At 44.5% G+C, this 71401-nt stretch overlaps 3 protein-coding genes across 5 annotated transcripts in view; 2 read left to right on the top strand and 1 right to left on the bottom strand.

Annotated features, from left to right (window-relative positions):
• The window catches only part of nfatc3a (nuclear factor of activated T cells 3a), a 54540-nt gene extending 21885 nt beyond the window's left edge, over positions 1–32655 (top strand). For both annotated transcript variants that reach the window (XM_027025948.3, XM_081706070.1), the window contains exons 3-10: positions 1374–1536; positions 11945–12144; positions 12659–12831; positions 12967–13107; positions 18395–18450; positions 18819–18945; positions 21618–22628; positions 32016–32655. In XM_027025948.3, coding sequence (XP_026881749.3) covers positions 1374–1536; positions 11945–12144; positions 12659–12831; positions 12967–13107; positions 18395–18450; positions 18819–18945; positions 21618–22628; positions 32016–32092 — 1948 coding nt within the window. In that variant the 3' untranslated portion in view covers positions 32093–32655. The remainder of the gene's footprint in view (positions 1–1373; positions 1537–11944; positions 12145–12658; positions 12832–12966; positions 13108–18394; positions 18451–18818; positions 18946–21617; positions 22629–32015) is intronic.
• A 3787-nt stretch (positions 32656–36442) lies between these two features.
• Positions 36443–43292, top strand: dpep2 (dipeptidase 2). Of its 2 annotated transcripts, XM_035521126.2 has the most exons (11): positions 36443–36590; positions 37038–37195; positions 37272–37398; positions 38419–38548; positions 39164–39305; positions 40204–40279; positions 40964–41140; positions 41451–41535; positions 41671–41746; positions 41900–42035; positions 42264–43292. In XM_035521126.2, the coding sequence occupies exons 2-11, from the start codon at positions 37062–37064 to the stop codon at positions 42486–42488; spliced, it is 1308 nt and encodes a 435-aa protein (XP_035377019.1). In that variant the 5' UTR covers positions 36443–36590; positions 37038–37061; the 3' UTR covers positions 42489–43292. The 2 variants fall into 2 exon arrangements, with proteins under 2 accessions (XP_035377019.1, XP_081562197.1); XM_081706071.1 differs by lacking the exon at positions 36443–36590 and having other exon boundaries at positions 37175–37195; positions 37272–38187.
• On the bottom strand, positions 43072–70281 carry slc12a4 (solute carrier family 12 member 4). Its single transcript, XM_027031283.3, has 24 exons — positions 69906–70281; positions 61570–61667; positions 60970–61101; positions 58852–58998; positions 57447–57501; positions 57048–57178; positions 56602–56843; positions 55923–56137; positions 54921–55085; positions 54644–54742; positions 54368–54425; positions 54022–54196; positions 52537–52655; positions 49660–49758; positions 49294–49413; positions 48995–49099; positions 48504–48672; positions 47915–48110; positions 47645–47814; positions 47250–47381; positions 47003–47110; positions 46567–46754; positions 45376–45509; positions 43072–45229 (listed from the first exon to the last, which is right to left on the bottom strand). The coding sequence occupies exons 1-24, from the start codon at positions 70042–70044 to the stop codon at positions 45138–45140; spliced, it is 3288 nt and encodes a 1095-aa protein (XP_026887084.3). The 5' UTR covers positions 70045–70281; the 3' UTR covers positions 43072–45137.
• Between the last annotated feature and the right edge of the window lie 1120 nt (positions 70282–71401).

Genomic DNA, 71401 nt, shown 5'->3' with positions numbered 1-71401 from the left:
TTTTCCGGCACCACGTGTGGTTTTGCTCTGGAGCTCTTGACAACGGGACGCTGCAATTGTTTGCTTTGCTGTCCCCAGCCTGATGCGTTTTGAAAGGTAGAGACCAACTTTCCTGAGGGGGACACGTTCATAGACCTGGTCAGGTCTTCCAGGGTGCTTACAGGGGAAAATGTCAAATGTTTTAGTGATTGAGCAGGTGAGAATCTAGGCTAGCATGTCCACTAGATAGATCAGAGTGTGTGTATGTGTGCGTGTCGCTGCATGTGTGTGGGTCAGCGAGTGTGTGTGGATTGGAATGTGTGTCTGTCCAAGCCATAACATAAAGGACTCATTTTGGTGAGGATTATGCAGAAGGGAAAATTGCAGTAAAAATTCACTGGCAAGCGAAATGGCAGAATCAACAGCATAGACCTTCACAGCATGCCAGAATAAAGCAAAACACACACACACACACACACACACACACACACACAGCCAAACTGCAGCCAGTTCTCACACTTGCGCTCTCTCACTACCTATATATCTCTATCCCTATCTTTCTTTATCTTTCCCTATCCGTCTCTCTATCTCTCTCTCTCTCGTGCATGCACACACATGCAAACACACACACACACACACACACACACACCTGCATTTATCCCGTATTAGTCTTAAAATATCCCTTCTCCTGTAACAGGTGTTGATGCATGTTTACTGTTTTATCAACTGTTCTTTGAATGCAGCATTGTTTGGACAGCGTTGTCAACACACACTTCAGTGCTTTATAGTTGGTTAAACGTCTGTATGGTTGGTTGGTTCAGCTCTGTCCACATATCCTGATTGGGGATGTGTGGTTCAGCTCTTTGATCTGTGACTCAGACAGGAGCTGCATACATGAGGTTGGGGGCATGTGGGTGTGTGTGGGTGTGGTTCATGATCTGCCCTTACAGGTCTTCCCCTCATGTTTGTATGCTTTACCTACAGTTTTTTACATGTAGTTTGCATTAGCTACTTAATTGTTCCCCGTGGTTTGACGTGTCTCTCCACAACGTGGAGTGAAACTGCTTACTCACTAGTGCAAATCTCAGAAGATTTGCCTGTCATCCTTCGCTTTAGAGCTCTGAGCCCGTAACCACTGAGCCAGCGCAGCGGGTTGAGGGGTCGTGTAATAGTGTCAGGAGCACAGTAAACTGGTTCACAAACTTTCGCATGACTGTGTGCGTGTGTATGTGTGTGTTGTTGCCACACAAACAAACCAAGACGTACTGAGTTCTGCTTTGGGCCTAGCTACTGGTTTAGTCATTAAAGCTCATTGGTAAAGGGGTGTTGTTATCCAGAAGGACCTTGTTTAATTGTGTGTGTGTGTGTGTGTGTGTGCGTGTGCGTGTGTGCAGGACGTCATCCCTGCCTCCCCTGGACTGGCCTTTACCCAGTCAGTACGGTCAGTTTGACCTGAAGATTGAGGTGCACCCCAAAGCACACCACAGGGCGCACTACGAGACCGAAGGGAGCAGGGGAGCTGTCAAGGCAGCCTCCGGCGGACACCCCGTTGTCAAGGTGAGTCTCCACGGTGACCAGCCACCTGCCACAGGTGATGTAAGTGCACCCGAGTGTCTCGTTACCTGCCTGTCGAGGGTGAGTTTGTTTTGCTAGTCCTGCTCCATGTTACCCAGGTGCTTTTACCAGGGGTATGGGGCGAGGGATGGAGTTTTGGCGGTGCCAAGGCAGGAAACTGCCCCACGGCCATAATCTGCCATGATGTGTCGGTAGTCTTTGGCTGAAAGTTTTTGGGGGGGAAGCTGAACTCGAGAGGTGTGGTCACGCCTTCGCCGTGTTGTCTAGGATGTAGCCTAGTGGCCCGTCTGGCCTGATGACTCCTGCCTCCTGAAGACCCTGATTAGATGATCACAGCCACTGCAGAATCACAGCAGGTGAAGAGTTAAAAAAGGCGTTTCCATGCAAAGCAGTTCAGGCGATTTGTATACGTTTGTGCGGGTGGATCATCTACCATGTACAGCGTGAATTACTAACGCAAGAAATGAAAGGGAAACCTGCACAATGTCACATGTAATATTATATTGCTGGTGAACCAGCGAGTATACCTGCAATGTGCTTTGACTTAAAAAAAAAAAAAAAAAAAAAAAAAAAAAGCAACAACAACAACAAAACAAACAAACAGTGACAACACAAAATATATCCATCATATCTCATTGAAGCCACACTGATTTTATTGTGTGTGTGCAGTAGGCTCTATAGAGAGATATCGCTGGTACCATAACCGTTGATGCAAAGCGACCTTGTGACTGCGGTCTTTGATATATTACCGACCTCTTACGTAGGTTTAAATACGGCGGGGTGCACTCTTCCTGTTGTGATTCTGGTTGGGATCTCTGCTGTGCTCTCTCAGGTGACCACACAATCCCAGTCATCACCTCTTCTCAGCGGATTACCTTTCCTAACGACTGGCTTGGCTTTAATGGGGCGTTGTGAACGGCAGATACTTCCAGCCCACATTGATGGCGTGTTATCTTTAGACCACAAAGCGTTACACTGGATTACAAGCTTCCATTTTCTATTCAGTTAAGCAATCCTGCCGTGTCTTGTCCCAGCTGAGGGAGTCTTGTAAACTATAGACCTTTGGGTTGAGCTCAAGCTATATTGATAATTCTTAAAAAGCAATTTAAGTTCGTTTGTAATCTATCTGTTATATCTATCTAGCTATACTCTATCTGTTGCTTAGCAACAAAATTTTGTTGCAGAAGAATATTTATTGTTTATTGTGAATATTGTTAATAAATCTCAGGATTTATTGAACATCTGTGTATTTTATCATATTGTTTGTCTGCGTTAGCAGTAAGCCTGTTGCGGTGGTTTTAGACACCTGCTTCACGTTGTAATTGTGTTGTTATTCTGCTTCTTGATGTGAGACCTGGTTGCATATCAAATGCGTTTTTGCCTACATTACCTTCGCTATCACCGGAATCTCTGAAGATGGCGTGCTTTACTTTGACTGTAATTTACTAAAGCCAACTAGCCAAAGCATATCGGCGCATTGCCCAAGTGCTCAAATCCAGTTCGGAGTGCATGAGGAGCAGAAACCCTGCCACCCCTGGGCGTCTCGTTTCACTTTCGGCTCTTGTTCAAGCTTCAAACATGCAGCTTTTTAACCTACATTACAGCGCGCGGCTGCGCTGGGCTCAGCCGCCAGGACGCACGCACAGGGCTGACATGAAACGGAAGCCCGGCCGTATGTCACGCGATACAGCAGATCGGATAGGTGAGCGCACCTGTGAGCGCGCTCTCTCAGCAAAGCGCATGCGCAGATGGTGAGCGGTAGCGGTGTGTGGCGATGGCGAGGCAGCTCGTAACCTGGCCGCTAGTTTCTGAATATTTCATGGCTAACGGGATGTTGGTTCTTTTTGTTTTGCTGTAGCGGAGCACGCAGCCCTAACCAGCATGGCGGAATCGTATGCCAGCACAGGGCCAAACGTATCAAACGCCCTGGAACAAACATACCCGAGCTGATCTTAGATCACTGCCCGAGCTGATCTTGTACCAGTGCCCGAGCTGTACAGATCTGAGAGCAGTCTTGGGTGTGTTTAATGGTAGCTGTAAGCTCTGAGCCACATGTTCAGACAGGCCTTGCTCAGTGATGTGGTAGAACATGCAGGCTTTTGCTGGCTGTGGGTTTAGTTCACCATAATTCCAGTTTTTGTGACTCAGATTTTCTCTGGGTTCCAACATTACACATCAGCTGAATTGCATGTGAGGTGTGGGTTTTGTCTTTGTAAGCTCAGCGCGCGCTTGAACATGTGGGTTAGGGTCAGGGTTACACGTGTGAATGTGAGTGTGTGGGTGTGCAGTTCCCTGTCTTCATCATGAGAATGCGTTATTCTAACACAGGATAAAACTACGCACTTTTGAGCTACACACTGGCTCTCCCAGAGGAAACGGTATTGTAGATATCTGAGTTTGAATTTGTTTAAGTGAATATAAAACACACTTTGAAGTCATTTGTTCTGACTGAACTTTACAACACATGGTTTCTCTAAAGGTCATTTGTGCCCACAGGTGGGCTGTCCTCCTGCTCTCTACTTTCACATGTGGTCATCCCAGTTTGACTGATATGGGCGGGTGGGCGTGACCGTCTCTGTTTGTGTATGTATGAGTGAGTGTGCGGCACGGAAGGGCCAGTGCATGTGGGTTTACTAAACACACGTCTGCGTTGCTCCTTCGCCACTTGCCCAGCGCTTGGACCGGCCTGAGAGCCTGTTCCATGTTACCATAACAGCGCCGTGCTACTCGTGGCCGGCATAAACAGGGCCTCGCGGCGGGATCCGGGTTTAGATGGGTGCTGGTTCGGCGTCAGTCGTCCTGTGGCATCGTGCTGAAACAGATTTGGAGGTGTGGAGGGATACATCAGGCGTGCCGAGCCCAGGCTGTATCGCCCTCACCACGCCAGGGGGAGTTCGTGTGTGTGATGTTAGCGAGTCGTCACTGCCTCCATCTGTCACTTATGTGAGGTTTTTTCCCTTGCCTTACACACACACACACACACACACACACACACACTATTATGTGTTATTACCTAGAACCTGAAAGGATCATCTGAATTGTCCAAAAGCGACTTGGGTCTGAGAGAGTCTTCTGTGAGTCTGAGAGTCTCCTGTGGGTCTGAGAGAGTCTTCTGTGAGTCTGAGAGTCTCCTGTGAGTCTGAGAGTCTCCTGTGGGTCTGAGAGAGTCTTCTGTGGGTCTGAGAGAGTCTCCTGTGGGTCTGAGAGAGTCTTCTGTGGGTCTGAGAGAGTCTTCTGTGAGTCTGAGAGTCTCCTGTGGGTCTGAGAGAGTCTTCTGTGAGTCTGAGAGTCTCCTGTGGGTCTGAGAGAGTCTTCTGTGCTCAGTGGCAGATTATTCATGCTTTACTGTGTCTTCTCTTTCCTCACCTGACAGTCACTCAACAGGTCTGTCCTGGCAGAGACGATCTGTGTTCAAACAGAAGAAACATTTTGACTTGAATGGGCTGCTCAGTCTTTGTGTGTGTGCGCACACGTGTGTGTATGTGTGTGCGTGTGTGTGCGTGTGTGTGCGCGTGTGTGTGTGTGTGTGTGTGTGTGTGTGTGTGTGTGTGTGTGGATACACTTGTCTCTTTCACCCTCTCTTGCTCTCTTGCATTCCTCTATAGCTTTGTTTCGACATGCTCTCTGCTTCAGTGGTAAACGTCCACTGCCGCTTGCATTTGGAAGCCGCTTGCATTTGGAACTCTGCACAGAGAGATCTGGCCCAGTTGGTACAGGTCTGTGTGTGTGTGTGTGTGTGTAGAGTAGGGTGCTGTATGTCATGTGTCTGCATGCGCTGGAAAGCAAAGCACATTGTTGGCTAGTGGATATGTGTGCGATATGTATGTGATTTTGCTTTACAGGTTGTGTGCAGGTGTGTGTTCTGTTTTTCCAGGTGTGTGTGTCTGGGGGGGGGGGGGGTTTATGTGCACACAGTGTGTCAGTTATGTAGATGGGGAAACTGGTGCAGTGAGGTCAAGGGGTGAGAATGTTACAAAATTTACATTAAAAGAGATCATAATTGAACTAATCCTATCACACTCTCTCTCTCTCTCACACTCACACACACACACACTTATACACACACACTCTCTCACACTCGCTCACACTTACACACACACACACACACTTACACACACGCGCGCGCACACACACGTGCACACACATGCGCGCACACACACACACACACACACACACACACACACACACAGAGTTAATGAATAAAGAGGAAGAGAGGTCTTTATGAGCCTCTCCCGATCCCTTCAGCTGTAGTACCCTGTGGCTGTGGTTCCACCCCGCCCAGGGCACTAGAGGCTTGGTGATAAATGACCACGTGATGTCCGGTCAGGTTCTTGTCAGTTTTTGCTACTGGCCATCTCAGTTTTTCCTTTTTTCTGGTCAGTATGGTCGTTTTCTCCACAAATAAGTGAGAGAGTAGTTGTGGAGAATGTTTGGGGGGGGTGGGGTCAGCGTACGCATGGAGTTGAGTTGTAAGTGTAGTGCCATAACGGCAAGCTCAGGACTGAGGCGTACAGTAGCCAGACAAGCGGCAGTGAAACAAAGTGACACTGTTTACTCCCTGTGTTTGGACTGGCCTGATTCACAGGACATGTCTAGCAGGAATGCTCCATATCACCCTACAGCGCACTCCTCTCTTTCTCCCCTTCTCCCTCTGTCTCTCTCTCTCTCTCTCTCTCTCTCTCTCTCTCTCTCGCTCAGCTTGAGGGCTAATGTTACAGAGGGCAAATCATAATCAGCACACCTGTTGCTAGGAGACATGTAAGTCCCGAGCCCATCTGGCTTAGGCATCTGCGTGCGTGTATCTGTGTGTGTGTGTGTGTGTGTGTGTGTGTGTGTGTCTGGGTGGGTGGGTATGTTGGTGTGTATGTGGGTGTGTTTGCATTGTCGGCATAATTAAGCCAGTTACAAGCACACACACAGAAAAGCAGCACTCTCTGTCGGACCACGCTGGACGTGCACACATCAGCCGCGCTGCTCCCACAGGCCCTGAGCCACAAGCATTCTTCTCTTACGCTTTATCATTTTTATTCCTCTGTAACAAGCCTTTGTCTACTCTTACAGTTGTTATTATTATTATTATTATTATTATTTTAAAATCCCTTCTTCAAAGGATCTGGCAGTCGCACTTTGACACTGTGCTCACCAGTCGCATGATGGTCATGTGTTTTGACCAGACAGGAAGTAGGTAGTAATTCTGTCATTTGTCCCCATCACTGCAGAATGGACGTGCATCTCTCTCCTAGACCCGCGTCTCAACACCAGTCACTATTCCCTACCCTGCGGGGTTATGTGGCTTTTTTTTTGTTAAAGCCTTCACAACTCCATCTGGCTTTGCTGGAAAGTTCTGGTTATTGGTCCTGTATCAGGCCGGGTAAAGAGGAAGGTCAGTAGGCAGGTTATGTGAGGCGTGCCACCTCACTCCACCCCCGCCAAACACCCTGGTGTTGGATAACAGCAATATGAAATACAAGATGGCCGGCAGTGTCCAGGACGGTGTCGAGTTTCGACCACAGAATGAGTTAACAGTGCTGTTGTTGGACCACCCAGGGAGAGAGACCAGCAACACACCAGTGACCTCTGATGTCTGTGATTTATTGTGGATGTCTGTGCTTAGTCTGTGTTTATTGTGGATGTCTGTGATTATTGTGGATGTCTGTGCTTAATCTGTGTTTATTGTGGATGTCTGTAATTACTGTGGACGTCTGTGATTATTGCGGAGGTCTGTGTTTATTGTCCAGAATGCTGGCTCCATGTTTTAAGCAGTCAATTAAGTCTTGAAGTCGCACCTCATTTGCCTAATTGAGTTCCATTGTTTTGCCTGTCTCTCTCAGGTGGTGTGTGTGTGCGCGTGAGTTGACCTTATTTAAATGGCTGCCCATCCTCCTGAGGCAGTGTGCACGCTCTCTCTCTCACACACCCACTGTGTAAACACTGCTGCACTGAACAGATCTCTCTCAGTGACCAGTTAGTATAGACTCTGTCAGCATGAGGTCACATTATGGGACCAGGGGCCAATATTTTTTGTGTGTGTGCGTGCGCACGCGCACGGGTGTGCGCACGCATATGTGTGTGACCTTGAGCCTATAACCTCTCCCTCATGTACATGAATACGCACACAAATTCACACTCATGCAAGCGCACACTCAGTCGCTGGCCCTCACCATAGCAACTGCACAGCAACACAGGGAAACAACTCCGCAGTGAGTGGGGGAGGGCGACAGAGAGAGAGAGAGAGAGAGAGAATGGAGAGAGCAGAGCTCATGAACATGACAGAGACTAACGGGGATCTGAGGAGACAATAGGGGTTAGGGGTTGATCACTGGTGTGAGGAAGCACGCAATGTTTGAAGTGTAACAGTGAGAAAGTGGGCTACTCTTTGAAAACGTCCAAAAAGCCAGACGCACGCACGCACTACCACACGTGCGGCCAGTACGCAGCCAGTTCCAACGCGCTCTCAGCGCAGGCTGCGTCTCCCTGCCGTGTCTCTCGGCTGCGTCTCCGTATTACAGGAGCACAGCAGCAGATGCTGTGTGTGTACCAGACGCTTTTATTTAGCCTTCAGTGTGTAATGCTAGCCAGAGGTGCCATTTCTGCCCCAGTTAACTGGTCCAACAGTGGGAACATGTGATGGCTCTAATGTCACCAGTCTAATATAACCAGGGACAGGACAGGGAGGAGAGTGAAAGATCTCAGCGATTGTTACAGGTGTTACAGGAGTACACACGCACGCATGCACACATGCGTGCAATTACTTGCATTGTGGCATTATGCTGTGTGTGGGTCATGACTGTGTATCTTTTGCTTAAATGGCTATTATAAACCTACTCTGTAATATACATTAAACATTGCAGGGTAGCTACACATTAAGAATTCAACCCAGACGTTTGTCTTTTCCCTTTGGCTTGTGCCCAGGCTGAATTTCTTTATACATTAACCAAGAGGTACCAAACTCCAGCCCAGTTTGGACATTTCCCTGCTTTGCCACACCTGATTCAACTCAGAAGTTGATTACCAGGTTTAGTATGAATATGAAAATGACCTCTGGTTTACAGCTGAGTGCATTGTGCACACCCACAGACACACACACATATTTGGCCATGTCCGGACCATCCTGAAGTCTGCTATGAGCTGAATGTTTGTGGCACTCCGGTGTTTTTGCACAGCAAATCTCCACCCTCAGCCAGACGTCCAGGGTAAAGTTAAGAAGTTACATGAAATTTAATTTTACTTCAGTCATTTCTAGTTTGCTTATGAAGGGTAAGATGTCAATATGAGTAAATAAAACCTGGTGGTTATGTAAAGGTGATGAAATAAAATGCCTTGGCATTTGGCATTTGAGGAGACAGTGTGATAATATTCCAGACTTATTATCCTAAACGGTAACTTTTCTTTAAAAAGCATGGGATTGACACACTCAAAATTCCACAGGAAATAAATCCATATCCAGTAAGTCTAACGTTCCTAAAAGGTGGCAATACGCTCTCCTACTTTCAGGCTGTGATGCTTCTACACTGGTCGTCCCCTGTGCTCCGAGGTATCTTTTATCACTTATCTTTTGTTGTTTAAAAAAACCCCAAAAGCTTCCTGGTTATGAAGAAAGCGTGTGTGCGCCCGTCTCCCTCTCTTACGCTCCATCGCAGTACAAGCAGGTGGTGTCTTCCTCTCAACCAACCGTGAGGTGCAGGAATGCTTCTGTGGGATCTGGCCACTCCACAGGAGACGGATCTGTAAGCAGGAAAGGGTGAGGGAGAGAAACACTAAAGGAAGATGAGCCAGAGTCTTATCACAGGGGCATGACTCCAATGAGAAGGTCACGGCCTTCCAGGAAGGCCCAACTCCTTGAGCGGAGTAGCGGGCTGACTAAGCTAAGCTGAGTCTCTGCTAAGCACAGTGCTTCCTGGGAAGGCTCTCCTAGAAAGAGTAAAACAAAGCCTGGGAGATCTCTGGTCTGGGACAGGCCGCTACAGCTCGCTGTGGGGATATGAGAATCTAGGTTCAAATCAGAGGGGGACAATCCTAGTTTTTGCTGCAAACTTGTGACTGTCTGCTGCGTACACGTTGTATGTGGTCGTGTTTACCCAGCATTCTGTGTTCCAGTCTGCAATAAGGAGCGTAGGATCAAAATCGATTTTGTGTAATTTGCTTGGGAAAATGCCGTACTCTATCCTCAGCCCAGACCAGCATGGTTGATGGGGGTTTTTTTGGCTTTGAGCAGACCTGGGGCCAGGCTAAGGAGAGCAGGAACTGGAGATCATCTCTGAGCTGCGGAGAATCCGACTCCAGCCCTGCTTCCCGCCCCCCGCCCCCCAGAAACTTAAATGTTGGTGTGACCTCTTTGAACCTGGCAGTCAGTATTACACACCACAGTCTGTGTGTGGGGTGGTGTGTGGGTGTGTGTGTGTGTGTGTGCACGTGTGTGCGTTTCACACACAAAACAGCATGCAACATGAAGATAAACTGGCCGGAAGTGTTAGATGAAGTGTGTAATAGTCCCACAGGTGCAATAAAATCACGCACACACATGCAGAGAGATCAGAGTGCGTGTAGTTGGCGCAACCTTTCTTTCCTGAGGCCTCTGAGCACACACACGTCTTTCTTTACTGGCTGCCCCATTACCCAGGTGTCCATGGGGCAGCCTCGCTCTCAGCTACAGTAAACAATTCCAACAAAAAGCTCCCTGTTCTGGGCGCTCACCTCCTTTCCTCACACTCCTCTCCAACACACACACCTCTCGATCCTCCCCAACACACAAGGCCCACGATCCTTCCCAACACACAAGCCTCACGCTCCTCACAAACACACACAGCGCCAACACGCACCTCCCCAACACACAACACCTCCCCAACACATAACACCTCCCCAACACATAACGCCTCACGATCCTCTCCAAAGCTCTTCACAGAAGTTTTATTTGTTTTCGTTTGCGGACTCTTCTGCCTGGTTTTCAGTATTCAGCCTGTGTGTGTGTGTGTGTGTGTGTGTGTGTGTGTGTGTGTGTGTGTGTGTGTGTGTGAGAACATGTGCTTGGAAGTGAGATAACTAACATCCCCAGAGGAAGGTTTTGTAACTAGCTTCCATAAAATGTTCTTGACATTAGATGTAAACGAGACGTTGGGAATGCGCAGGTCTGTCCACGGTGGAGTGTTCTTCTCTCTGGCTTTGGGTAACTCTGGCAGCGGTTTCAGGAAAAATCAATATTTTGAAACGTGGCGGTTTGGGTTTATGCTTTCCTCAGGTACACTCATTTCCAGACAAAAATGACATGGCTTCAGGAACCAAGTTTACTTGCCTCCTTCTCTTTTCCTTCTTTCTGAGTCTCTGTCTTTTACCTTCGTGGACACGTGGCTTAGGGCTAAAGACGTCCTTTTATGATGTGCAAGCTATTTTTTTAGTGGTATTCTGCTGGGGTTGGCTAGACCTCAGCTGTGAATTTCGTGTCTCTTTCTCTCTCTAGGTTAAACAGGTGTTGCCAGCCTGCATTTACAGAGCTTCCCAGCCATAACGTGGGGGGATAGCAGTATTGTGGGTTTTTTTTCAACCCTAGCTGTCCCCCCCCCCCCCCACACGACACACCATCCCCAATCTGCATGTTTTTTGTGGTGTTCACCTTTTGAGCAGGCTAATACTCATGTTCAGAGCTGGCTGGCTAGCCCACCAGTCCAAATAAGATTAATCCCAGTAGGAAACAGGACAAAGCTATGATGTGGAGTGGTCACACCGGTAAAGCCACTAGGAGTCGTATCTCTTGGAGAGATGTGCGAAATGTGGTTTGTGTGGCTAGTCTCCGTTTTAGCTACGTTTTAGAGCCTTTTTAGGTGTCTGTTCTGCGAGTGTTTTCTCTTGCTCTCTTCTGTCACTTTTTCCGGTGTTTCGCTTGCCCGGTCACTCGTGCATGCATGTTCCCGTGCCACTCGTGTTCTGGAAACGTGCTTGGCAATCCTGGCTGGGTTGCTTCTGCGGAAGCAGCTCCCTTCGGATTGCGGGCAGCCAAGATCGAGGTCGGAGGAAGGGAACCGAGGACTCATCTGCACGTGTGCGGAACTCATGGGAAGAGGGCCAGTGTGCTGGTTCAGCCCAGACAAGTGCCAGAGTTAGCTCACCTCCCGGCATGCAAACACCGCCGCAAGCGTCAGGGCCTTGACACTTAACTCACAGTTGCACTTCTGGAATCGTAACATGCACAGCAAACGCCAATCAAAGAGGCGTTTTGATTTTACTTTTTGTTTGATGACGAGCGCCATGGACATTTTCTGCTTTTAAGGTTTCTGCACCTTCCAGATTTGTGTGAGTGTCTGTGGAAAAGCCACAACGCTGAGCCACGCCTCCTGCCGGAGCGGAGGCTCCTCACATGTCCTCTGCTTCCCCTTTCATCTCCCCCGTCTCCTCCCAGCTCATCGGCTACAGCGAGAAGCCCGTGAACCTGCAGATGTTCATTGGCACGGCGGACGACCGCTACCTGAGGCCGCACGCCTTCTACCAGGTGCACCGCATCACGGGCAAGACGGTGGCTACAGCCAGTCAGGAGGTCATGATCGCCAGCACCAAGGTGCTGGAGATTCCTCTCCTTCCCGAGAACAACATGTCTGCCAGGTAACCCCGCAGCCTCTCTGCCTTGGTGTTACGCCATGTGAGGGATGAACCCACAGCCACACGCTGCACAGTCTCAGTTCAAAGAGCACCGTAATGTTTTCCACCATGGACGATGGTTAACTGCAGCCAACAGTAAGTCTGGCTTGGAATGAGTGGGTTTCTGACTAATTAAAACCATGATTGTAAAGTCCATGGTTTTACGACTGAGCTACACGTCATAAAGCTTAGATGTTTATTACAAGGAGTCTTTCACCTTCGGTGAATTGCTAACACAAAGTAATATCTTAAAAACTGGGGTTTTGCGGTCCATAAGAGACTTGGGTTTGAGGAGGAAAGCAGAGCATTATCAGAAAAATGACACCATTTCTGACATTTATTGTAATATCTGTCATGAACAATTTTTTTTAAATGTTAAATAGGTAATGTTGTATTCCTTCCCTTTGGTGAATGCATTACTGTGGCTTTGAGACAGCAGTTATGGATGTTCAGATTTTCCTACTTCTTCGATTTTCAGTATTGACTGTGCTGGGATTCTGAAGTTGAGGAACTCTGACATTGAGCTGAGAAAAGGAGAGACTGACATTGGGCGTAAAAATACGCGCGTGCGTGTGGTGTTCCGAGTGCACATCCCACAGCCCAATGGAAAAGTGATCTCTTTACAAGCTGCCTCTATCCCTGTAGAATGCTGTAAGTCCTCAGACTAAATAAAGAATAAAGTGAATTCTTCTACACATATTTTCTAGATTTTATTTCCCAGATTTACGGTTCTCTTTCTCTTGCGCGTGTGTGTGTGTGTGTGTGTGTGTGTGTGTGTGTGTGTAGCCCAGCGTTCAGCACAGGAGTTACCTCAGGTCGAGAAGGTTGGTTTAACCAGTTGCCCTGTGAGCGGAGGAGAGGAAATGGTCATCACAGGTTCCAATTTCTTCACAGAGTCAAAGGTCATCTTCCTGGAGAAGGGCCCTGGTAAGAGCTGCTCCCTCTGAGTCATCAGCTCTGCATTCAGACTGAACACATATTTTCCCTCTGAGCCTTTTTCTCCCCTGCATGTCACATCCTGCATGTAGCATTTCACTGACTTCACAACATATCTGATCAAGCTTCGAGCTTTGGAGTGAAAATCATTCCAGAAATGGAAATCAGTTAAACAACTTGTAATGCATTTCTGTCTAATAATAATTTTTCTGTGTACATTTTGGACACATTTACATTTTCTTCTTGGCACACAAGTCTGTAGTAGAGAAGCAATGTAGGAAGATGTCCAACCTGGACCCCCAGGCCAGTAGATCTGAATTTTACTGGGCCGTTGTATATTTGTACCGGCCCAGAAAAGGGCAAAAAGAACAATACTTTTCCAAAAAACTGTTAATTTATTAATTGTATATACACTGTGCAAGCTGTGGTGTGCTTATTTGTGAGAAATCCTATGAGGAAAGAAAAACAAACGTGTCTTGCAAACGGTTTCATTCCTTAATTTTACATTTACATTTATGGAATTTATCAGACGCTCCTATCTAGAGCGATTTACAAAAGTGCTTTGTCATTTCCTCATATAGTACAGCCTAGTACAGTACAGTAGGTTAGAGTCCAATATACCAATGAACTAGAATAGTGTAGAATACAGGGATCACTGCTGATGCCTAGAAGTGCAAAACACATAAGCTCTATCTCAGACAACAATCAGTGCAATAAACAAATACTCTACAATAAGTATTTCCATAACGTTGCAGCCATGTTGAAATATCCAATTTTCCTTGAAATGCAGAAAAATCGGGGAGAAACACAGATAGGATTCATTTAATAACTGGACAGCCAGAAGCTGTTGCTTTTTTCTGTTGCTGTGACGACGTGTCGAGCGAGAACATCACATATTAACGTATTTTTGACTTGCACGAGTTTACCTTTTGATTTCTGTTGTTAAATGAAACGCCAATATTCCTGGATTTCACACTTTTCGTCCGAATTACAAGCATAGCTGCTATGTTATAGTGGTTGTTTGAGGTGGCTATTAGCTTAGCATTGCAGGCTAATATTGCTGGCTAGCTACATATTTAAGTGTTATTTAATGATATAATGTATTTGTGTAATTTAATAACATAATGTAGCTATGCTAGCTGGCGTTCATCTAAAATCCATGCTAGTTGATATTTTTGAGAAGATTTAGTCAGTTGACTTCACAGGAGAACTGATGTCTGTGATCGGTGGAAATACAGTAACTGGCCTGGCCAATTAGCTTGCCGACACACATCTTTACTGACCTTGGGCCATTGCTGAATGTTGATGATGGCCAACATGGCCATTGATTGGCTGTATTGAACCCTGGACATCATGTATACTCCCCCATGTCTCTTGAGAGAATGGACCATCTTGAAGTCATTTACTAAAATATGCGTAATTGGTTGCTAATTGGAACCAGGAAGGTGCAGCTTCATGTGTTGTGTGGTGACGTCCAAGTAAAAGCAAATCTACATGGATGTGCAGAGGAAAGTCATATTTGTCTGTTGATGTCACTGTGAGCGTCTGTCTGCGTCAGTGTGCTACTTGCAGTGGGCCTGCAGCTGAGATCGGAGAAGCTCGGAGTTCTGTTTACTTTGATACGTGTGAGGACTGTGGCCGTCCGTGCGGTTGTTTCTACGGCCCGTGTTCTGTAGTATGAACATTCCGAGTGGTCCCGTTTTATCTCGTCTGGGTCATGGGAAACGAGACCAAATGAGTGAATGGGAAGCCCATTGTTTTTGTCATTTATTAACTCCGTTAGAGGGCTGTGTCAGCTTTATGTGTGAGAGAGCAGCGTAGATTATCAGAGGTTTATCAGTGGTGACCTCCTACGGTTATTCTTTTCCTGGGGGGGGGGAGTGGTGTGTGTTTTTGTGTGTGTGTGTGCGTGTGAACAGTTAACAAACACCCACTTGAAGCTCACTCATCCAACATAAACGAATCGCTTTTTTTTTTTTTCCCTTTGGCCTTTGTGGGTTTTTTTAGAGTGAGACTTTTCACTCACTCACCCATTCGCTCTCCCTCTCTGAAACAATAAACACGCGAGTGCATGCATGCACACGCCGCGCGATTTACGACACGCCCGCAACACCTTGTTTGGCGTAGCCCAGATGTGGACGTGACCTGGAGCTGCAAGTGCACGCAGCAGCGGGTGACCCTGCAGTCAGTCAGACCGGCCTTATCGCCGGACCCAGGCCAGGCCAGGGTTGTGTCTGCAGCCTCTCCCTTTCCCTGTTTCCCAACGCTCCCTGCAGCGGGAGCACCAACGCTGGGGGTGTGGGCGAGTCCTTGCCTGTCTGCAGCAGTCCCTGGGCCGCTGCTATTATAGGAAGTTCAGGGTATTCTGCAAAGAGTAGATATGGAAAGTTGGGAGAGGTGAGGACAGATGGAGTGGACGTTCCATCAAAACAATTCCTTTTACATTTGATTGTTTTAAATTGACGCCGGCTATGCTTCGTGGAAGCTGTTGGTAGATGAGTTTGGCCCTAATCTTGATTTTCTAGTTGTTTGTGTTTGTTTTTCAGGCGGAATTCTCTAGCTGACTCCTCTGTAGGTGGTAAAGATATGCTGAAGGTAGCAGTGGAAGAATCTCTTTTCAGTTGCCTCGGAGTGTTTGGGGAAAACCTCGGCCAATCCCAGTTGGGGAACAGCGGCGTGTTCTTTCCTAATCCCCCACCCTGGTCTGGCTTCTTTTGTTATTGCTCAGCTGTTCCAGAGTCTGGAATAAGGAAATTGGGGGCTGGCTTGCCTTGCTCGGCTGGCTGATGGCTCATGGAGGCTGGAATATGTGAGACCATGTCTGAGAAACCACTCCAAGATGTTAGGACAACTCCTAGGATGTTAAGAGACCAGGCTGCCCTGGGACCGTGGGTCTAAAGAAATGACCCCAGGCCTTAAGGACCACACAGAACTAGGGCTCATCTGCCTGAGACACAAGAGAGCGTCTTAGTTTTAGCTCATAATCGTAACTCAAGATTGGACTGAGTGGATTTCAGGGACTTATTGAATCTGTGGTTACTCGTGCAGGTCACTGTAATTGCAAGGGTTATACAATGCACTACTGTTTGCATTGGTGACCGGTTTAGTCTCAAAAGTAAACATCTTTTTTACACACACACACACACACACACACACACACACACACACACTCTTCAAGCTCGGCTCCTCTACTAGAGGCCTGGGAGCTTGAGGGTCCTGTGTAGTATCTTAGCTGTTCCCAGCTGCACTCTTCTGGACTGAGATCTCAGATGCTATTCCTGGTATCTGCTGGAGCCATTCTCACAGTTTGGGGGTCACAGCCCCTAGTGCTCCAATTACTACTGGAACCACTGTTGCCTTCACCTTCCACATCTTTTCCAGCTCTTCTCTCAGCCCTTGCTATTTCTCGAGCTTTTCGTGTTCCTTGGTCCTGATGTTTCTTGCCACATCTCTCACTACGGCCCTCTTCTGCTGTTTGTCCATCACTACTATGACCGGTTGGTTAGCCGTTACCATTTTGTCAGTCTGTATCTGGAAGTCCCACAGGATCTTAGCACGGTCATTCTCCATCACCTTTGGGGGTGTATCCCACTCTGACCTTCCAGTCCGTACTTGGCACAGATATTCCTGTATACTATGCCTGCCACGTGTGTGTGTGTGTGTGTGTGTGTGTGTGTGTGTGTGTGTGTGTGTGTGTGTGTGTGTTTGTGTGTGTGTGTGTGTTTGTGTGTGTGTGTGTTTGTGTGTGTGTGTGTGTGTGTGTGTGTGTTTGTGTGTGTGTGTGTTTGTGTGTGTGTGTTTGTGTGTGTGTTTGTGTGTGTGTGTGTGTTTGTGTGTGTGTGTGTGTGTGTGTGTGTGTGTGTGTGTGTGTGTGTGCGCACGCGCGCACATGCGCACATTATGTGAATGGTACCTAAATAAACAAAGTCCCTGTTTCTGGAGGGAAGGGTTGAGATGGTGCCCATGTCACCAGTCTTTGGTATTCTGGTTTGTGCTTGTACTTGCCTCCGCTCAGTGCATGTGGGGCCCACTCTGCTGTGCTGTGCTGCTGCTGTGTTGAATGTCAACATATGCTGCAAAAATACACTAGTCAATGTCAAAGACACCCAAGGTCATTCTGATATTAGTTGAAAGCCTTTTGACAGAGCAGGTCCCATCGTCTGCCAGAAATCTCTCATTATGACTGTCATGAGGTCCTGACGAGTTTAAGGTGTAAGTGTAAGACAAAACATTTTTAAAAAGTGCAAGACAAAATGTGTAATGCTTTTAGATACATGTCCCTGTCGGTTTAGCAAAGCTGCTGTACGTGTTACAGTGCAGCGCAGACAAAGAACAAAAAAAGAGTTAAAAAAACAAAACAAAAGCAAACAAACATGGTTCTTACAAGAAGAATAAAGTGTTTCAGTGTTTTGGGGAAACCTTTCTGTGAAACACACACAAATGTACACACACACACATCCCTACCCACCCACAAGCGCACACAAACACACACAAACACAGGTGCATGGCAGCAGTCACATACAGAACATTCTCACACCTGTTGCATTAGCTCACACTCCCACTGCTTCAAAGGCATCTGAAGAGGAGGCCTGCCCCAACCCCTCTGATGTAGGCCTCCTCTGCGTCTGCTCCAGCCTTCCCACAGCCTGTCCCCTTCCCCTGATTGGCCAGGCAATTAGTAAAGCGTGCAGCAGGACGACGCAGTACTGCACGTTTCTGATGCCGCACGAGACTTGGACACACGTCATTTTAAGCCAAACCAGGCTGTTCCGCTCGCTGTTCCATAACACTTTCTGCGCAGGAGAGCCAGCAGGACATTGCAGATGCCGGTTGCTTTTTAATTACTGTGATTACTGTAAAAAAGCTCCCCACGGGGATTCGTAGGGCTGTAGCCGCTTGCTTTTGTAACTCCCTGTGTTCTTATGAGTCTTTCTGTTAGCTGATGACGCTCAGAGGAGTCGGAGAGCAAATCTCCCACAATGCCACTGGCAGCTCTGACCTGGGCCTCTTGTCGTGGGTGTAGCTGTTATATGACGTTTTCACAGTCAGTGCAATCTGTAAGCTGAGATGGTGATCCATTCCATAAGAAAACAGGTCTGCTAGTCGGGTGGCATTATACAGTTAGTCCAAATGCAGTTCTAATGCTGTCAGAGTTTCTGTAGAAATATGGTGCTAAAGGCGAGTGAACAACCAAAAAAAAAAAAAGCGAGTGATCAAAAGTTTAAAAAAGGTAGTGTGTTTGAGTGCCTGTGTGCTGATCTCTGCTTCCTCATCTCAGACGGACGGCCACAGTGGGAGGTAGAGGCGAAGATTCTTCGTGAGAAGACTCAAGGAGTAAGTTAAATTATATTTATTAATTTTTTTACATTTATTTATTTATTTTATTTATTTACTTATTTCCATGTAGGATCAAATGCTAAAAAAGGGGAAAAAATCTATAATGTTTTGATAAAATTGTTGGGGTTGCATTGATAGGTAAATATTTAGCCACAGTTTTGATGAACTCGACCACATCCATTTAAAATGAATGGCGAGCCAAAATTAAGCCATGCCTGGAGAATGGTCATTAACACACACACACACACACACACACACACACAGAGACACAGTACACGGGGGTCATTAGAAACCGTCCCAGGATGTTTTGCAGCGGACACTTTTCTGTGTGATTGACGGGCATGTTGTGTCGGGTCTGTGTCTAGTCGAGCCTGGTTTTGGAGGTGCCTCCGTACCATAACAAGAACATAACCAGCGCCGTCCAGGTCCAGTTCTACGTATGCAACGGGAAGCGGAAAAGGAGCCAATCGCAACGATTCACCTACCTGTCAGGTACTGTAGCCAGGCAGATTCTAGCCTAGCTAACACTCGCCATATTGTAAATATTGTTACTAGGATGACTACTACTACTACTACTACTACTACTACTACTACTACTACTACTAATAATAATAATAATAATAATAATATTAATAATAATAGTAATACTTCTACTATTACTGCAGTTACTGGTACTACACACACACACACACACACACATATAAAGGTAGTAATAACTGTAGTGTAGCAGTCAAGGTTTCCAGAGATGCAGAACACGTACAGCTGTTGAAGACCTCTGTCCGAGGCTTCCTGTTTTTCCGGACACCTCGTGTACTTCTGTGCAGTTTTCCACACCTGTACATGGTTTACTACAGTACACTGCAGTTAGTGCCTGGGCTTCAGTACCAGGCTGACGGCTGAGGTGTGTAGCCCAAGACTGCTGTAGTCTGCTCCTGCATGTGATTCCATCTTTGCATTTTGCTGAGTGTGGTTTCGTGAAGGAGTTACTCCCGCCAGCAGTCGTGCACCTGCTAACTTGTGCTTAGCGTTTTTAAACAGCTGTAGGACGACTGAGCAGTGGATCTCCACAGATCTGTAAATGGGTGGAGGTGCACATTAGGACCAAGGACCACCCAGTCAAGAATAACTCTGGAAAATGTCCTGACATTTACTCTCATTGCTACTGTAAAATAACTAGTGATCATCTTGTTCTGCGAAGTCGCTGAATTGTTGCCTGTCGTTATGCTGTCAGTGCCACATGACAGAATCGAGCTAAAACTGCTCTAAAACCTCTCTAAAACCGCTCTAAAACCTCTTTAAAACCTCTCTAAAACTGCTCTAAAACCTCTCTAAAACCTCTTTGGGACGATGTTTTCAAGATCCATCCTTATTGCTGATGATACAAGCCAAGTTTGTTGCCTTAGCATCTTTCTCACCTGGCCATCGCATTTGCAACAAACTATTTAACTATATATATTTGTTGTTTTTTTTGACAAATTTGAAGGCAACACTAGACTTAAAGGAGTCTAACTTTGTAGCCAAATAGACCTCTGTTAATGAAACTTAACCCTCTGGAGAAGTCTTAATGCCAGTATGGTTTTATCTTGCATTCATTAAGGTTTTTTGTTTAGTAAATTAATTTTTGTTAATTAAAGATTAAACTAAAGCGTTTGCTATCAGTGCTGATCCTGGAATAGTGTTTGACAGCTGTTCACAGACAATAACAGAGACATCGTAAAGTTGTTTGTGTGTGTCTGTATTGAGTGTGGAAGTGTATAGGTTTGTTATTATTTTCCCAAGGTGAGTCAAACCGAAAAACAGCGTTGGCGTAATTTAATCACGCGTGAGCCTTTTTTTCCCTCACTCTTTCTCTGTTGCACACTATGTTAACCACAGAGACAGAGAGAGACGGAGACAGAGAGAGAGAGAGAGAGAGAGAGAGAGAGGGAGAGAGAGAGAAAGACAGACAGAGAGAGACGGAGACAGAGGGAGACGGAGACACAGAGAGAGAGAGAGAGAGAGAGAGAGAGAGAGGCCCTGCCTCCCGCCCACCCTTGCCGCTCCACAAAGCGCCCACTCAAAAGCAGACTTCCTGTTTTCCACGCTAACCCACCCAGCCTCAGCCAATCAAATGGCAGCATGGGCAGCAGGCACTCTAAGTGCTCCGTAGTGGCTGTGGTTGCCACGGCAGCTGCCCTCTTTGGGTGGGGGTTGCGTGTGTGTGTTTCAGGAAGGGGGGTGGGGGGGTGGGGATTGTCTATCTGGGTAAGGGTGAAAGGGTGTGAGCAGGAGGATTACACCAGTGCAAAACACACACACACGTACACCTCTTCGAGATACAGGATATCAGGCCTGCGCTGCAGTGGAGGGGTGGTGAACTGGATTCATGCTCCTATTTGGAGCTTGGCTAGAGGGCAGAGAGCAGGCGCCATATGCTCTCTGAGATGGACCAAAATATCCCCCACGTGGACCAGGGAAACGGCAGATCGGGAAATGGGTTACTGATCACTATGTGGTATCTGCTTTTTATATATATATATATATATATATATATATATATATATATATATATATATATATATATATACACACACACACACACACACACATCACACACACACACATCACACACACACACATGCATACATTATATTTATATATATATATATATATATATAAAGAGGTTCTAAGAGGTGAGTCCAGTTTACATTCAAAACAGTATATGTTTAAACCATAACATTCATCCCATGGGGCTCCAAAGGTCAGAGTGCATATTCTTTTTTTCCTTGTGCTTCCTCACCTAATTGATGTCATAGCAACAACTGCCAATGTAAACAGATGCATCATTAATGCAGCGTCTGAAGGTGTTCAGTGAAACAAAGCGTTCTACGTCTTTTCTTTTACACACATGCGTGCACACACTCATTTTTATATAGATATATATAAATAGAGCGATGCAGAGAGATTCAAAATTCACCTGAAATCACATTCTAAAATAGGGGAATTTATATAAGAAGTGAGGGACATGAATCACTTTATCTGATCAGATATTCTTTTTCTTGTTCTCTCCATCTCTCATTCTCTGCTACCCTTCTCTCTCTCTCTCTCTCTCTCTCTCTCTCTCTCTCTCTCTCTCTCTCTCTCTCTCTCTCTCTCTCTCTCTCTCTCTCTCTCTCTCTCTCCAGTTCTGGTTAAGCAGGAGCACAGAGATGACTTAGACCCCCCTGCCGTGACGCCAATGCCCATGCCCCTGGCACATGCTGCCAGCCTAGTCCGTTCTCAGCCTCTACCTTCCCCGGAGCACTCCCACCCACAGGACGGCCTTCTGTCCAGCTCCCCGCACACCCCGGCCCCCGGCCTGCACTCACTCCAGGGCCCCTGCGGTCCCGTCGGGGCCCCCACCTTTTCCCACCTGACTCACCTGCAGGCTCAAGGACTCCACCCACCTCCAGAATGCCAGATGCCCTTCCACCCAGGTCCCACACCCACCTCCCTCCCATCCTATCCCCCTCTCCAGCATAGCCTGCCCTTCAACGGTCAGCCGAGCCTCCCCATGCCCACCGGCCCTCCGCAGCCCTACGACCGTGCATCCTACCAATCCGACCCGGCCGGGTGTCACTCCCTGGGGATGAGCATGGTGTACGGTGCCCCTGTATCGGCGCCCGCCTCCGGAGCACCCGTTACGGCGCCTGCCTCAAACAGCGGCCAGCTGGTGGCTCGCTCCTCCCTGCACCTCCACTCCCTGGGCTACCCCTGCCCTGCCCCGGGTCTCGTCCCCTCACCTGCCCACGCCCTGGGGCAACCGGGGACACAGCTCCAGCGCTCACTGGGCTACCACCCGGTCGGGCAGCGCTCTGCCTCCTGCCCGGCACCGTCCAGTGGCCCAGCCCGCGTGGTGGCTTCGCCCCACTCGGGACCGTCCTCGCCGCAGCTCCACTCGCTGCCCTACCGCTCTCCCACATCACCGTCTCCCACCAGCAGCCCTCTGGGACCTCTGTCCCATTCGGGCCAGCCTTCGCCCCAGGCTAGCAGCCCTGTTCTGGCCGGGCTGCCTGTGGCAGCGCCCCTGGTGCTCCCTCTGGCCCAGCCAGCTCCTTTCCCTGCCGAGGGGGAGAGCCTGAACATTAAACAGGAGCCAGAGGACCGAGAGCTCACCTTCCGGTCCATTGGCCTGCAGGACATTACATTAGATGATGGTGAGTTTTGCTACATTGCTACATGCCCTCTCTCTCTCTCTCTCTCTCTCTCACTCAATATTACATGCAGACTGTAATTTACTCCTTCCAGTTTTTCTGCTTTCTCTGTATCTGATTGAAAAATTGATACCGTTTCATCATAGGAACATTTTATGTACCAGTGCTTGAATGATGCCATTAGTTGGTAATTAGCTCCAGTAAAATGACACTTGTTTGTAGCCCCACTGATGAATACACACACACACATATTAATCTTGCTAGCGCTCACTCTGGCACCGAAGGAAATTGCACAGTATATTTGTTGGTATATGATTGACAGTCTTGTTAATGAAATCTGTGTGTGTGTGTGTGTGTTCATGTTTGGTTTATTTGTCACATACATAGTCATACACAGTTAACTCGCAGTGAAATGGTTGAGAGTGCTCTGCCCAAACTGAAGAAAAAGAAAAACAGGGGTGCATAGAGAAATATATATTCTATATATATACAAAAATATATTAACAATGTATGTGCAGTGTGTGTGTGTGTGTCTGTGTCAGTGTGTGTGTGGGTTTGTGGACCATCTTGTGAATAAATTCCAAATGCAGTGAACTGATAGCCGGTAACAAGCTCGCTCATTCACTCTAATCCTCACTAACTCCATCGGCCGACTTCCTTAAGAAGGACAGCGAGACAGGAAGGGGATTTTTTTAAAAGCTGTAATACCACTTCCATAGTCATCTTACCTCTTACTGGGAGTGTGTGTGTGTGTGTGCATGTGTTTTTGTTTGTTTGCTGATCAAGGCTGCTCCCTCCTGCAACTTCCAAATGTGTTTGCTTGTGTGGAAAGGCTTTCTTCACAAACATGTGAATGGAAAGTGAAAAGTGTTCAAGTGCATTAGATTTGCATCCAGCGTCCACTGGTGTGGCACCGGCTCTATAATGAACACACAAAATGTGGCAGAGACGGAAGTGCATTCTGATTTTAAGATGTTTCTGGAGGCACTCCGTGGCCTTTAAACCCCACCCCAAAATACATGCCCACACACACACACACACACACACACACACACACACAGAGTGTGGGTTATTAATAGTAGTGTGTAGATGTCTTTCTTTGTGCTGCTGTTTCTACTGCTTTGTGATGGGTGACATCTGTGACATTGAAAGCAGGTCAGAACTGGTCTGAAAATAGACTATGGCTTCAATCAGAGAGATGAATTCACACCATCAGGCTCGCTCTGGTGTGTGTGTGTGTGTGTGTGTGTCTCTCTCTCTCTCTCTCTCTCTGTCTGCCCTTCCTCTTTTTCATGAATCACTGTTTTTACGGTTGCTGAAAGGCAAGTGCTGATACATTTCTGAGTTTCACTAGTAGGCTGGTGTCAGTCAGTCAGGCTCCTGGTCGTGTTCTTAATCAGCTTTTCCCCCTGCTTAAATTAAACTAAACCTGATTTTTGCTTCTGTTTTATGAATCACCATTCACTAGAATGTCTTCGTTTTGATGTTGTATATAACTTTGTAAATGACATCAATGGTAAATGAGGTATATCTTAAAATATAACTTGTTTACTACTGCATTAGCTGTCTTACAGTTTAATCGGATCACTTTATCCATCATGTATTAGGTTAATATGAAAAAAACAAACAAACCAACAAGCGTTTACTAAAACCCAGTGAGCTGTACAGCCAGAGCAGGACGTGATGGTTTTGGTTTGTTTTTGGAAAGTTGACATTTTCTTGGTTTTGTGCAGGCTAGGAGTGTAGCACAGATGTAAGTGGTAAGTGTGCTGTGCTGAGGAAACATGTGGTGATAATCTGGTCCCTGCTGCGAAGTGGCACTGGCCTGTGCCAGCCCAAGCCAGTACAAGCTGCCGGGGGGCAGTTTTGGCTCCGAGTCACCTCCTGTACAGTAAGATTGGGTGTGTGTCTGTGTGTGTGTCTGTGTGTGCATTTTGAGTGTCTGGGAGCATGTTCATGTGCTTCCATGTATGTATGTGTATTTGCGCATGTCTGCCTCTGTGTGTGTCTCAGTTGGACTGTGTGTGTGTGTGTGTGTGTGTGTGTGTGTGTGTGTGTGTGTGTGTGTGTGTGTGTGTGCGTGTGTGTAAGATGGCAGATGGCTCAGGTGATGTTAGAGAGGTGGAGATGGAGACCAATGTTCAGACAAATGGAACAAAAGTAGCTAAACACACACAGTTCCCATGCTCCTCAAATCTGTTTAAGGAAATTCATGTCACCTTACCAAATTACCATGTTTGCAATTATCATACAAAGGTTACTTCACTTGTAATTCATCTTTTCCCTTTGTGTATTCATCTCATTGTGATTGTGTGTGTGTGATTGTGTGTGATTGTGTGTGATTGTGTGTGATTGTGTGTGTGTGTGTGTGTGTGTGTGTGTAATGGGCATAAGGCATAAGTGTGAGTGCCATATTTCCTCTGATGGTGTTGGATGAGGCATTGAACAGAAGGAGCAGCGTATGCTATGTCCTCTCCTCTCCTCCCCTCTCCTCTCCTCTTTTCTTCTCCTTTCTGCTGTTTTCTTTTCTTTTTCTTTCTTTCTGTCATCCAAATGTCAGTCTGTCTCTCTCCAGCACCACCCACACAGACCATGCTGGTCTATGTGTTTAATTAACCACTTTTCCCATGTCTCTCTGAAAGAAAGCAGATATCTGGGTGTCTGAGAGATAAACAATAAACTTATTCATAGATGTGTTACAGAGGGCAGGAGAGAGGATGGTGAGGGTGTGTGTGGGGATGCTGATTTATTTGCTGTTCAGTTTGAGTGCAGGTGCTTCCTCAGCGTGAGCTGATCTGGGATAATAATAGCCAAAGCCTTCTGTCTTTTGGTTATATATTACTACTGTATGCACTCTCACACACTCACGTACACATACACACTCGTAGAGTTCAATTACTGCATGGACATCAGGCCAGATAATACATTGCATATTACTTGTTATCAGAAGAAGCTCAACAGTATAGACAACCCAGACAAAGAACTGCATCATAGCTACTACAGAACATTGGCTAGAATTCAGCCATATTTTACAAATATGTCCTGTAACAAGTCACACAAAAGTCCACACCCATCACTTTCAGATGCTTTAATGAACACCAGCTGTACACGGTATCCTGATCAGTGATCAGTGGGGCTTAACGTCGCTGCAACAGTAGTATGTGGCTGAAGACCTTCAACGCTGGTCCATCTCCAAGGTGAATGCACGGTTGGCAAGGTTGCAGCGTTCATACCATAATAAGGCAAAAATGGCAAAATGCAATACACATTAGATAAGGGCATCTAATTAAAATAGTTCATTCTTAAAAATCCAACAGTATTTGTAGCAGAAATTCATGTAGTGTTCATAGTTACTCATTATGGAAAAATTAGTATTAATTAATAATAAAAACATTTAATAATGATATTAATGATGATATTATTATTATTATTGTTATTATCATCATCATCATCATTGTTGATGATGATGATAATAATAATAGTGTTTCACCAAGAAGCAAAGTGCACAATAAGGCTTTTCAGTGTTTGGTTTTTTATTTGCTTTTAGATGTATTATATAATAACACAATGCAGGCAACCAGTGTTGATACTTTGCTGATATTTCTGCTAATTTGTGAATTCTGGAATTGAGCTCTGGGTGGGTTCCGAGTGTTTGTTTAAAATGTTTATAACCAGCTAGGCTGAATGTCAGCGCAGCTGACCTCTGACCCTCTCACACGGTCAGATGGACCAGAATAGCCGCACGCTGGGGTCCACCTGTTCACCCTTCCTGACTGAGCCCTGTGTTGGCTCTTTAAGGTCAGGTGTTGCGATCTCATTATGTGTTCCGCGACTCAAGCAGAAGAGTTTAAAGTTGGTGTAAAAATTGTGGCCTTTACTTTTTTCCTAGCTGGGTTTTTCCTGGCCTTCGGTGTTGATGTGAATTAGATTTGTTTGCATTGTCTTTATGAAGGACAAAAGGAAGGTTATGGGTTTGTTTAAATCTGTGGAAGTATACGTAAAAGCATAGAATCATCTGTAAATTAACGAAGCTGGTAAATTGTGATTGCAGCATCGTGTGATTTGTCTGGACGCTCCACTGCCCAGATGCTCTGACCAGTGAACTCAGAGTGACATGTTCATTTGCGCAGTTTAATTATGGACCCTTTCCACGCTTGCAGACCTGAACACCAAGATCGTGTGAAAACAGTCGTTGTTTGCGAGTTCTGTTGCACTGAACAATGTGGCACGGCTTAATAAACTACTAACCGGTATGCTCTGGAATCGAAATTAGTTTCTCATTATTCACAGATTCTTTACTGAGTAATTGAGTGACTATATTGCATATAAATGCAGCTTTCCTTGCGTTATTGTTTTGACTAGTTGAGCGCTATGGATCACTCAAACATGGAGTGTTTTGGGTCCATTTCTGGCTCAAGATGTTTGTCTGATTTAGTTGCAAAGCCCCTGATGGACACAGCTCACCAATGAGCAGATATGTAGGCCGTACAAAGTGAGACAAACACTGAATCACTTTCCAGACCTTCAGATGGGGAATCCACTTCGGTTGAATCACCTACCAAACTAAAGCGCTAACACACGGCTTTTAAAGTCGTCCTGCACCCACGAGAGACCCAATTTTAAGGTTGTCTGTCTCGCTGCTTGCCAATGTCATCATCCCTGTGTCTCTGAGGCTCAATGGTGTAAAATTATTTCCCAAAAAAGTAAGAAAAGACAGACATTGTTCACTCTCGCGTGCAATACTGGCCTTAATTCCACTGGCACAAAGGTCACCACATTCCTAGCTTTGTAGTTCTCACATAATGTGACCGTCTCTTTCCTTAGGATTTTGTGTGTGTGTGTGTGTGAGTGTTTGTGTTTGCTGGCCCCTAGTGTGAGCTGCACTCGTCCTGAGCCACTCTCAGTGGAAACGTCCTCTTTAACCCTCCAGTGAAGTCAGCCTTGGCTGGCACATTTTTCCACATGGCTTCTTCATGCACAGAAAAATAACTTGATAATGACAGTAATGTTTTCCTGTACATTAAGCCTTTCATTCATTTAGTACATATTTTTAAAAATATTTTGTTAATTTGTTGCAGTAGGTAGAAGTACAGAGTACTGACTTCTTGATAGAACCTCATTGTTTCTTTTTCCTCAGTATTGGACATACAATATTAAATTGTATGTTCCCTTTCTGTAACTAGGGCAGCTCAGTGGTTAAGGTACTTGACTTGTAATCAGAAGGTTGCTGATTCAAGCCCCACCACTGCCAAGTTGCCACTGTTGGGCCCCTGAGCAAGACCCTTAACCCTCAATTACTTGAGTTGTACTCAGTCATAATTGTAAGTCGCTTTGGATAAAAGCCGTTAAAGTAACTTAACCAGACAGGCGTGGGCAATGTACAGCAGTAAAGTAGCCATCTGATTGGTCACTTGAATTGTCACTCAGTGTTGCTGTGTCTTCATTGGTGCTGATTAGAATTAAGACTAGCTGGATCATTAACTAATCACTCGGTAGAAATTAAAAACAGGGAGACGCACGTTTGTACGGTGTGTTCGGTATTACTGTTTATATGCAAAATGGGGGTGTCCCCATTCTCCTCTACAGAGGATCCCCTTTTTCTGAGAGTGCCCTCTGTATTCTAGATGAATCATGCTCTCTCATGTGGGGAAAGAAGAATGCTGAAATGCTTTCTGAAATCTTTCAACATGGTAGAAGAGTCACGTCTTCCCGTATCGAGCGCAGTCATTCGGACCTTAGACGACCTGCACGTCTACAGCGTATTTTAGCAGAATTTCCACAATAATGTTCTGCCAACTACTAAACTGCTTTTGGCATTCTAGAAACACACTAGTTAGAGCACCTGACAAACGTCCGCTTGGTGACACACTTGAGGTGGAAAATGAAGGTTTATTATTTTTGATTGGTTGGTTTTTTAAAGCCACACATATAATCTTTTATAAATCAGACATCTAATCATCTGTGGCAACGAACTCTAAAACATTCATAGATTTATTTTTACATTAAAAAAAAAAATGTAAATAGAATGATGCAAGAATAGTGTTTTTACATGGGGAGTTTCCGAGGCTTTACGGTACGTTTCTGAAGCATTAAGACAGCTTTAACACAGCTTTTCTATGCCATATACTATATTGTGATTTATGTTGTGATGTACGCAATTAATTAATTCCAGAAATGTTGGGTGCTGAAGTGAAGGTGAAATGTTTTGAATGATCTCACAAGTCTGTATGGACTAAGCACTATTAAAACTGGCTAAACATTTATAAATAAATAATTAAATGGAATAAATCAAACCCTCATGGTGTAGGATATGGTGAAGGGATTTGTGCTTGCTGGTGACTACTTACAAGTGAGTACAGTAAAATAAATGATGGGGTGGCTGGTCTGACTTATCAAATTGTGTGTTTGTGTGCACGCGCATGTGTGCATGTATTTAGATGAATGGAAAAACTGAGAAAACACAAATGTGTTTTCATGTTTATGTGGAAAGTCATGTTTGTTGCATTGTTGTCAAAAAGACTGAGCCATATTTCCTCCACATTTCCACATATAACCAAGTTCCATCTGTAGAACTTAGAAACAGCAGCACAATACCATAGGCTCTAATTAAACACTTAAAGAACACCTGTGCAGTTTGGATGTGCATTATTTAATACATAACAATTTTATTCTGATGTACTGAATTAAAACTTTGTCCATACATATACTGTTCTGAAAATACAGTATTTGTAATGCAAAATATTCAAATACATGCACAAAGATTTAAAAACAAATGACACAGCTTTTTTAATCGTTGTTTTAACTGCATTATTAGCACCATGTGATGATGCATATAATCGTAATTGCAGCCCAACAGTCGTGACCAATGGCCCACATCCAGGTTCCTTTGAAACAGCAGTGTAATTAAAGTGCAGAGAAGTGCAGTGTCCTGGTGGATGTTGCATTCTGTATTCTGCCTGTGAGTTTTACACACAGGTGCACGTGAACGCAACATGCTGCTTCTCTTTTCTTCAGCTCTCTGTAGTTCTGAGATCCTGCTTGTCTTTGGTCTCCTGCTGCTCCCTCTCGCTCCTCCTGCTGCTCCGAAAGTGCTGAGCTGGCTTTGCTCTGGTATTGAGGTGTGTGTGTGTGTGTGTGTGTGTGTGTGTGTGTACGTACGTGTACACATCTTGCCGAGCGGGTTTGTGCACACAGCAGAAGCGAAGGTAACGGCCCTCGGTAGGCCTGTACGTGTGAAGAGCGCAGATACCAGAGGAAGAGAAGCACGCCTACGCCAACTGCACGATGGAAGCTAGCAGCTGGGCATTTGAACAATCTCGCTGAACACTTTAAGAAACACACACACACACACACACACATACACACACACACACGCACGGACACAAAAGTAAACAAAACATATTGCATTGTTACCATTAATACCAGGCCACAAAAAAACTGATAAGTGTGCACAGACTGATACCACAAAGATCTGATGCCACTAAACCAACATATGAAACCATGGCAATCTCAAAACTGCATAAAGAGTTTCTGTAAATGCGTAACAACCCTGGACTAACAGGAGAGTTAGCACAACATGAACAGCATTTAACGTGGTTAAGCAGGACACTTCTAGCTCAAAGTCAGTATCTTAGTACACAGGGACTGTATGCAGGTACCACAAAAGAAACTTCACAGAATAACATTATACAACACATCAGCAATAAATTAGTCCACAAATGACTTTCATTCACATACTCTCTTCTAATGCACAGCATCATGGGATGATGAGGATCACACAAGGGAAAGTAAGCTGTGAATAATCTTTTGGCAGAATAGTTATTGTTAACAGACTGACACCGCTGAAATTCTGATGAGTCATGGACTGTACCTTCCTTTATGGTCCCTTCTTTTCTCTTATTGCGTCATTTTAAACAAGTAAACCCTACTCTGTAGGGTTTAGGGCCTTGCGGGTGAGTCGTGCACCAGGAGTGCAACTGCTGCAGCTCAACAGAGAAACGTGTCAAGGCATCTGTGAGGCGAAGTCCTCTCCGTAATGCTGTAGTTTAGAGTGGCGAGAATGCAGGACGTTCAAATGGCACGTGCGTGTGTGTGTGGAATGCAGGTTTTGTTCAGGTACAGGCAGTGGGTGTGGGTGTGTCTAGTAGACTTCAGAAATACAATTTGTCCTCAAAACTGCAGGGGTTATTGTTGTCTTGAGTAGACCTTGTTTTGGCCCTGGTCATCGTGGAAGTCAACCTTGGTAGCGATTCTTAACTTGCCACCTCTTTATCGAGGTAGTTTCTCCCCAAAACAGCATCACTTCTCTCTTTTGCTTTCTTTTCTTGTCTTTACCCCCCACCATTACCACAGATTGATTCCTCCTCTCCTCTCTGTCTGTATTCTGTATATAGTAAATGCAAGAGCAGTGTTTCTTGACTGTGCGGCTGCAGTTTTGCGGAGACCCCAGCTGAGATGGCCACTGTGTCCACATGCCAGAGAGACGCGTGACCACGTTAGCTTGGCCAGCAGCGCATGTGGAGACGACGGCCACAGCCAATAGGATGTTTGTAGAAAAGCGGCTTCAGTTTCGCAGCGATAGTCAAGGGTCCAGTAAATATTTCTGCCAAAAAATTGACCCCATATTGGGCTCCACACTGACTTATTTATTTAATATCTGTCTTCCAGTCTGCTAGAGTAATTACTCCATGTGCTCGAGTGCTTCATAGGATAAGGAACATATGTTCTAACAGTGAATTTTAAATTTTTTATTTTTTTTAATGTAGGTCTACTGCAGCGCAAAGCCAAGGCAACAGCAGTGGCATTCAAGGCCCATAAAACGTATGATGAATTGATGGGGATGTGTTGGGTTTGAACTGGGCTGTTAGAAGAGAGGAAGGATGGTTTTCAAAGAAGAGGAAGGTGCTGTGGCCAAAGCTAATGTGGCAACTGTAATCTAAAACCGGAGTGTGATGCCTTCTCGCTTGCTGTCTCATGCAGACACACGCACACGTGTACACCCTGCCTCAGACCACTCACAGATATACTGCTGTAACCACTGAATGGAATAGTTCAGCTTGGCTTTTTTTGCTGTATGTGCGTCACATGCCAAAGGCTTTGGTTTGTTTAGGTTTTTCTTTTCTTCCTCTCTCTCTCTCTCTCTCTCTCTCTCTCACTGTTGTCTTTCCATTGGCTCTTAAGAGCTGTGGTATTACTCTACAGTACTAGAACAAATGACTGAAGTTCAGCGTGGCTCAACACTGCCCTCTGGTGGCACCAAGGCATTAGATTCTGACCACTTTTTGTCTCCAACCAGAGAGAAGCCCAGGGGAAGCCTTGCGCTGGTTGTCTCTCCAGCTGTGGGATGCAGTTGTGTCTAAACTCTCACCTTCCCTTCTGTGCCTTTCACAGTGAATGAGATCATCGGCAGAGATATGTCACAGGCCCCGGGGGCTCGTGGGCCTTCAAGCGCACATGGTCAGTCCTAGTCCGACGTCTGCTGCTTCTCATACAGGCAGTGGAGCACTGCTGGAGACCTGGGGAGCTTCCATCCGCACGTCCTGCCAGACCGGACCGGACCGTAGGCCTGCAGACATCCAGCCAAGCCCCCACTCCACACCAGGACCCAGAAGGCATCACGCAGAAAACGGTCAGCCACTTGTGACGGGGTTGGAAGAAGACTTTGAGGAAGAGAGACAGAGAGAAAGAGAGAGAGAAAAGAGATTTCACACGACTACAAACAAAGCCACAGGATAATATCGCTTTGTGGGTGTTATTGTACTGCTCCGATTTGCGTACATTGAATAAGTAAAAGATTCTTGCTCTCTCGACTTGCTGTTCTAGGAGTTGTTCTCAGGCTGTTTTCTTCAAATGGTGAAGATGTTTTGGATCTCAGCCATCTTAGGGCAAGACCAAGCAGTGCAGTGCTTGAACCTTGAGTAAGTGTGTGCGATACAGACCCTCAGCTGGACAGGTCAGAGTGGCAGACGCGTGTGGGCACTGTTCTGGGGTCGAGCCAAACAAAACGAAATGGGATTCGAGAGCAAGTGATGCACCAGCCTAGACGCTTCTTTAAATAAGAGTGGTTTCAGTGGCGCCCTCTGGAGGAGAAGCGGGAGTGCTGCTGATGTGTTAATAATATGCAACATTCCACACACTTCGTGTCCTTTTTGAGTTGTAGATAAACTGTTGAATGATCACCCTTTCTCCTCTTCAGGTTGAACAAATGCCTTATAAACCTAGCAGCTTGGATTGACTGAAAAATGCTTTTAGCACAGATATTATTTTGGTGTGAAGTTGAATTTTGTGCCGAGGACACAACGTCTGAATCAAATCTGTGTGTTTTACATGTAGAGTTAGCCGTTCTAGATATTCTGTAAGCGATATGGTGTGTCAGCGCAAGGTGTACAAACCAAGTCAAATGCTTTCCGAAGAGTTGGTGTGTACTTCTGAAGAGATGCACATAGATGATGGACTAGGAACATGAACGTATGCTCAAGTCACCGCTAGAGTCCACGTCCCTACTAAGAACTCCAGTTAGATCCAGTTAACCTTCTCTGATTAACGCCCACCCACCCCCACCCCCATGTGCCTTTCAGATGAAGTCGTGCGCCGAGCCAGGACAGGAACGCGTAGACTTTTTTTATGTGCAGTTTTACAAGGTGGCCAAAGCGACACGATTGGAAAGCTCTTTCTCGGCGTCCAGAAAAAGGCGGCATTTTGACAATCAAAAGCTAAACCTCCAGCGCACTTTCCTAAAAACCAGGGAGTTTAAGGTTTCCCTTCTCATCCCAAATGGACATTCAAATGCATGAAATGAAAACAAATTTTTAGATCCACAAAAATCTTTGTAAATCTTTAGTTGAACACTCCTGAAAATATAATTACACTTTGAAAGTTGCAGAAAATAAAGAAGGTCTCTCTTTGGTTGTAAATCCACGTACAGTCGTTGTTTAAGGTTAAATATGAACATATGCCAAGTACACCCCTACCTAAGGGAAGCTTCAGAGGGCAAAGATTTGTGGAGCACATTTGCATGGGGTCTGGTGTCGATGAAATGATCAGTAATACACATTAGGTGCTATCTTTCGGTTAGAAACGTAGTTATAACTATGTACCTGGGGTTTGACAGAAACAAATCTATGAAGAATTGTATAGGATTCTTGCCTTAAAACTTGCTTTGATTTGAAAGTAATAACTATTTGTGTATATTTTTCTATTTTAAGGAAACTGGTACAGCCACTTTGTTTTTGCTTCTTCTTTTTGGGTCTTTGAGCCTTTAGTGGTTTTAATGATGATTTGGTTGTTTTAAGTTGACAAATTAAATGAAAAAAGGAAAAAAAAAAGGTCTGCTATGCACTAAAAACCTGCCTGTTGCCTTTGAAAATAATTAAATAAAAAAAAGAAAACCTTGATGCCTCTAGACATAGATGCTATAGAGAAGCTAACTGTAGAATAGCTTGTCAGACATCCTGCATTGGTGTGTGTTTGTGTGTGTACGTGCTTTTGTGTATACCTACCTTTTAAAGGACTAGAGCAAGCAACCGTCTTAAGTGTGTGTGTGTGTGTCTGAGAGAGAGTGAGTGTGTGTGTGTGTGTGTGTAAGCACAATTAATGGTGAGTATCCAATAAGCTGTATATAACATTTAACAAAAATCATGGTTTTTTTTTTTGTTTGGTTGGTTTTTTTTGTGGCGAGAGGGTTGCTCAGAGACGTTTAGGTTATGCAAGGACAGGAATATAGTAGCGCAATATTTGGCATCAAAATAACAGATTTCTTTGTTATTCAGCTCTTGCTAAAATAAACTATAAATATATATGTGCATTGTTTTGTGGTCTATGTAAACACTTATAGTGACAGTTGATTTCCAAGCCACTTTTCACTATTTAATTTCAACTATACAGTAGGAAAAAGCCTTACCTTGTGTTTGACATGCAGATGTGTTGATGTTGAAATGTTTGAATTTGATTTAAGAGTAGCTTTTTAAATTCAACTGCAATAAGAGGGCAGAATGCTGTACTGGGATTTAGAACCAGTGCCCTAACGAACACCTGCTCATGGTCCTGACCTTCACACCAAAGACCCAACAATGTTTTCCCATTTTACATACAGATGACAACACAAACTCGACAACTATTTTAAGTATATTTTTGATACTTTGAAATGAAATGATGGATGTCATTCCTAAAGTTTGTGTGTGTGTGTGTGTGTGTAATACAGGTTTCGCTGCTGTTTACAGAGCCTTGTATTGTCATTTCTTGTACATTTTGTATTTTAAATCTTTTGTAATTTTTAAGACTGCAGTGCGTTTTGAAATTATGCAAAGGGAGTTCCTTGTATTGCAGGCTCTTCTGCATCAATAAAAACCAAACCAAAAAAGAAAGAAGGCCATGTTTACTTTGTATTCTGTTCACCATCTCCACTGATGCTGCCATTAATGTACAACATAACTGTCCTGACACAATCCTTTGAAGTGTGTTTACATACAGGTGCAAGATGGTAAAGTAGCTCCAGCCACGCAGTACGGCAACACCCTCAAAGCACAAACAAAAACAAACTGAAAAACTGTTCGTCTGTTTGCACCACACAAACACTACACGTAATGGTAATGCTAGAATTAGAGACATTTTGTACAATTATTTGCTTCATTTCAACTTTGTGGCAACAGTTTGGGCCCTTGTACACAAAGTGAGGTCTACGAAGACATGGCCTGATGAGTTTGGGTTTGGAGGAACTTCAGTGGCCTGCACAGAGCTCTGACCTCAAGCCCACTGAACACCTCTGGGATAAATTGGTACGTAGCCAGACATGGCTGCTTCTACAAACATTTGTGAAAGGATGAGTCACTCTCAGGAGCACAGTGAATTCCAGCATGGTATCGTGATAGGATGCCATATGTGCAACAAGTCCAGTCGTGAAGTTTCCTCACTACTAAATATTTCACAGTCAACTGTCCGTGGTATTATAACAAAGTGGAAGCGATTGGGAATGACAGCAACTCAGCCATGAAGTGGTCGGCCACATAAAATAACAGCGGGGTCAGCGGATGCTGAGGTGCAGAGGTCGCCAACTTTCTGCAGAGTCAATCGCTACACACCTCCAAACTTCATGTGGCCTTCGGAGCAGCTCAAGGACAGTGCCTAGAACATTATGGAATGGGTCTTCATAGCTGACCAGCTGCATCCAGGCCTTACATCACCAAGCAATGCAAAGCGTTGGATGCAGTGGTGTAAAGCACACCGCCACTGGACTCTTGAGAAGTGGAGACGTGTTCTCTGGCGTGACAAATCACGCATCTCCGTCTGGTAATCTGATAGACAAGTCTGGATTTGTTGGTTGCCAGTAGAACGGTGCTTGTCTGATTGCACTGTGCCAAGTATAAAGTTTGGTGAGGGGTGGTTATGGTGTGTGGTTGTTTTTCATAAGTTGGGCTCGGCTCCTTAGTTCCAGCAAAAACTAGTATAGTTAATAGCGTACTACAGGTTTAGTTTAGTGGCCATTACGTTTTGTGATGAATTTTTGAAATGTTATAAGGTAAAGAAATTTAAATGGTTTATGTAACAAATGGTCAAAAAATACAAGAACACATTAATCTCAGTTGATTCCGTCATCATTCGATTCGTCGGGGTGAATCGCGCGTGCTGACCAAAATAAACCTGTTCACGGTTGAACTTCGGTAATGTCATCATCTAGCCTCTTCAGACAACAGGTGTTGTATTTCCATTTGACATACTATGTAAATTTGAAATCTGTGTTAAATGTTTAATCCAACAGTAAAACAGTTCTTTTCTACGAGTAAAGAGGTGATTCGTTATTTCTGCTGCTATATCCATCTCTATACACCAGAGGGTAGCACTCCTATTAAGCGAGTTGTGATGCCTCGAAAATGAAGGCAATAAGTAACCGGATATTTAGGAATCATTCCTCTGGGTGGATTCAGTTGTCAGAAGTTCAGAAGCAGCAAGCCGTCTCCTTTTGTAAACGCGGTAAGTAAAACAACTCTTATTTGACCCATTTTTCTTTAAAGAAGTGGACACTTCTGCCTCCTCCGTTGTACTTGAATAATCACTGATTATTTATAGAGTGGATTATAAATACTATATTCGCAACAAATATTTAATTACACGAAACCAAATTTGAAGCTTTGTAGATACATTTTATATTTGTTAGGCGCATTCTGTAGGTTACCATGAGTTTTAAACCTATCCGAGCTTTTTGCGATTTATTAACTTTTTTTTTTTTAATATAATATCCTAAATGAGATTAGGAAGTTCGGTACAGAGTGCTGGTACGGTGTAGTAGTAGTTACAGTAGACTGCAACTGTAAAGCCTCCGTCCCCGCGGGGCCGCTGAATAGCGAATTACCGGTCACCGGTGCGTCTTTAAGGTGTGTCGTGTTAATAACGTGGGCTGGGTGTTTTTCTTTATGACAGATCTGTGAGCAGCCGCACCGGAGCATGCTGAAGGGTCCGGGCACGTGGAAGCTATGGCTGGGCTCCGTTTTACTTCTCGTGCTCAAAGAAGTGCAGTCACATTGCAGTTTTTACAGCTCAGCGCTGGAACTGATGTCAAAACACCGACTGATAGATGGGTAATGATAACCCCCCTTAACTCCGGTTTAGGTACCTGGATAACCTTTTATCCTCTCCGTTTTTCTCTTCCCGCAGACACAATGACCTTGCGCTGCGTCTCAGGATGTTCCACAGTAACAAACTGAGCCGACTGGATCTGTACAACAACACCAGAACCAGCACGGATATTACCCGACTCAAAGCTGCTCACATCGGAGGGCAGGTACCGTCTGGACGTTGACGACAACCGACACACCGGGCAGGAGAATACACACCCGCGCCTCCGTGGATCCACGCTATAGGCTGTGTGCTTTGTCTTTTTGGAATAATATGGAGATTAATATAAAGAGTCCAAACGTACCATTGAGAGAGAACCCTGTCAGAGAGCAAATGCACAAAAGTGTTTTTCGTGTGTATGTTGTAGTAGGCCAGCCGTGAGATGAGGGACTGGACGCGTTTTAAATTGCTAAATCACCTCGCAGTCCAGAAAACAGAGCCTGTAGCGTGCTAGATTTGGTCCTACCGCCTACAAGCGCATCGTTTACCAGAAGTCTTCCCGAAATGTTATCCATCACAGAAGTTGGGTAGGGACACACTTTGCATGTTTGCCAATGAGGAATTGGGTCCAAGATTGGGTCCCAGAACCTAAATCTAACGCAACACAGCTTTGCCTAAATTACTACTTCAACTTTGGCAGCTGTTTCCACTTTCATGTTTACATGTGCATATGACCACTGATTGGAGATGCAGACATGGATCTAGGTCTAGTTGTATCAAGGGTTGTTCCTGGATCATGGGAAATGGTCTTAAATTCAACATATTTATAGGGAGAAATTCACAGGAAAATGATGTCATGAAGCCTTTTTCCTACATGAATGCAGATGTGCCCTTTGTATATTGCCACACATTTAATTATGATGCTGATTTGCTGGTATGTTATTCCTTCTCATGTGATCACCATAGGAGTTTAGAGAAGTCAAAGGCAAATCATTGTGACTTTCTTCTTAGTAAGGTAAAGAGAGAGTCTTATTGGGCTCATTTATTTTATCCACTAAACTCAAATGTTATGGGCAAATCAAGACACTAAGTCCATATTTTACAGGTTTTTATTCAGATAAGGAGAGTGGAATAAGCATGTGTGAAACAGTAGAAGGTGAAGCCAGAAGCCTTTAGCCTGATCCTGTATGCATGCTTGTGCTTAGATCACTGAAGTTAACACATGCAATAACTGTTCCTGGGGCAGATGTTTGCGGCATATGTGATGTGTACGACTCAGGACAAGGATGCAGTCCGACTGACCCTGGAACAGATCGATGTGATACGCCGCATGTGTACTGAATACCCGGAGCTGGAGCTGGTCACCACGGCTGAGGGTATGAGACCAAACGTGGAATGTTTTCGTGTGTGTGTGATTTAGAAAACACAGTGTGCTGATTTTAAGTGTTTTTGAATAGATATTGTATGTGATGGTGCTAGTAATTACAGCACAAAGAACAGATGTGGCAAGTCACAGTTTATTCCCAATATACATACTGTACAGTTAACAAAAAAACTACATACAAATCCTCATTTTACTTATTTTCTTCCTTCCAGGGATTTAGCCTGATAGTATTTTTAACACTGACATGTTTGTCACTTGTATTGGAATGAGACCACGGACATCTGAACAATGGCATCTCCCAAAAGCAGACGTAAACATAATGTTTGTTAGCATAATTACAGTGTATTGTGCGTAAGCTGTAGAGCTGCCGCTGGTCTTTATGGGGAACAGTTACATGCAGGAAGCTACATGTTATGAAATCCCAAAGGCAGACAGGTGTAAGAGTTCACTCATTACTGACAATTAGAATTCTCCTCATCTCTGGAGACCAAAATAACCTGTTTACCTCGGTTATATCCACTTGCATGAAGATGGCTTCATTGTTGAGGGGAATGTGGGCGATTCTCAATGGATACCTTGGGTTAATTTTGTGCGTCTCTGTGTGTAGACCTAAGGAAAACGAAGAAAATGGCCTGTCTCATCAGTGTTGAAGGTGGCCATTCCATTGACAGCAGTATACCAGTTTTGCGGATGTTTTACCAACTCGGAGTGCGATCGGTGACTCTCACCCATAACTGCAACACACCTTGGTGAATACACTCACCAACCCATTCACACGCAATTATGGACACATGCACACAGTGTTTTAAATATAGTTTTAGAGATTCTATATGGTACAGTGCACAAGACTTGGACACCCCAATAAATGGATGTGCAGGCTGCTAGTGTTTAGTAGCTACAGGGGGAGGAGGACCTCATAGTAAATTAGATCTTTGGCTAATTCTTTTGACTCTTTATCTCCATCCAAGATGTCCTGCACAGCTGTGTTTACTGTGTGTGTGTGTGTGGGGGGGGGGGGGGGGGGTGAGGAGTTGATGTTCTGCCCATTCTGTTCCCAGATGTAGATCTTAGTTTTGTTTTGAGGTTTGTTTTATTAAGTCCTTTATGCTGAAACATGAATTCCAGCAGTCAGAAGGGCACTAGAGGAGGGTCAGCAAGAAACAAAGAAGAGAAAAGATCTGTACTTTCCACTGAAAAACAGCAAAAGTCTTCTTACTTATTATACTATTTTTTCGTATTAATCTTTCATTAGCAGTGTCTAATGTGTTTTACATGAAAATAAACTGTTTCGATGCATAATGTATCATTTTTGGATGCCTAAGGTTTTGGCACAGTACTCTGTTAGATATGCAGGAGCTACAGTATTGCAACTGTCTTGGATTTTACTTTACTGTTATGCAGGTGCATTTATAAGTGTACAATTACAGTCTGTAGTTGGCATGTACAGTTTGTCCTCCACCCTGTAAGCTGGCCAGGCTGGCTGGGTTGGGTGACAAGCCATTCTCATCATTGACATGATTACGCCTGCGAGATGTTTCTACCAAAGTTGTAGTTAATGAAGTAAAGCGGCTGAGTTGCGTATATGTCTGTCAACATTTGTAATGTTCTCTGTTTTTGTTTTGTTTTTTCTCCATAATCATCATGAAGGGCGGAGACGTCGTCGGGATATTACCCTAACTTCTACTCTAAGAGACAGAACAACAGCCTAACAGACTTCGGTAAGGTAACGGCATTTCCATCTCTACCTTTGACTGTAAACGGAAGCAAATGAAGAATCCTCATCATCAGTTGAAAAGCCTCAGTTTGAGTGTGCTAACGCATGCGTTGATGAGGTGGCTGCTCCTTGACCAACTAGTCATCCACCAGACACGAAAAAGAAATTGTATGTGTGTTCATTGCGCTTCCTCTATGCTGGAGGAAACTGACTCTTCCAACTCCGGTCGCAAACAGAAAATGGTTACGTTGGAGTAGTTTGGCACAAAAATCTACTTTCTATATATAGAAATAAAAGAAGAAGAAAGGGAGAGTGCATATGTATCTGAGTGTGTGTGTGTGGGGGGGGACAGTTTGCTCATATTTACTGGATATATTCTTAAGAGTTGCTAAGAACTGTCTAGTAGAACCATCATCCTTCTGCCTGTGCCTCTGCCTTTTTTTACACAACAGTGTGTGCATGTGCGTGTGTGTCTGTGTGTGTGTGTGTGTGTGTGTGTGTGTGTGTGTGCTTGTGTCTGCATGCTTACATGTGTTTGTGCGTGCATGTCCACATGCTTGCACGTTTGTGTGTGTGTGTGTGTGTGTGTGTACGTGCTTGCACACATGCACTTCTCTGCGTGTGTCTGCACGTGTGCGTCTCCGTGTGCTTGTGCATGTGCACATGCTTGCGCGTGTGCCTGACTCAACCCAGGCGGTGGTTGACGAGATGAACAGACTGGGGATGCTGATCGACCTGTCCCACACGTCATGGGCCACGGCACACGCGGTACTGCAGCGTTCCAGAGCCCCTGTCATCTTCAGCCACTCCTCCTCCTACACCGTCTGCAACCACAGCCGCAACGTTCCAGACAACCTGCTCCAGATGCTGGTGACGTTATGCCGATGCACTAAACGCTACGGGCACGACCCGTGTGTTTATATCAGGAATTCTGTATGTCACTTGGAAAGTTGTAGAAATCTGCAATAAACCTGCTCTTTGCCTTTCACTTTCATTACAGTACATTTTAGTTTAGTTTAGACTTCTCTTTTGTAATCTGTGCTTCCTCCAGGTTACACATTTCTCCGCCACCTGCATACCTTACAAGCTGGTGTATCGCTAGTTCTTAGGAACCAGGTGACCAGCTCCTTGTTTTAGTGCCATATTCCGAGTTGTTGTAATCCCTTCGTTTGTATGCCAGAAGGAAAATGGAGGCCTCATCATGGTGAACTTCCACAGTGCTTTCATAGCCTGCAAACAAGAAGCAAGCATCTCTTTAGTAGCCGGTGAGTGACGCAACTTTTCTGCAGAACATTTAGAACAAGCAGTCATTCAGTCCAGCAAGCAATAAAGCAAACCACCAAGCCTTCAGCATACAGTGAGTCAAGCAACCACTCAGGAACTCTTATCAACTCTTCCAGATCACTTTGACTATCTAAGGCGCGTGGTAGGAGCAGAGAGTATTGGCATCGGAGGAGACTACGACGGGGCCACTGGGTAAGGCAGCGTTTCCCTGATCCACGAGTGCTTTTGGCCTGAATTCCCGCACAATGATCCACTCAGTTCTGGGTTCCTGTAAATGGAGTATGTTTGTTCTAAATTGCATATGGTTGGGAAGAGAATAGCCCTGAACATGTGGCGTGCTTTTAGCTTTCCTCCGGGTCTGGAGGACGTGTCGAAGTACCCTGCTCTGATATGTGAGCTGCTGAGGCGGAACTGGACCGTGGAAGAGCTGGCACGCGTGCTCAGGCTCAACTTTCTCAGGGTGTTCGACAGTGTGGAGAAGGTGAGAAACTCCCTGCTGAAAACACCTTCCAAAAACACTCCTCCTTGTTGCGTTAAGATACATCAAACAAGATACATCCCTCTGCTAAATGGGTAATAGTCACTGGTTACATAAGATCAGAACACCCTATAAGACTCATTCATCCTTGGTCCCCATGATGTGGGAACACTTGCATGGATGGTAATCCTTCTCTTCCTACCTTTTGTCTCTTGTCTTCCTGCTGTGTAGATACGTGATGAGATGTCCAGCGTCACTCCCAGTGAGGTCGACATCCCCTTTGCGGAGGCCGACCACTACTGTCGTTCTGTGCTCAAGCCACCAAAGATTTCCAGAGACATGAACCTGCTCCAGGAGAGGGGAGGCGCGCTCTCCCCATCACTGAGCCCTCTGAGCTGGGCTCTGCTCCTCCTCACTTTACTGCATCCATACAGCAGCACCGTCATTTCGGGATGAGTGACGTCAGTGTAGGTGTACTGCTACCGACCTGGTGATCGCTTAGAAACTGGTAACGGCTTCTGTCCCTCGCGACCCTCTACTAGGACAGCGAGAGAGTGTAATGTACAAAATCGGAGAACACCACTCCCACCACCCCTGGCTGTGCTGGTGTTCAAGAGTTTGCAACAGAACCAACAGCCTGCTGTCTGGAACTATATCTACAACGTGAGCTCTGTAGTCTCCAGCTAGTGTCTGCTCTTGTGTTATGTAAACAGCTTTTCCTGTAGCAAAATACTTCTGAAGCACTTTTATTTATTTATTATTAGTTGCATTTATATAGCTCCTTTTTCAAACTCAAATATCACTCTTTAAAAAAACCCAAAACCCATTATTTTATTTTGTATGTATACTCTATTATTTCTAAAGTATTTAAAGGTTCTTTCTCCTAAATAACAAGATAACAAGACACATTTAAATATGAATATAAAGAATTATTTCATAATGGAATAACTGAAACTAGAGTCATTCTGGACTGCACCTTGGCTGTACGTTCTGGACATATTTGGACACTTCCGAGCACACAATGGGGATTCCACACACATTTCATACTGATTCCCATGTTTATTCTGAATTTGCCGTTTACACATGTTTACTTCTACATGTGAAGTTTCAGCTCATGGTGTTTGAAGCACAGAAACAGCTCAGGTCTGCACCTGCTGTTCTGTCTGTCTGTTCCACAAATTATTTTATTTATTGTCATTATGTAACACAGGCCTTTACTGTGCTTCAAAAAACAAAAAAATAAATCATATACATACTCCATATCAATGGTGAACTTGAGTGTGTATTTGACTTTGAAAGCATATTTTATTTAAATATTTTTTTAAAACATTCTCCCTTTCAAATATCCAAAAGGTCAAGTATAAAAGGCATAATTTATAAGTTTTGTATCTCTTTACCCATCTGAACAAACTTCCCCCTCCTATTTTTAGAGTTCTCTCATTATCTACAATCTGATGCTCTGTATACAATGAGGGCGAAAAGGAAAAATAAATAATATAAATAACACACAACTTCCCCACTACCATCTGAACTTGGCACTCCTGTTCAGGTGAGCTAACGTGTTTGCACCATATCTGAACTGGTTTAATATTAACTGGCAATATTCTGATCAGTGGATTTGAATACGTATTCAAGAAGGAGACAGTGCTGTCTCTGTGTCCAGACACCTACAACATCTATGTTTTTGTCTCAGTACTGGTATGAGTTGCAATGGCCCCTGTGCTCTGCTGCAACTCCCCAATGGGCCTCATGCAAGAACATTCTCATGTTTTTACCGTAAACTCTCTTAAGCAATTTCTTAAGCAATTTCAGGTAATCTTGTATTTACATCCTGACTCAGTCTGTCCTGGCATCCGTAATCAGTAGATAAAAACACAAAACAGTTTGGCTACATAACCAATCAGGAATCGTGTCATTTGTTTTTACTGCACATGCAAGGTATGATGAGCATGATGTTTGCATGGACTTTGAGAAAAAGGCTTTGGGGAAAGTTCTGGATATACGGTGTAGGACTGATGAGCAGCTGTTCTGGTGGTTACACCTAGCAGAAGTGTTAGAGCTGTAAAATCCTTTACACTCTACGCTTTTCATATAGTTGTACAACTGTGACAATTTGATCAAATGCTCATAACTGTAAAGCATAGCATATTTGAGAGTTAAATACCATTAGCAAATGAAACTCAACTACAAACCCTGAATGGGATGATATAATTAATGATCAAGTGTGTTTGGGGCAGGGTGGGGGGCTGTGTGTGTGTGTGTGTGTGTGTGTGTGTGTGTGTATAATCTTGTTCCTCCTTCTAGGCACTTTGCTTGCACAAATGATGAAGGATCTCTGTCTGAAATCTCCATAGTGTAGTGCATACATGTAGTGTAATATATAAACATCTCTATAAAAGAGAGTTATATTTAACACTTAAAGTACACAAGGCCCAGAGAAACAACGTTTTGGACAAAGGTCCGTCAGCAGCTGTACAAAGAACCCTCTCCCCATCTCCAAAGAAGATTCAAGCTGAGTAACCGCAGTGTACTGTACTAAGAGATGTAGAAATATTCCAAATTGTGTTGAAGAACATGAGTTTTTATAGAAACAGAATGTATTGGACAGACGTTCTTTCAAGCACTTTGCTTGCGCAGCTGATGAAGGACCTCTGTCCAAAACGGACTGTTTCTTTGGAAACTGTGACTTGCTACAATCTTGAATATCTCTACAGTAAACTGCAGTAGAGATATATAATAGCTGGACTGTACATGATTTGTACGACTCAAACTTTGTTCTAAGACAAAATCCAAATATGAAAAAAACTGATGGTGGAAGTTCTCATTTGTATGAACAATTTTGAATTATTCTGCTTGCAAAACTGGTTCTTGCATTAGACCCAGTGTGTCCTCTTCATGCAATGATAACAGTTTAAGTCCCAAACTACATTTTGTCTATTAAAAGAAATAAATGTATCTTATGATACATGCAAATCTGCATAGAAACCTTACTTTTAAAAATCTATAGATATATGATATCTAGATTCATATTTAGGTCATGTCATCTAATACAGTATTTAGCGGCAAGCTTGATTCCTTTGGTCCACGTGGTGACCTGGTGACCTTTCATGAGTATATGGTAATGACCTCACGACCTCCACCCCTCACAAGTAATACTCTCTCTAGCCCTTCGGTCAACACTTCCAGGAACTCCATATCTGAACAGCATATGTTAGGGAAGACAGGATCCAGACTCAGCAAAGTGTGGACTTGGCTGGGCTCAACTTTCGAAACGACTCTGACAGCACTCTTCATTCTTGCCCTGCTAACAGCACGGCCTTTCAGACATGCAAGCGTAGGATACAATTTTCATCGCCCTCAGGGTTGCGTGGAGGTCCAGGCATGTTCAGGAGAACGAGCCTGGCATCGTGGGACCTGTTCACGATAACCTCGTTGAGTTTCACTGCTGTGTGCATCCGTCGCACGTTGGACTGATCTCTGAGACACACAAAAACGCCAACAGCATTAAAAGAATAAAACAAAGACATTTCCCACTTATTGTCATTATCTCCTGCATACCATCCTAAATGTTACGCTACATTCCATGAAGACTGGTATCCACTCCTTGCTTACTTCAGACGACTCGAGACCTTGAAGTTGATTAAAACAATGACAGGAGAGACCCGATAAACCAATATTTTAGACAGATGCACTTCAGTTTGTCTAAGACTCACAACCTTCTAGTTAATCTCCTCCAGTATTTCCACTGAACTAAATGAATGCTAGATGTACAGGATCTAGTAGTCTCCCGTGATTCTCACATATGTTTTAGGCATGATGGAACCTTTGGATTATGAAATATAAAAAGAAGGCAAATTTTTTATTTCCATAAATTATTATTATTATTATTTCCATTTATATAACTCCTTTCTCAGACTCAAGGGCGCTTGACAGATGGATGACAGTGTGTGTTTAAAACACACACACTGATGAGTGAAAGTCCTGACCTTTGTCCTGACTGGTATGTGTTGGAAAACACAGATTTTTTTCAGTCATTCACACACCAAATTCATACTATCTGGTATTCTCATGTATATATACTTTCTGGATTTATGATATCTGTCAGCCTATTCTGATGTGTAAAAAAGATGGACTCTACAGATATTCTCCTGAACTCAAAACAGTTTTTGTGTGAGCTTCTTTTGTATCTTCAGTTATGTAGTCGATATGCTTCTTTTTAATTTACATGCACAGTCAAAATTATATTATACAATATCATGTTAAATTAATTCTACTTTACAGCAACGTTGATTGTGTGCAGAAGAGAAGTGCACAGCTCAGCTAATCAGGCTAAAATACACCAATATCCCTCCAGGATTCGGTGCACGTACAGACAGATTCACTCTCGGTCAACAGGCTCAGAGACGCTAAACTGATGAGATGATAATACTGTTAGCATGTCAGTTTTTCAGGTGTCTGATTTGACAGCTTCAATAGTCTTTATTCCTTTCGTTCCAGATGAGCCTGACTGGCCTGTTTCTTTGCCCGTACTCACGGTTTAATGCTAATAAGTTCTCGGAAGTTTTCTGGAGCGTTGTTTCGGGTCCTCCTCTCCGCATCCAGCTTGTCCTTGGTCCATGTCATCTGGATCTTCTCAGGCACGATATCGAGGGTTTCCTCCTCCTCATCTGAGTACAAACTTTCCATCCGGACCAAGGAGTGTCTGTCCTTTACTAACTGGGCCTACGAGTACCAGTCAAGAGATGCATGATGTGTGTACATTATTACTAAGCTTGGTTAGTCAGCCCCACCACATAATTACATTTTTCCTTTTAGGCTGTTTGCTATACATGCTTCTGGTTTATGACCCCAAATTTGGATGCAGTAACTATTCACATGACCTGTAGAAGTTCGTTGAATGTTTAGGTGTGAGTGAGGAGACTGCTGTAGGATGTAATCAGACACTGAGCAGATGGTACACACACACACACCTCTCTGTTCCTCTCGGTGGTGGACAACCTCATCTGCCTCAACATCTGCGACCTCTGCTCCATCATCAGTGTTCTCTCATACGTGTATGCAGAGATGTCGCTATCGTGCTACAATCAGGAAAACACCACTGTCATCTTACAGGCAAGTCGCAGGTGAGAACTTCCAGAGTCTGCTGAAATATTTAAACATGTTTAAACAAGTTTTAACTGAAACTGGTTTGATTAATTGATTTGTTGTTTCACACACCATTTCCACCACTTCCACCTCGGCCTCTAGTCGGAGCTGATATAAAAAGGTTGCCAGATCCTTCTTCATCTGTATACTGTTATCATCCATCTGGGCAACCGTGAAAATCCGCATTTTACATTTACGCCAGACCTGGACAATACAGAGATCAGGAGACTCAGACAGAACTCACTTTTGAAAGCACATTTACAGAGCATCTACATTTTCTAACAGAAATTTATAGATGAAACTCAAACGCTACAAACAATGAATGCCTCTTGGGTGATGACATCAAATGACCTAGCCAAAAGAAATCTGCTCAAGATTACGGTGAAGACTATAATATTCTAATCCCCTCAGTACCTACACCCAAGGCTACAGAGTTCAGACGGACAGAATTAGGGGTGACGGCGAACCTTGTGCTGCTTTAGGAGAAAGGGGAGAAGCATCAGCATGCCTCCGTCATGGACGATCCACCACACGTCAATGTGACCGTCGGCAAAGCGTTCATGGTTGCCGGGGTAGAAGGACACGTTCTTTGGCACCATCAGAGCCAGGTGAGCGGCGGTCGTGCAGCGCACCGTGTCTGGTGAGCCGAAGGAACCACCGTTCAGAAGCCTGAAATCGGACTGACTCACAAAATCGTTTCTTATACTCTCGGTCGTGAGTGAAGGTAGGATACTCACTGATGAAGGTCTTCCACGCTCGAGGGTCCTCGCTCTGTCTCCATCCATAAGGCCAGCCCATCACCACTGTGTTGTGCTTCATGCCCCCCAAGCCGCACGACTGGATGAGGTGGGCGATGCCCTCTCTCACCTTGGCCGCCACCACCACCTGGCAGAAGCCTTTCACTCTCTCAATCTCCATCATGTTCTTAATCGCCTAGGAAAATTTTAAAAAGGCACAACACAACCATTTAATACAAGGGCCAGATGATGTAGTGGTAGGTCAGTGGTGAAGGTACTCGACTAGCAATCAGAGGGCTGCTGGTTTAAGTCCCACTGCTGCCAAGTTGCTGCTGTTGGGTTCCTGAACCCCTCAATTACTCAAGTTGTGTTCAGTCAGACTTGTAAGTGGCTTTGGATAAAAGCATCAGCTAGATGTCTGTTTTGAGACTTTAGCCATTGAAAGTTCATCTGTAAGCTGTTTGCCACACAGATGAATAGCACTGAGTCTGGAGTCTAAAGTCAGTTGATCTTAACTTTGAGTATCAAAGTGTTTGCCACGGTTACGAGCTTTGAGAACTCAGCCTTGGCACCACCGTGAAGTTGGCACCTGCTCGGATGCTTGTGCCTCCCCATAGCTGTCCAGGAAGTTGCCCTGTATTACTGAGCCCACAATCGTGAGCCCCTTTCCAGCCTTCAGCTGTGAGGCAAAGCTGAGCATTCTGGGATACTTCACATGCAGGTCTTCATCCAGCTTCAGGAGGACAAGCACCTGAGGCCTACAAATCAAAACATTCAGTAACAGCACAGTTCAGTACAGTGGTGCACTTGGGCTTTAAAATAACGAAGTATGATTGGCTTCAGATGAGCAGGACACAGATGCAACCAAGCAACCAACAAACTTTATTCCAAAAAGCACTCTATATGTGCAGTTGCTTTCAAATGCATCCTGATTAAAACAGTAGCTAAAAACTGGCAATTTGGTAACTGAACTTACACCACAAATTCTGTGCTATGGGGAAGAAGATGAAATAAAGAAAATGATGTATTGAGGAGTACAAGGCGGGCTTGGCCTTTGCTTGTGCGAGTGGGAAGGCAAACCTCCAGTTTTTGGTGTGCGGAGGTCCAGCTTCCAAACGAAGGAGGGAATATCGAGCAGCACTGAGAGACAGACCCCGTATCCCATCACCCCATTCCTTCTCTGCTCTGAATCGGAGAGAGAGAGAGAGAGGTAGAAAGGGAGAGGGAGATAGCGAGGGAGGGAGATGGAGGCAGAGAGGGAGGGAGAGAGAAGGAGTGAGAATGAGGGAGGAGAGAGAGAGAAAGGCAGAAAGACTACATAAAGCTGGAACATAAGGATGTTCTTTCATGTTGCTAATGGAAACAGGATCATCACTCACCCCTGGTACTCAATGTATTTATAGATCATTCCAGCGATTCCCATCGCTACAATGGCATAATACCAGGACGAGATGAACATGAGGGCCAGACACATACTCATGCCCAGGAACGACAGAGCCCTGGAAGACAGACATACAGCTGTCAGGATGGAGCAGAGTGCCTCCAACAGACACACTGCAAAATACTTAAGTGTTTACGAGCAGTGACTGACTCTTCTCTGCCTCACGCCTCGTAAAACAATTGACGACTACCTTCAAACCTTCACCTTTGTGAGCTCACTTCAAAGATGTAAGGACGAGAACCACAGCTCAAGCACTGATTACGGTGACGCCCTCACACACCCACCCACACCCACCCACACGTACCAGTGGTAGTACTTAAACCTTGGCCTCCAGTTTGGGGTTCGTAAAAGAGTTTGTACAGCACACGCCAAATTTACAAACAGGTAGCACATCAAGAAAAACCTGTAAGGAATACAAAATGAGAAGTGTAAAAACCATGAAGAATAAGGGGGAAAAAAGAGAGAACAGAGCTGGTTAGATTACAGCATCAGAGATGACTGGTGAGATTACGGTATCTTTGCCTACTGCAGAAACTGAAAATTGATTATTTCACTTTTAAAAGAGCACATTTTAGAAAATTATGCACAAAATCTAGAATACAAATGCAAAGATACAATCCACACACACACACACACACACACACACACACACACACACACACACACACACACACACACACACACATACACACACATACACACACATACACACACATACACACACACACACACACATACACACACACACACACACATACATACACACACACACACACACACACACACACACAGGCTTTTATCCCTTAACCTTTTTAACCATCTGAACATGAATGGCCACATGAGCAAGTTCCAGTATGTGTGCAGAGACCTGGGTCTCTGCGCCATTATTTAGGACTGTTCCCGAAAGTTCCTGGTGTGGTCTGTGGTATGAAATGCTGCCCTGAGATCAGTAGTAGGACAGTAGTAAGGATTTTAAGGGTTGTGTCTGCTAGTGGCAGTGCTTGGTTTAAAAGAGAACTTTGGGGAGGGGGAGAGGCTGGGACACCAGACCTCACTGTTGAGCCTTCTGGAGGTGTCGAGGGCTTAATATAACAAAACACAGATGAAGAACAGCTGAGCCCTGAGAACAGCTGAGCCCTGAGAGGAGCCGAGCCCTGAGAACAGCTGAGCCCTGAGAGGAGCCGGCCCGTGAGAACAGCTGAGCCCTGAGAGGAGCCGGCCCGTGAGAACAGCTGAGCCCTGAGAGGAGCCGGCCCGTGAGAACAGCTGAGCCCTGAGAGGAGCCGGCCCGTGAGAACAGCTGAGCCCTGAGAGGAGCCGGCCCGTGAGAACAGCTGAGCCCTGAGAGGAGCCGGCCCGTGAGAACAGCTGAGCCCTGAGAGGAGCCGGCCCGTGAGAACAGCTGAGCCCTGAGAGGAGCCGGCCCGTGAGAACAGCTGAGCCCTGAGAGGAGCCGGCCCGTGAGAACAGCTGAGCCCTGAGAGGAGCCGGCCCGTGAGAACAGCTGAGCCCTGAGAGGAGCCGGCCCGTGAGAACAGCTGAGCCCTGAGAGGAGCCGACCCGTGAGAACAGCTGAGCCCTGAGAGGAGCCGACCCGTGAGAACAGCTGAGCCCTGAGAGGAGCCGACCCGTGAGAACAGCTGAGCCCTGAGAGGAGCCGACCCGTGAGAACAGCTGAGCCCTGAGAGGAGCCGACCCGTGAGAACAGCTGAGCCCTGAGAGGAGCCGACCCGTGAGAACAGCTGAGCCCTGAGAGGAGCCGACCCGTGAGAACAGCGGAGCCCTGAGAGGAGCCGACCCGTGAGAACAGCGGAGCCCTGAGAGGAGCCGACCCGTGAGAACAGCGGAGCCCTGAGAGGAGCCGACCCGTGAGAACAGCGGAGCCCTGAGAGGAGCCGACCCGTGAGAACAGCGGAGCCCTGAGAGGAGCCGACCCGTGAGAACAGCGGAGCCCTGAGAGGAGCCGGCCCGTGAGAACAGCTGAGCCCTGAGAGGAGCCGACCCGTGAGAACAGCTGAGCCCTGAGAGGAGCCGACCCGTGAGAACAGCTGAGCCCTGAGAGGAGCCGACCCGTGAGAACAGCTGAGCCCTGAGAGGAGCTGACCCGTGAGAACAGCGGAGCCCTGAGAGGAGCCGGCCCGTGAGAACAGCTGAGCCCTGAGAGGAGCCGACCCGTGAGAACAGCGGAGCCCTGAGAGGAGCTGACCCGTGAGAACAGCTAAGCACTGAGAAGTGCTCGCAGTGTTGTGGTTGTTGGGATGATGAGAGTTAGCAGGGCCTGATGTGAAGCTGTAATGGCGTAGGACCAGTATAGCTATATGACACACTGTAGGGTTACTACCTGTTCTGAACCCTCAGATCATTAGGAATGACTCAGTTAGTCCTGCCTAAGCTACAGACTCATCATGGAGAGGCAGCGTTTAGCTATTATGATTTTTACAGCGTTTAGTTATGGCGCTTCTAAATGGAACCAGTTGTCAGAAGATGTTGGAAGAACCCCGCCACTGCTGAGGTTAAAGCTAAACTAAAGCCGTTTTTCTTTGGCCAGGCTGTGGTCTCAGCTTAAACACTGTTCCCGCACATCCTGTAGCACTGCAGGACTTTTATGCACTACAATATATTTTTATTTATTTTAATGCTTTATTTGTTTATTTTATTTTTATTCTCATTTATTTTTTATATATTTTATTTGATTTTATATACTTTATATATTTTATTTATTATATTTATTTTAAATCAGGTTTTATGTCTAATTTTTCATGTTATTTCTATAAATGAACTTTAGTTCATTTTAACTTTATTTTAATTGATTTGTACATATTCTTATTTGTAATATATTTGTAATATTTTATTTATATTTTCTGGTATAAATTATTTTTTGAGCTGATAGATCTCGGGATGTCATTTGTATTATTTTATTACTTTATTATTTTTCCATGGCTTATACGAAGCCGCTGTGTATGCAAACTTCCCTTGCCCGTGTACGTTTGGTTCTGTTTTGCATGTGTATGCTTGTTCAGGTGACTCTCTAGTTTTATATGTGTGTACATTCTCATGTCTTATTCTCATTTTGTTCACATGTTCCTGAGGTTTTGCATGCAAATTTGTGTTCGCATGACGCTGTGATTTTGCGCATGAGCTCGTATGCATTTCCTGCACTGTGTTTTCGTCATGTCCTCACATGGAGAGAATGGGGGCCACCATGTCCAGGGAGGCGATGAGAATGCCCAACTCTGCTATGAGTGCCGTCAGGAGCAGGGCCCATGTGGGCTCTCCATTCGCTTTCCCGTGCCCAAACACCTAAAGGGTTAAAACACACACACACACACACAGACACACACAGACACACACAGACACACAGACACACACAGATGTTCTTATCCAGAAAACCATACTTTACATACTGGCATACAAATCTGTCTGACTCGACTGAAGCTTACCAGATATAAACAACGCACACATGCTCTCACGCAGATTCAAATGATATACTTCCAGGATGTGTAAAGCCCGGAAAAACTGATTATTTCTTTAACAGCCGTAATGAAGCAGTAGTGCAGCTTGAACTGTGCCAGTTTAGGCTTGAACAAGCTGATGTAAGCATGTTTAGCTTCAGCTCAGTTGTCTTTACAGTATGACAGGGGTCACTAAGGTGTTGGTCCCCATCTAAAAAAATGTAAAACAGTCTGGTTATAAAGGATGTTACTCTTTTTCCTGACATTCCTGATTATTTTGTACGTCCATGGGAAGCACATGCACATGCTAAGTAAGGGGCTTGGGAAAGACATTTGAAGGAAAAATGTGGATTGAAGTGTAGACTACTTCAGTCTGGCAGAAGTTAGCGATAACATTAAATATCACTTACAGCAGTTTAAAGAAGTTAGCTGAAATGCACTGTTGATTCTTACAGCAGTTTTAAAGATATGAGCTGAAATGCACTGTTGATCCTTAAAGCAGTTTTAAATATGTGAGCTTAAATGCATTGTTGATTCTTACAGCTGTTTTAAAGATATGAGCTGAAATGCACCGTTGATTCTTACAGCAGTTTTAAAGATATGAGCTGAAATGCACCGTTGATTCTTGCAGCAGTTTTAAATATGAGCTGAAATGCATTGTTGATTCTTGCAGCAGTTTTAAATATTTGAGCTTAAATGCATTGTTGATTCTTACAGCAGTTTGAAATATTTAGAACTGAAATGCATTGTTGATTCTTACAGCAGTTTGAAATATTTGAGCTGAAATGCATTGTTGATTCTTACAGCAGTTTGAAATATTTGAGCTGAAATGCACTGTTGATTCTTACAGCAGTTTTAAATATTTAGAGCTGAAATGCATTGTTGATTCTTACAGCAATTTTAAAGATATGAGCTGAAATGCACTGTTGATTCTTAAAGCAATTTTAAAGATGAGCTGAAATGCACTGTTGATTCTTACAGCAGTTTTAAAGATATGAGCTGAAATGCACTGTTGATTCTTATAGCAGTTTTAAATATTTGAGCTGAAATGCACTGTTGATTCTTACAGCAGTTTTAAATATTTGAGCTGAAATGCACTGTTGATTTTTATAGCAGTTTTAAATATTTGAGCTGAAATGTACTGCTGATTCTTACAGCAGTTTTAAATATTTGAGCTGAAATGCACCGTTGATTCTTGGAGACAGGGTTCTTACTCTGAGGAATGGAATGATGTTGTCCTTAGCAATGGCCTGCAGGAGGCGGGGAGCTCCAGTAAGAGACTGAAGACCTGCCCCCACTGTGGAGAAGAATGAGCCAATCACAATGACCCACGGAGAGGGCCAAGAGAGAGTGCCAACAACCAAGTTTTGCCTGACTGCATCTCCAAACCTACACACACACACACACACACACACACACACACACACACACACACACACACACACACACACACACACACACACACAGTCATTCGCAAAAAGCATTCAATAACATATAAACTCAAATTTCATTGTGATGTTCTAAACAGTATCTGGACAAATAGCGCAGGTCCTAACTTACTTGTCTCTAAGAACCACTCCCTCAATACAGGCCCCGAACAGGACCACAGAACTAAAATCTGACAACAGCAGTTTAGGAACACAGTCAGGGTCTGCATGCTTGGAGTCGTGTGGCCTGTTCTCAGCACCGCGTAATACTGGGTCAAGCTGAAACTTCACACCTTCAACCATTTAATAACGTATGTGTCATTTACTATTCAGCACAAGGTTCAACACCGTATTAATAACAAAGAAAGGTGTCAGTAAACAGTGTTCATGTTACTGTTGCTGAGGATACAGACTAGCGAGGTGGTCAGAATGGCCAGTATGGTGCCTACAGGGATGGACCTCTGAGCATCCTTCAGGTCTCCTGATCTATTGGATCCAGCCATAATACCTAAGAAGAGACATAGAAAGAGCAGAGAGAGAGAGAGAGAGAGAGAGAAGAGGTGAAGGAGACAGGTGAGAGAGGAAGCAGTTCAAGACACAGAAAGGCAAGTCCCAGAACTGACCAAGTTTCCACTTTCATTTTAAAAGGCGTGTTGTTTTTTGAACAAGCACCTGTCTCTTTTTACCTGTGGCTGAAGGAAAGAAGATTCCTACAAGGAGGGTGAAGGAGGTAGCCATGTCTGCAGACACGTACAAGCCAAAGGACTCCATGGAGCCATGCACATCCACAGACTTCAGATGGGCCTTCTCCAGAATCTGACCCTTTTCCAAATAATCCCCCCACATATTCTCTGTAACAAACACACTCAGGTTGAAAAAAATCACATATGAACAGTCAGGAGCTCAGAGAGAAAGGATTAAGGACATTTCAGTACTTTGTCATTTATGTAGCTTGCATTTAAACATAATTAAACAATTTGTGTTATTTTAATTACTAATGAAAATAACAGTCATTTTATAAGTTAAAGTCTATAACAGAGTGTTGGATTGGATTGGAATGGAGTGTTGGAGCTATTGATAATACCTCAGAATACCTCTTTTATTAGCTAAGGGGACTCATATACATTACATTACATACCCTTCTGAAAATACCTTGACCCATCATCAGTCAGCTCTCACAGTGCGCGAGGCACCCATCAGGAGGGACAAACTGACATACACACACACATACATACACACACACACATACCTGTCCTGCTTTTTGTTTTGTTTTTGTTTGTTTTGTTCTCTCCTTAATTCAGGTCAGTGCTGATTTCTGGCCTGTCCAGGGTGCGCCTACATCATGCTGACTGCCAGCTAGTTTTCTCACTGTTCTTTCTACAGTTGTGTTCTCTCGCACAACTTATCGTGGAGAATAAAGACTCCACAACTGCAATGGCATCTCCTTCTCTGCTTTCCACCATCACAACATTTACACACAACCAGCAAACCTTAGCACAACTAACATTTGTTAATCCAGTAGAATAATACAAAAATACATTTACAATAACTTTGCTGTTTTATAGATGTTTGGGAATGGAAGTGAGTTTAATAGTCTGATAGCAGACAGGGAAGTGCTCGTCTGCACAAGCTGCTTTGTGACCACATACCACAAGTGTTCATACCACAGTGCGCGGAGACTCATCTACCTCGAATAATTCCGCTGGCAAGCCCAGGAATTCCCTGAATCTCTGTCACGTTGTTCTGGACAAAGTATTCATCACAGTGGGAGCTGCTGGCATTCTCTGAGCTGCAGAATTTCATCCGCAGCTTGCTGGGCAAAGTTTGGTTTTCCGTGACGACCGTCTTCGCACACACATCGAAAAGGTCCCATGCCAGTGTCCGGTTCCCCAACATGCAGATCCTGGGAAGCGCAAGTGACAGGAGGTGGAGGTGAACCAAACATTATCATGAGCGGCACAATGGAGCTCTTTGGGGTCCAGGACAAAGGCATTGGTGCTTTTACTCTGAAGGAAACGTGCAACCATTAAGCAAGTAGATGCTTAAATGCTTTGAGAAAACTGATATTGCATTTTGTTCTACAGCTTTTGTTCTACAGCTTATTGTCTCCACTTTGCTGTGGAGACAATAAGACACTTTGGTAAGTCGCTCTGGAAAGGCGCACTAGCCAAATGCCATAAATAAGAACATTAATGACTGGCTGCAGTCCCAGAGCTGCTCTTTTGGCACCTTGGGTTGGTTCAAAACGATCCCAGCTAGCTGCTTACTTTAGGACAGACTTTCACAGCTTTCTATGGACATATCCATAAATATTCCCAATGAAATCCAACTGTGTCCTGTTTGGACAGCGAATGTGCTGGGACTTACGGAAACTCCGGAGGGTGGAAGATGGACTTGGCTGCGCCGGCGTAGATGGAAACTATAGAGACGATGACGCAGGCTAGGAAGAGCGAGGCAAAGCGGTTAACGTACTTCACCCCCACGAAGACTACCACGGCCATGAGGCCGAGGCACAAGCTGCCGTACACTCGCATGTTGTTCAGCATAGCGCCGTTCACCACGTGGATGTCAGTGGCCTGAAATATGGCTGCCTGTGGCACCAGGTATTTCTGTGGAGAGGCAACATACGTCTGTTGAACAGTTCTAACTATAAAATACTCCCGCTCAGGGCAAACGTCAGGGTTGCGTGCACAAGAAACCACTGTGATTAACAACTTGTTTACATATCATATTGATCATATGTCAACTTACTTATAAATCACTTGTTAATTCTGTGTTTAGTGTTTTGTGGGGATGGGGTGCGTCTGGCTCACCAGTAGTATTTCGATGGCACCCAGGATATACATGGCAGCAGCAAAGGTTGTGCCCAGGTAGAAACAAAGTCCCACTGCGCCTCCAAACTCAGGCCCCAGGGAGCGAGATATCATAAAGTATGCCCCACCAGCTGCAATATGCACGCACACACACACACACACACACACACACATGCACACACCGCATACACCGCACACGCACACACGCGCGCACACACACACGCACCGCACACACAGAGAGTATTTCACTGGCTATGGAAATATTAATTATTAAATTACATTTATATGTAAGAGTTTGTTCTAACTTGCCCCACTAATGAAAGAGAAAATCTTGCCAAACTTGATATGAATTCCAGAAAAAGATACTATTAGAACAAACAAGATTAGTCATGTTGTTACCTGGTACAACACCGTTGGTTGCAATAGCACTCATCGATATCGCAGTGAGCATTGTCTGCAAGACAGTATGAAAGTTGTTTAGAGGTTCCCAGTCTTTTAGACTTCAGCAAATACCTATTACATCTGCAGACATAAGGTTTTCATAAATGCTTTAAATGCATCCCAGTCCAGACCTCAGGGGCCATCAGGCATGTATTAGGAGCCAGAAGAGAGCAAAATGTAGACCGTCCAGGGTCCCTGAGGCTTTGACTGGAAAACGCTGGCATGGGAGACCATAGAACAGTGGCCGTGTTTGAAATAGTCTACTACATACTACATACAATCAGTATATACTGGATGCTGGATACTAGTCCCTGTAGTAGTATGCAGTATATTATCCAGTATGTGGCATACGCAAACCATAATATGGGGTCGCGTGATTGTATGAAGTTTCCACCCATTTCAGAAAGATTTTCTGGCAATGCTGCATGATGGGATGCAGTACACCACAGTTGTGTACTGTGCTGGAATACTTGGTAGAAGTATTGTGTCATCTGGGTATCTTTCGTGTACTGAAAAAATGTATTTTGGTTGCATAGGGATACTGATTTGGGGCCCAATCTGTGCCTGAGTATGATGTAGTAGGCTATTTGTAACACAGCCGGTGACTGTAGTGTGGAGACTTCTAAACTTTGTCTTGTAAAAGGGGCAAATCAGAGTCGTGATGCTTTTGTTTTATGTTGGTTTACAGACTGTTCTTGTCAGTTTTTACCACAGCAGCCCAAACCTTTGTCTAGGTGCATCTCTGACAGGCTGTTTTTAAGCAGGTCCACCTTAGGTTCTAGACTTTGGGGTGTTGTGTGTTTGTTGTCTGCATATAGCAGATATTCAGCACATCTATAAGACCAGGGCAAGGGGACAGTGGTGTCTCAGTGGTGAAGGTACTTGCCTAGTAATCAGAAGGTTGCCAGTTCAAGCCCCTCCACCAACTTGCCACTGTTCAATCCCTGAACAAATCCCTTAACTCTCAATTGTTCAAGTTGTATTCAGTCATAATTTGAATAGAAGCATCAGCTAAATGCTGAAAGATGAAAATGTGATAAATAACCCACAAACTCCCTTACAGTGCTCAATTGACTTCTCTGTAACTTATGCTTATTTGCACAACTGTGTAGAGGTTGTTGTTTGCAAATGTTCATATCATTCTGCAATTTTTTTTTTATATAATAGTTTTATCAACACGTCTTACCTGCATATGTGTAGATAGCCATGTATGTACATGTACAGATATTCACACATCCATTAGCTCCCCTACAAGGCTCCTTAGTATGCTTGTGTGTGTGTGTGTGTGTGTGTGTGTGTGTGTGTGTGTGTGTGTGTGTGTGTGTGTGTGTGTGTGTGTGTGTGTGTGTGTGTATCAACTCACACAAGAGCAGCACATCAGGACAATGAGGAAGGACTGCACTACTCCGGCTGTACCTACAATCCAGGTGAGACGTAAGAAAAGGATAACGCCGAATATATTCTGCAAACACGGCAGGTAAACTCCCATCAGTGTCCCCATATTTGGAGACTGCAGAAATGAAAGAGAGCACAGACAGGGAGCATAAGTGAGACTAGTCCATGTTTTTCCCAGATGATGCTGTTTAACTTAAATCAGTCTCAATCTCAATGGGGGGGGAAGTGTCTGACGCCCTCTAGTGGCTGCACAACTGGACGTTAGCGGAAGTGATTATGGATAACTAGTTATCAACCGGGATTAATGTGTTCTTGTATTTTTTGACCATTTGTTACACAAACCATTTAAATTTCTTTACCTTATAAAATTTCAAAAATTCATCACAAAACGTAATGGCCACTAAACTAAACCTGTAGTACGCTATTAACTAGTTTTTACCCGTGTACGTACACTATATTGCCAAAAGTATTCGCTCATCTGAACACATATGAACTTGAGTGACATCTCAATCTGAATCCATGGTGTTTAATATTATGTTGGCCCACCCTTTGCAGCTATAGGAACTTAAACTCTTTTGGGAAGGCTTTCCACAAGGTTTAGGAGTGTGTTTATGGGAATGTTTGACTATTCTCCCAGAAGCACATTTGTGAGGTCAGACACTGATGTTGGACAAGAAGGCCTGGCTCACAGTCTCTGCTCTAATTCATCCCACAAGTGTTCTTTCGGGTCGAGTTCTGGACTCTGTGCAGGCCAGTCAAGTTCTTCCACACAAACCTCACTCATCCATGTCTTTATGGACCTTGCTTTATGGACCTTCCTGTCATGTTGGAACAGGAAGGGGGCATCACCAAAATGTTCCCACAAAGTTGGGAGCATGAAATTGTCCAAAACATCTTGGTGTGCTGAAGCATTAGCAGTTCCTTTTACTGGAACTAAGGAGCCGAGCCCAACTTATGAAAAACAACCACACACCATAACCACCCCTCACCAAACTTTATACTTGGCACAATGCAATCAGACAAGCACCGTTCTACTGGCAACCAACAAATCCAGACTCGTCTATCAGATTACCAGACGGAGATGCGTGATTTGTCACGCCAGAGAACACGTCTCCACTTCTCAAGAGTCCAGTGGCGGTGTGCTTTACACCACTGCATCCAACGCTTTGCATTGCTTGGTGATGTAAGGCCTGGATGCAGCTGCTCGGCCATGGAAACCCATTCCATGAAGCTCTATATGCACTGTCCACAGTTGACTGTGGAATATTTAATAGTGAGGAAATATCAAAACTGGACTTGTTGCACAGGTGGCATCCTATCACAATACCATGCCGGAATTCACTGAGCTCCTGAAAGTGACCCATCCTTTCACAAATGCTTGTAGAAGCAGCCTGCATGCCTAGGTGCTTGGTTTTATACACCTGTGGCCATGGAAGTGATTGGAACACCTGAATTTAATTATTTGGATGGGTGATTGAATACTTTTGGCAGTATAGTGTATATTGTGTTTGAGCCCTGTATTAAGAGAGAGGGGGCATGCACTAACAAATGTGGGTGGGGTTTCTGAGGAGATAGTCCCTCCTACAGTCTCTACCACGTAACAGCAAGTTTCAGTTTGGACAAAATTGTATTGGAAGCAGGTAATCACCTGGCAAAGTGACAGCAATAGACTGGTCTGCTAGTAGTCACATTAGAATAGTGAATGTATGGTTTTCAATGCAATGGAGTTCCTGTTAAATAGATAATACACTGACTGCTATGCTAATTAGCCTACTGGTTATCAGTCCACTTCCTTTGGTTGCAACCTGAGACTTGACTAAATATATATAAGACTGATGTTGAGTGAAAGGACAGTTAATGAGTTGAGCACTTTAGAAATAATGTTTAGTAGGTCCACGGCATTTACTGCTTGTCATAAACGTCTTATAAGATGTTCAACTGTTAAATTATTATTTCACGTTAGCGTAACTGGACATAATTTTTCATACCTTTAAATTTCAATACTATGTGCTAGAGTTCTGCTTTGCAGTTATGTGTAAGTACATTTTAGTTGTGTGAGATGTTCTGTTGTGTCTGGGCTGTGAACCTTGGGTGGTTTCTTCTTGGAAGCCTCTGCACTCTCTGCCTCCTCGTGCTCCTTCGCTCCCTGGGAGATATTTGTGTAGTTGACCAGACGACTGAGGAAGGAAGAGACCTTTGGTCGAATGTCCAGCTCCTCCTGCCGGATGAGATCCACAACAGAGAGATCGTTTACAGTGCAGGGGTAAGTGAACCTCCCTCCAAAATACACACACACACACACACACACACACACACACACACACACACACACACACACACACACACACACACACACACACACACTCACACTCACACACACACTCACACACACACTCACACACACACTCACACACACACTCACACACACACTCACACACACACTCACACACACACTCACACACACACTCACACACACACTCACACTCTCACACACGTTGGATGTTGGATAAAGTAGAAACGTTTTGTTTTCTTAATCTTAAATAGAAACGATTGTGCACTGGATGGTCACTTTAGAACACACATATGTACATATTCAACGCACACTGCACACTGCAACGTTGTTTCAACTGAAGGTTCTAGAAAAAAAAAAAATCTACCTCCTAAAAATTCTCCCCATCTCACCTACCTCAAACAAGGCCAAGTTCTTGTCGTAGTAGTCGTTCCTCTTTGCAGACACGTCTGTACTGTTGAGGAAGGGACTGTCTTCTTTATGGTTCCCATGGCCTCCAAGAGAGAGGGAGATGATGAGGAGAAGACGAGAATAAAATGAGTGCAAGTGCATTGCATCACCACTGGCGGCCCTGTGTATCTGTTCATTTCTAACGAAGTGCACTTAAAGACCCTACATATTCCAGTGCAACTCCCAATGAGAAACATACTTAAAAAAACAACCCTAGCTTGTGTTCACTATATATTACAACAGTGTGAAGCCTGTGCACTACTAACAACATATCACACACAATGTATAAGAGCAGACAGTATGGCAACATTCCCACGTGACCTTAAGCATGAACCATACTGTAAGCACACAGAAAAACGGCAGCATACCTAAAATCAGCTGGTGCTATTAAACCTGATTATTTCAGACGTGCAGAGGAATGTATGTGGAAACACATTTACATTTAGCAGACTCTCTTATCCAGAGCGACGTATAAAAGTGTCACAAAGAATAATCCATGAAGGAAAATTTGTGAACTTTTCTGAATGATCTGGGATTCTGCATAAATGGCTGCTAAAACATATTATTTTTATTATTATTAAGTTTAATTTGTATACTGCCTTTCACAGAATCAAGGTCGCTTTACAGTGACAGATGGAGAGAGAAAAAGTCAAACCTCCATCTAATCTATAATGGCACATATTGTCTTTATTATTATAAACAATTAACAAACAACACCAGTTTACATTATCATGTGTACTGGGCAAATGGTTTAAAACATTAAGGTTACTGAGGTTGACCTTCCAAATAAATGAATGCGGTGTGTATGAGCATGGATATCATCTAACTGTTCTTTGTGCTGGGCAAACGCATTCGCTCCCTGATCTTGTGTCTCCAGACCATGACACGAGTTCAGAAGGAAATTTGCTCGGACACACCATCTTAGTCATACTTTGCAAAGTATCTGCTATTTGCTTGCAGAAAGCTTATAATTGGGTTGTTTACGCATAATAAAGCAGTCTCCTAGCCAAATTATAACCTCAGTGAAGACATTACAAAAATGTAATGAATGGTTTGATGTCCAGAACAACAGGATCATTAGTCTCTGCTTTATTTCAGGAAGACAAAGCCCTCAGAAGCCTGTAATAATAACAGCATTTTCAAATACAATTCAACCAATAAAGAACATTTGTTTGTTTTTCTTCATTCTTTCTTTCTTTTCCTCTTTTCCAGTTCCCATGCTTTCTCAGTACGTTTTTTTTCCCCAGTAAATCCAGATCTACTTGATTGCTTGTTTTTGTAATGTCCTCTGTGTTTTGTTCAAAATAATAATTTCCCAACAACGGATCTTTAATCTTTAAATTATCTTTAACTCTAAAGTAAACAGCTCACCACTAAACATATTACAGACATTGTTGCATTTAAAGTAATTATGTCCTAGAAATAGGATGATTGTGCGGATGTGTATATGAGCCACTGATATTACATCACCATACCTTTCAGTTCATCTTTACAGTGTATAATCAGGACACGTGCTGCATTCCTCTACAGTGAATTCCCCAAAATCAGTTTTCCGTAATTAAAATGTTCTCCAGAATATGACGTGCGTAATTTCTCATAAACAAATGATATCTCTCTTTAGGTGTTGTCTCTTCTCAACTTGGGAATCTCCAGCACTACTGAAAATATAAAACCTCCCGGGCCAAATTAACTCCCGATAACAAACTCAATACCGGTGACCCATCTTCCCTTTATTTGTCAGCAGGCTACCGACACTGAGGTCAGAACTGCTATCTGATGTGTCCCAGAGTCTGACCCTCTCTGAGGTCTGATGTGTCCCAGAGGTTGACTGTCCCATTTGACCCGGTACCTGGGACATGCCCAGACCCTGATAAAAGCACTAAATCTGAACCAAGCATTTTGTGTTCCGAACACCTCACAAGCGAGTGACTTGGGTGTGGATATGCACCTCCAGCTCACTCCCATTCTGCATACTGTAGGCAAATTTCCACTCACCTTTGTCTTGTGTTAGCTCACCATTGTTGTTAGTATTAGAGTTAGCGTTAGCACCACTGCTGATGAACATGTCTCACTGGGTGATGGAGTGTAAGCAAAGCTATGAGGTTTAGTCCACCTCTAACTCACACTGAGACAGAGAAAGAGCTGGTCCAATACTCAAATAATAATAAAAAAAAAAGAAGGAAAACACACACACACACACACACACACACACACACACATATACTCACACACACACAAAGAATGTGGTAACCCCCATCCCCCCCCATCGTGCAGTCACATACTTTGTCAAGACACATGCAGCAACAGAAACATTAAGTATAAACTGTCACACACACAGAGAATCTGGATGTGTTTAATCAGATCCCTACGAACACATACATGCATAATTGAGATGGAAAGTTAAAACATAAAAAATGACATCTCACACACCCTCACATCTGCATGGATGTGTCACAAATATTTACAGTCAGTTAGACTTACACACAAATTTGGGTTACAACTGTTTGTGTGTGTGTGTGTGTGTGTTCGTATTAGAGAGAGAGACAGGTGGAATAATAATTTTCTTTGAGAATATAGAGACCATTTCATTGTTAATGATGCAAAATTAAAGAATGGAACTTATTTATTTTTAGAAGTGTGTGCGTGTGCGTGTGTGTGTTTGGGAGTGAATGTGGTTTATTGCTTTTGTTGTTTGTTTGTATTTTGCTATTTTCCTCCATTCAGCTCCAACGGCCACTTGTGGAAAGAGAATACATGTGAAATTTGGTATAATGCTGCCCCCTAGTGTCTAGTGACACAACAGAAATATTATTTACATCAGTACTGCCAGTATGTGTAGTTTAGAGCAATACTAAATTTACATTATTGCTATCAGCTTGACTTTGTATTTAGTGACCTTGGTTTATGTTTTCAAGCGTAGTTCCTGTCAAACATCCAAGGTCCTGTTAACATGTCTCTTTTGTGATGCTAGAATGCCCGGAGTAGACCTCTAGTGAAAATAGTTTGACAGGTATTCCGGGCGTGAACTCTCTGTGAGTCTCATTACAGGGATTAAAGTCTAGGAGTAATTTAAGATGGTGAGCTGCAGGAGAGAAAAGAACACACTGAGATGACAAGTCTGAACACATAAAACAAGTCTGTGCAAAACATTCCACACAGCTTTGGAAATCAAAGCCAAGGAACAAAGCTAAGCTTTTGTTCTTACCGCACAGAGTAGACCCAGTGCAGGCTTAACACTTATCTGCTCTGTGTTTTTATGTGTGTGTGTGTATATGCAGTGGGCGTTTATCTTAGGAGAAGGAAACACGTGGCATACAGCTGTAGGCCCTGCTCCGTACACGTGCGTGTGCTACCATGTTCCCATCATCCTCTCAAAGGAATGTCTCACTATGCTGAAAATAGGAATTGTGCTTTTTCTGCCTACTGAGTAAAAGGCAATGCTCACATCCCCAGACATTATGCAAAGAAAACAAAACTGGTGTAATGTTAGTAAAGGCTCTATGAAAAGATTCACAGTGCATTTTATGTGAACAAGACAACATGTATTATGAGTTTGTGTGTCAACATTAAAATGTTTGTGTGTTCTGTCTTCACTCATAATTCATCTATAATTATCTTTGCACACAGGGGGCTAAAACTCCTTTGTGTGTGTCTCTCTGTGTGTGTGTGTGTGTGTGTGTGTGTGTGTGTGTGTGTGTGTGTGTGTGTGTGTGTGTTAAAAAACTAAAGCTGATTAACTGCAGAAAACATTTGACCACCATGTTAAGAGCTTAAGTCTGAAATCCTATTGCCCAAAGTTCTCATTTAATGGATTTTTAAAGATTTCATTAAGGGCAGATCATACTGTGTAGGGTGATTACTCACTGAGGTTTGTTGGCTAAGATTCCTGTTTTGGTGGTGCTCTGGACTGTTTGACATAATCATCATGATAATGAACATGGGGGGGGGGGTGTGTGCGTATGTGTGTGTTTACGTGCAGTAGGATCTAGCGTTTTAGTATAATCACAAAGCTAAGTACGGATTATTATTTCTTGATGTTTAGAATGCTGCACACATCTGACCAAAGCAGACGTCTGTGTTCTGTAGCTACGGTGGCCCCTAAACTGCCCCCTGACAGGTGGAGGTTTAACCCCCTCTGCTCCTCAGCAGGTGGGACACAGACACCATCACAGAGCAACCTCGGCTTGCGTGGCACAGGTGAGTCAAATGGAACAACTGCAGGTTCTGACAGGAGATGACAGCGATTCCTCTCGCATTAAGTGGTTTCCAAATGCTGTTCACAAAAATGTAATTTTCCCGTGACATATTTTTCTGAGAAGATTATCTGTTATATTTACAAAAGTTAAAAAAGTATTCGGTGAAGCTGTCCGTATAGCCATTTTTATTTCATATATTGTTAGTAATAGTTTCTCTTGTGAATATCAAATTAATCTGATATAGCACAGGAAACTACTTTATATGGTTATTTGTACACTAACAGGCTAATTATATTTGCTGAAATTTGAAATCACATTTTTGTTAATCACAGTTATACAGTGAGCAGCATACAGGATCTTGGTTGCTGTGTAACTTCCTAACTTTACTGAGATAAATGAAGAGTCGTAAAGATTAGTTTGGTGTAGCTAGACAACATTATATAGCACGTAAAGCTCAGGAACCTGACTTCCTTTCATGAGCGTAGCCAGGACCTCCTGTTCTAATATGCAGCCCCACGATCTCAGCTGATCTGATAGCAACTGCATTTCCAAGCGTGAAGTTGTAGCAAACAGTTCACAGGGGACATGCGGTCACAATAAGGGTTTTGTAGGGTCTTGTTAGGAGGAAAGCAGCCAGGCAACAGACCCGTCATGTGACCCGCTTCCTCTGCAGCATCACAACACAGCACAGATCTGGAGGACGCCTGCCTTCCAGATGCTTCCCTAAAGCCTGTCCAAGTCATGACCCCCCCGTGACCTCCCAGCACGGGTGGCCGGGCGCTTGATACCTGTATTCGTGCTGTGTCTCTCCAACTCCTGACTGATAATAAGACTGTAATGGGAAAGTACAGTTGAATTAAGCAAGGAATGCCAGCCTGCTGCGAGAGAAACCTGTGCATGGCCTTTGAAGTGGTAAGGGATAATGCATCAGGGATCTCTCTCTCTCTCTCTCTTTCTGTGTGTGCATGCGTGTGTGTTGTTAGGGATAGAATGTGACTGTGGATGCTGGAAACTCTGATTTTCCCAGGTATAACAACACATATCGCCTTAAAATGTTTGAGTGGTTTGATGTTCCCATGGCATATATTGTAGAGATATGAGGCACTGAAGTCCTATTTTGCATCCCTGTAGTTGAAATTGCACAAAGGGGGTTTAACAGTGACATGAGAGGCCTTGCACTGGTAAACACGGCCTGGTTTAGCATTAAAGAATCCTTAGAGCCTCTCTTACATCACAGTGTATCACAAACGATCAGTACAACAAGCCAATTTCACATCATTAGGTACAGCTGAAAGCAACACTTCAAACAAAGGCAAACTCAACTCTGACAGTAAGTCTTGAGACCAATGCACCTGATATTAATATTACTGCGTCTCTCTATGTGCAGTAAGGGTTAGGTGTAGACACGGGCATTCTTGACCGGACGAGGGCAGGGGGTTCGTGGGGATTAAGGAGTGCTTTAGGACAAGCTCACAGGCCCTGGTCCACTCCTTATTAGGAGGCAGTGAGACAGCAAGGTGCTCTGCAGGTGAGGAGACAGCTGTCTCTCAGCAGAAACTAATAATGTCCCTCTTTCAGAGAGAGGGACCACTGTGGCAGGCTGAAGGGAGGTGAAAACACACATTCCTTCTGGCACGGAGCTCGCACTCCAGAACAGCAGAGAGTTGTTTGGGTGGGGTTTTTTTTTTCCCTGTGTCAGATGACCTTTCTCGCTGTGTCTGAAACAACATTCGAATGCCTCAGCAACTCCTGGGACATGGAGCCTATTGGCAAAGTTTACAGGGTTTTTTTTTTTCTTTCTCACTCTGAAAATTACACTCGATGCTAACCACACACAAAGAGTTGAAATTCCTGTCAGAGAAATGCCATACGAGTGCCATTCGTGTGTCATTTGTTCATGTGTCATGTTGAAAATAGTAATAACTAATTGTCCAATTTAACTCTACGAGATTACCAGTCACATGTTACTGCCTCTTCACTGCATGTGTTTTGAGCTAAAGGTACGACCAACAACTTTAGTCCTTCAGTGAACAGCTGCCCACTGCCTAGTTTTCCAAATAAGCGCACACACACACTCACTCTCACACTCACACTCACTCTCTCATCATCCCTCTTTCTTACCTGGTATGTGTTTATCTTTCCTTGGTGACTGCTGACTGTGCAGTACACAGCAGACTGTTTACGGGGCTGGTGTTGTTACTTCTCTGTAAAACTCAGGAATCTGATTTCATTCAGAAATGTGTTCATTAAGACCTTAAGTGATCTTAAGTGGCACAGATTCATATGTAAATACACAGGTAAATCAGACAGACACACACACACACACACACACACACACACACACACTTACTGAGGTGTGTACAGGCATGAGCACCAGTGCTCTAGCGCTTCCACTGCAGGTCCCGTGCTACACAATATGTGCAGTGTGTACCTGTATCCTGCTGTGTGCTCAGTTCACACTGGAACAAGGTTAGCACTGTGCCCACCCCCTAGTCCACTGCAACGCTAGGCCAGGCTGCTGTGGCCACCAGCACAGACACAGGCGCACACCGGAACATTTCAAACCAAAGCTTTACACACATTGGGCCTCTCATTGCCCGTGAGACAAACGTGCTTATACACATACATAACACTCTACAAACAAAGTGTCGATGTTCTAGTGTTTTTCTCTTTCATCTCTCTCTTCTACCCCCCTTCCTCCACCACATGAAGAAAACTCAACATACATTTTGTGTGTAATTCTGCTAGCACATAAACTCAGAGTCACTGATCCCAGTGGCGCAAGCCAATACTTTTATCCAAAGCGACTTACAATTATGTCTGAATACATCTTTTGCTCAGGGGCCCAACAGTGGCAACCTTCTGATTACTAGTCAAGTACCTTAACCACTGAGTCACCACTGCACCTGATACCCACTGAAAGTTGCTTCTCATTGCAAAAGAACTGATCTGAGATATGCCCATATGGGATAATGGGAGAATAACGGGGGTTGCAATGGGAGTGAAGGGTCTGGTAATGGTTTTACCATAAGGCACTGGGAGTAAACTCTGGAGTCTGTCTTTGCCCTGCTGGGCTCATTCGGTGAAGCGCGTGGGAAGGCAGTTATAATTTGAAAAAGACGATTTTCTGTCGCATGGCATTTAATTATTATTTTTTAAAAATGCATCAGGAAATTGAAAAAAAAAGTGCAAAGACCAAAACTTCAGTGGTATGAAAGCCTTGCAGTAGTGAAGCCCCCCCCACGTGAGACTCTTGGTCAGGCTGAACTCATGTGAGTGCTTGCTTCACATGCAGAGGCACCCTGGATGTGGCAGAGACCCCAGTGAAGGAAGGCAGGCATGAAGGTAGGGCCACACACTGCTTCCTACGGCCAGCGCTGGCCTTACAAACTGCAAACCTTAAAGCCGTATGCGGCGCTAGCACACCCGAGTTTTCCACCTCCTCCTTAAACCCCTCCCCAGTTTTCCCTAGCAGAGAGAGAGAGAGAGAGAGAAGAACAGAGGGGTGGAAAGCGAGAGAGAGAGGGAGAGGGCGTGAGACCAACCCACACAGCTGTCTCCAGAAAAGAAAGACAAGCTCAGCAGCGGGAGGGGGAGGTAGAGTGAGAGAGCTCCATCTTTTGTATGGGAAAGTTTGAGTCCTGTCTCCACCCTGCCTCACACCTCATGTCCTCACCCCCGCTGAAGTTGTTTTCACTGTGTCAACACACTCCTGTCTGGCACGGCAACCCACTAGCGTAAATGGCTGCTACGGTTTATCCCAAATCTTCCCATTGCCCTAAAAATAGAACAATCCCAAAAATCCCAAATGGGATACGAGTTTGGGAAGACTTGGAAAAGTCGGCTGTCAAAAAAATAAATAAATAAAAAGAAAGAAAGGGAGAAAAAACTCCCGTGATCGGAGAGTTACTATGGTTATTATAACTTACACTTAAACTGTCCCACACTCTTAAAAAATCTCGGATACTCCCAGTTGTCAAACTCAAAAGTAGAGTCCCATATGAGTACTTAATAACAGATTAGAAAGTAGACACCAAATCAAGAGTTTTAAGAGTTTCATAAGTGCTCAGCATGTCTGAAACTCACCATCAGAGCTGACTGTATCCCCATGCCCAGGGTATCCTCTCTGCCCCGTGTCTCTGTAATCCACCCAGTTAATTCCCTCCAGGCTGTCATAGTGGGACTGCGAGTTGTCCTCGACAGGCACCACAGTAAAGTGGGGCATGTTTGCTTCCCTTTAGCAGCAGTCACTCTGGTCTGTCTCTCTTTTTGCACAGACAACGGCGGGCTAAGCACTCTCGGCTCAACTCCACCACGTCCAAACGCATTCCTCTGCTCTTTGCTCACTTCCTCCCATTTGCAACACATTAGCATATTCCGCTCCCCCTGTTCCCCTGGCCCTGCCCCGTCTGTCAGGAACAAAGCGGGACTGACACATTGCTCCGATTCTCACTAACCCCTCTCCGTTCAGTCCTAGCTAATTTCTTCCTTATTCCAGGGCTTCCAAAAACATGACTCACACACGCTGAGAGGAAAAGGGAACAATGACATGGGTAGAATAGACTGACACGCTCTCTCACACTCACACGCCACTCAAAAAGAAAGTGGGTGGGATTAGTCAGCCCCAGCTGTGAAGTTCACCCATTGGCTGGTTGGGAGTAAATTCCAGGAACACTGAAGTCAGTGGAGTAAGTTACTCATGAATAGTGTGGATTTTCATTGGAGAGTCTCCACTGACATTTTGTCCATTCGACATTTTCTGCATTTAGGAAAAGCTCATATCCAGAGAGACTTCTACTCATGTAGTGTATAGCTAGTACAGTAGATTAGAGTTCAAAATACTGTTAAACTAGAATACTGATGAAATGCAGCAATCAGTGATGATGCCTAGAAGTTCAAAATAAGTATAAGCTGTATATCAGACAATAAGTGCAATAACAAACAATACCAAACAATAAGTACTAGAGTTTCAATTGCTCAACAGTGGAATGAATTTCATAGGATGTTTGGAAGTTCATAGCCAGTGGAAGTTTGTTACACTCTCTGGGAACCAGGACAGAGAACATTCTTGATGCTTGTCTATCATGGGTCTTGAAGTGTGAGATGTACTTTAGGTTTGAACTACTCAAGATACAGATCTGGCTTTGACGACCATCATCATGTATGGAGGGGCTGGCCCGTTTATGTCTTTAAATGGGAGCATCAATTACTGGAGTAACTGTGTGTGTGTGTGTGTGTGTGTGTGTGTGTGTGTGTGTGTGTGTGTGTGTGTGTGTGTGTGTGTGTGTGTGTGTGTGTGTGTGTGAACTTCAGAAGACTGAAGACTTCCAGTTTAGTTCAAGACTAGGCCTAACCAGCTCTCTTCGGGTCTTTTAAATTCAGTGTGATGGTAAACCACAGTGCAGATGTGGACCATCTGCTCTCAGCATCTACCCTGCTTTCACATCCTTGCGCCGTCTGTTGCTTTGGCTTGTATACATTACATGACCTTTTTGGATACTGTCTCTCATCCTGATGCACCAACTCTGCTTTTTGGGGGTTGGCACACTCATCTTTTGTGCGCCTATGCATGTGGGTTATTT

The sequence above is a fragment of the Electrophorus electricus genome, chromosome 23, assembly GCF_041902795.1.
Source record: "Electrophorus electricus isolate QZ-2024a chromosome 23, ASM4190279v1, whole genome shotgun sequence".
NCBI classification, from domain to species: domain Eukaryota; kingdom Metazoa; phylum Chordata; class Actinopteri; order Gymnotiformes; family Gymnotidae; genus Electrophorus; species Electrophorus electricus.
This window is presented reverse-complemented; position numbering and strand designations above follow the sequence as displayed.

What these genes read in the sequence shown, in the direction of transcription:
- dpep2 (XM_081706071.1), top strand. Translation starts at nt 37,903, where the DNA reads ATGACCACTGATTGGAGATGCAGACATGGATCTAGGTCTAGTTGTATC. An exon ending in GCTGGTCACCACGGCTGAGG is followed by an intron (nt 38,549 to 39,163) that starts GTATGAGACCAA and finishes CTCTGTGTGTAG; the next exon opens with ACCTAAGGAAAACGAAGAAA. An exon ending in AAGCATCTCTTTAGTAGCCG is followed by an intron (nt 41,536 to 41,670) that starts GTGAGTGACGCA and finishes CAACTCTTCCAG; the next exon opens with ATCACTTTGACTATCTAAGG.
- slc12a4 (XM_027031283.3), bottom strand. Translation starts at nt 70,044, where the DNA reads ATGCCCCACTTTACTGTGGTGCCTGTCGAGGACAACTCGCAGTCCCAC. An exon ending in AGAACTTGGCCTTGTTTGAG is followed by an intron (nt 61,102 to 61,569) that starts GTAGGTGAGATG and finishes CTCATCCGGCAG; the next exon opens with GAGGAGCTGGACATTCGACC. An exon ending in AACCAACGGTGTTGTACCAG is followed by an intron (nt 57,179 to 57,446) that starts GTAACAACATGA and finishes TGCATATTGCAG; the next exon opens with CTGGTGGGGCATACTTTATG.